Below are 72,089 nucleotides of genomic sequence, written 5' to 3'. Positions count from 1 at the left end.
ATAAACACAGAGAGGAGGCAGGAAAGCAAACCTCAGCAAGAAGAGGAGCCATGCTTAAAGTGATCCTTAGCTTGAAGCAAACCCATTTATAACCAAGACCATCTTGCAATCAAGAGGGAGCTAATTAAATGCTCATTGTATGCCACTGACATTTTGTGGTCATTTTTATGCATTTTATGCATGTACAGATGAATACGTTTCATGATCTGAAATTACATATGGCCATCTATTCCAGACTGGAGCTCTGTCATGTGATTTGTATCTCATCTATTCAATCAGGAAATAGAGTTTTTTGTAGCATATAAAACTGACAATGTCTCCTTTCTTCAAGCTACGTAAGATAATATGGGTATTAATAGAAAGAAAGTCTTTTGCTTAATCACAATCAAGGGAGCCTTGTACACAACTTCCCAGTGAGGGATGACGTTGTAGTCGAAGACACGAAATAATTGTACATGATATCAGCTATTACTTGAAAGAGAAATTATGGTAGCACCACAAGATAAATGTTTGTGGTTTAATTCAGCACAATATTTTCTGTTAAATATAGTGTAAAATAGAGTTCAGAATGACTAAATAATGTGATTTGTGTTTCCTTGCATTTTTGAGAGACAGGGAAGAAGATGAAAAAGTAGAAAATAGCTTTTTTTAAATCCCTAAGATCAAATTTAAACTTTTGACTTCTAGTATACCACTCTCAGGACCAAAATCTGTGTTATTCAGTATTCTCCAGAGAAATAAAATGAATAAAGTATAAAAATAGATACATAGAAAAAAGTCTTGGGTCTTTAAAAACTATATATTTACTTAAATGTTTGTGAATTATTCAGTGAGTAATTGTTCTACTAGAAAAATAAACTTTATGTAGATGAGTTAAGACATGCTAATCTAAGATATATAGTAAGTATTTAATTAATATTAACAGAGTAAAGTATTATTATTAATTGTGCCAATTATAAAGGATATAGGGTATATAGTATTATTTATGTTTCTGAGCTAATATTCGTCTTTGGTATGGTGTTTATGAGGAGCAATTTGTTTCATGCTCTAAAATAACATGTTTTTATACATTAGGAATTACATGGTTTTAACAATTTTAGCTACAGGAGTGAAGAGGCTATGCCTTTTGAAGGGCATTTACTGGTAATAAAGAAAATGGCTATGATATTACATTAACAGCAAATTTCTGTGTTGAAAAAATATCAGTGTACACCTAGGCTTCTTCCATATCTCAGCTATTGCAAACCTAGGTGGCCACTGATAGATGGATGTGTAAGGAGGATGTGAGATATATATCTCACATATGTATGTATGTATATATACACACACACACAATGAAGTCTTATGAAACAATAAAAAGAGAACAAAATGTTGCCATTTTCAACAAAATAAATGGATCTAGAGGGCATTATGCTAAGTGAAATAAGTCAGGCAGAGAATGACAAATACCACATGGTTTCACGTATACGTGGAACCAAACCAAACCAAACCAAACAAACTAAGACCAAAAGGAGAGTCATAGAAACATAAAGCAAAGGAATGGTTAGCAGAGAGAGGGAGAGTGTGGGAAATAGGTAAAAAGGTCGAGGGGAATATCAATAACATTGTGATAAGTTTATATGGTGACAGCTGATTACTAGAATTAGTGATGATACATTGCAACGTATAATAAAATCAGATCATGATATTGTACACTTGAAACAAAGATAACAAATTAAGATTGTATACTGAAAATACTGCAACAAAATCAATTTTAAAAGATATCAATGTAATGGATTCATTTATATATTTTTATATTTTGTATTTAATATAGTGCTCCTTTTCACTTTCTTTTTTAAAAGAATAATGTAGAGGCCACTTCCCACTCCACCCCCACCCCCCACTCATGTACGATTTCTGGAGATGAGACCATTCATAAATCCTCTCGCTATAAGACAGAAGCTAAGTTGAATACCCAGAGAGCTGGTGAAATACAGAAAGTTAGCTAGCTTTAAACTCTTTTCTGATATATTGTTGAATTGGAGATGACATTGGGAGTTTGGATACCATTTAGACAAAAGAATATATTTATTGAGTTGAAAATATTTTTCATAAATGTATAAATGTGCCTGTTACTACATTTAGTTAAAGCTTATCTTTAAGGGTATGAAAGTATATAGGTTAGAGGTTGTAACAAAATTAGAGTAAAATAACTACTAGATGTAAGTGTACTCTTAGAAGCTATGATTTAGGTTTTGTGTAACATTTTGATACATTTTAAATAGGCCTGATAAATCTAGTTAAATTTGGAAATTTGACCAATAAACTGAACAAAACATTGAGAACTAAAATTAAGACTACTTATATATTCCTCAGAATGAAAGAAGTTATTTATTGGTGATACTAATTTGAATAAAGAAAATGTTTTTTTATCATAAAACTAGTTTTTGATACTTAAATTTTGGAGACAATACTATTTGTACTCAAATAGAAGTAAGAATGTTTTTAAAAGGTGATTAAAAGTAAAAGATTGATTCTCATCTAATTTTCTATGAAAATGTAATTTTGCCAAGGGCAACTGGATATATCTTGGGAAGCTATTAGTGGATAGCTGGAATGCTGGAATGTCCCTGGGCTATGTTTGTCTAGACCAATCAGGAACATTCTGTATGTTAACAGAACATAATATCTGTATTTCTGATGTTCTTACATAATGAATATTTTAGTGTGACTTTTAACCGTCATTTGTGACTTAACTCCCAGGTCCAAAATGATAGTTTGAAGAATATATGAACTCGAAGAAAGTATTAAACTATAACTCTTTGGGTAAGTAAGACAAAACTGCAATTATTTTAACTGTATCTTTTGAAATTTTGAATTATCTGCTTAGAATATTAAGTTCAGAAATAGGACATTATATACAGGAAAATTGTATTAGAAATTTGTTAGGGACATTCTAAATCTTTATTATTGGCTTTATGTAGGCTACTTTCTCATCTCACAAAAACAAGAACTCTGTTTGGTCTGAGGCTGTCATGATTGAGTAGGTCCAAAGATTAAAATTTAGAGCACTCCAAACTTTAAAAAGTAAAATAAAAGATATAGATATATATAAAGTGCTGGAAAGGGGGGAAATAGAAGGAGTGCTTGCTGTCTCAGAGACTAAGAGAGGGAAAAATTTTAAAAATGAGTGATTAACTCTGTCAAATGCTGGTGTCATACAGTGGTGAATAATTATCAAACATTAGATTTGTCAATGCAGAGCTCTTTAGTGATAGGTTGAAAATTGGATGGAGTAGTGGGCAGAAAAATCTACTTAGAGTGGATTTAGAAGAAAATGAGGAAGTGAAAATATACAGCAAAGGTAAATCATTTTGGGTGATTTGTAGAACAGGTGAATGGGTAAAGGTCATGGTAGGAGGGGGAATAATAGATCAAAAATGTATTTGCTATGATAAAAGATATTGTAATATGCAATATGAAAAGTTTTTAAAATCCAGGAGAAAAATTTTGATGAATAGAAGGGGAGAACTGGAAATAGTCAGTAAACCTGGGGAGGTGAGAGAGCTGCTATCCAATGCATAAGTATATATAGTTCTTTTAATTTGTTTTCCCCTAAAAGCAGAGCACAAAACAAAAACTTGGCTGTATACAGTATATTTAGAAGATGTTTCCTGTAAGCAGAAATCAGTCAAGGGTAAGAATGGACTTGGAATAAGACAAGCCAATAAAGTGTGCATTTTTGAGGATATACTTTCTGAGAGATATCAGAGAAGAATATAAAATTCATCCACAATTTTCTATTCACAGACTTCACTCCACTTTAATCCAGTGATTTTCATATTTCACTTTTTGAGGGTTATTCCCAGGGGCATTGACGACGATGATGATGATGATGATGATGATATTTTTATGCACACAGTTGGACACAGCCTAGGAACTCATAACTAATGAATTAATTTAATATTGACGTAAAATCAATTTTTTCTGCAAAGTCATAAATATTACTATGAAGTTGACAACTCCAACTCGTCACTGAGAACCATGCACAGAAAATAAAAAGAGGCATTTTTGTTTGGACGGAGGTGCTCACAGGGGCTCTACATATTTGCTAAGAGAGACTTTTACCTGTGTGCACCTCTGTTGAAAATGGCTTGGAAACAGGATGGCTTGTCTCTGCATATACTTTACAAGAAAAATAAAACCTACATATTTTTGTAGTTTTTATAAAAATATCAAAAATAATGGCTCCTATATATTTTTATAGAATATCGGATTGTTAGCATAAGAAGTATATTTATGGCCTTGTGTGGGTAGTCCTTAATAAGGCCTATTATCTTTGGTAGATGAACATGAATATTGACTCATTCTGAATTAGCACCATTAGTCACAGCATCTCACAATCTGTCTGTGGATTTGCTTTTGTCCTTGCTTTTTCTGAAGTATGAGGAGGTTAAGTGACTTGCCAATGAACATCAACCATTTTGGTGAAGAAGCGAAGAACAGATCCTGACTCCAAGTTATTTATGTCACTGTATTTATTGACTTTATCTTTTGCTTAGTCATTTATTGGCAAATTTACAATAAATATAATGAAAAGTGACACTTCAGTGCTTTAAATAAAAGCTGTGCTTTACACCGATAGCAGGATTAAAACAGAATAGTTCTGTGAGGCATATGCAGTGTGTGTGTGTGTTTTTTACTAAAGTCCTATTTTAACCTAATGGGCCATTCATTTAATTTCCTAGTGTCTTAGTCTCCACATCTGCAAAATACACACAATAGTTTTATTAGGTTCCTTTTGAGTCCCACATTCTATTTTTCTACGAGATAATAATTGAGGACTTGGTCATTTAAATTTTTTCTGTATGGGAGTGATTTTACCACATAGGTTCCTTAGACCCTCTGATCTATTATCAGGAATCCTTAAGGTTCAGATTTTTAGGGATTCTGCCAACACAAGGCTTTACTGGGAAGTTCATAGTTGGCCATGTTTCCTTGTACTAGGATGTTAGCCAATCTGATTCCTTAACATAGAATCAAAATAGGAGCTTCCCATTACTTCTGAAAAAATACATGCCTGTTGATAAACATATGCCCACAGAAGTACTACATACTCTCTGGAAATTAAATATCATGAGATGTCTTCTCTGTTTTGTTCCCTAATGTGTAGTGTCTAGCACATAATAACTCAATAAAGACTTCTTTAGAAATGAATTTATTAGGAAAAAATAACTAGGAATCTTAGGAATCTGCCCCATACAATATTAGTAATACATCAGCATAATGCCTATGATAAAAGTACAAGACAAATAATAAAGTTATTAAATGACAGTAAATATTCCTCATCATCCCTTTTCTACTTCAAGTCCAAGCCTTCAGAAGGTATATTGTTCAATTTTTTATTTTAGTTCCTATGAATGTCACAATGATTCCAACTGAAATGCATTCACCTCCATATTTGATGTCATCTGTCACCATGCTCTGAATGATTGGGGAGCTGGTTCACCTTTACTAGTTTGAATGTCTATACACTTTCTGAAGGTTTGTTTCTTATGATACTAAATTTTAATTTTTTTCTAGTGTTTGTCTCTAGCTATATTTACTTCTCTATTCCTTGTTATTCCAAATTTAAATAGACTTTTCCTTATCTTTGCTTCATAAAATGAGGAGATTAGCACCTAGATGCTGCCCTTTGCTAACTCTCTACGTGTAGAATTTCCTTCTCTATGTCATTCATCACACAATGTGAGGATATGTTGGTTCTTGGTGGGAACTGTTCCATTTTCACCCTTAAAAGCATTTCCTTTTCTTATGGCAAAGAGATTCTGGTTAAAGTTTGCAAATGGGAGCAGGTAATGAGAGGAGGAAGGGATACAATGCACTTTTCTGGTGGTCAGCATGGCACATATTTTTCCAACCTTTTACTTTAAACTGACCTCATATTTTTATGTTTAAGGTGTATTTTCTTAGTTGACAGAATATGTTTGCATTTTATGTTCATGCAATATGCTCAATTTCCTCCTCCAGTTGTAGTAATTGATCTATTTATATTTAACATCATTATTGATATGACAGATTTGATCTGCCACATTTCTATATAATTTATTTTTTGTACCATATGTATTTTTGCTTTTTTTTATTTGGATGAATTAACAATTTTTAGGACTTCCAGCCAAGATGGAGGCATAGGTGGAAATATTGTGCATCCTTGCACAACCAAATTTAAGGATAACAAAGATTTAGAAACAAAAACACAACCAAACAGACAGAAAAGTGAACTGTACCGAAATTTGACAACAACGAACCATTCATCCAGACCAGTAAGAGGGGTGGAGAGGGGTCCCATCAGGAGGAGGTAGTGATTGGCGACCCTGGCAGGCACGGGATGAAAACCCAGTAAGGCTTGCGAGGCAGCTGGCTGACCGTGGACATACATTTGCACTCAGAGAAACCAGGCAAAGGAGCGAACACTGAGACAGACTGTGGAACCCAGGACCCCAGAAATGGGAAATAAAGCCTAAAAGCATGAATTGGAAAAACTTTTGGGGGTTGAGGTGCCCAGAGAGACTCCCAGCCTCACAGGATAGATTGTTGAAGAAACCCACAGGGTCCTGGAATGTACACAAGCCCACCCACCCAGAAACCAGCACCAGAAGAGCCCAATTTGCTTGAGGGAAGCGGCAGAGGAGACCAAAGTCTGAGAGAGAGTGGAACCAATGCCATTGCTCCCTCTCTGACCCCACCCCCAATCACAACCCAGTGACTAGGCTGACCCGCCCTGGAGAACACCTAAGCTTTCACCCCTGATATGTAACAGGTGTGAACATACAAAAATATTATGGCTCAAGCAGAAGAACAGCTCAAAGCCCCAGAACCAATATTTCTAAGTGACCAAGAGATAGCCAACCAAGAGCTAGTCAACCTATCAGATACACAGTTCAAAACACTGGTGATCAGGATGCTCACTGAACTGGTTGATTTTAGTTGCAAATTAGATGAAAAAAATGAAGGCTACACTAAGTGAAATGAAGCAAATTGTACAGGGAACCAATAGTGATGGAAACAAATCTGGGACTCAAATCAATGGAGTGGACCAGAAGGAAGAAAAAAATGACCAAACAGAAAAGAATGAAGAAACAAGAATTTAAAAACATGAGGAGAGGCTTAGGAACCTCCAGGACATCTTTAAACGTTCCAACATTCGAATTATATGGGGTACCAGAAGGGGAAGAGGAACAGTCAACGAGTGGAAAACTTATTTGAACAAATAATAAAGGAGAATTTCCCCAATCTGGCAAGGAAAATGGACTTCCAGGAAGTCCAGGAAGCTCAAAGAGTCCCAAAGAAGTTGTACCGAAGGAGGACCACATCAAGGCACATCATAATTACCTTAGCCAATATTAAAATGAAGGAGAGAATTCTAGAAGCAGCAAGAGATAAGGGGACAGTCGCCTACAAAGGAGTGCCCATCAGACTGTCAGCTGATTTCTCAAAAGAGACTTTACAGGCAAGAAGGGGCTGGAAAGTAAGATTTCAAGTCATGAAAGACAAGCAATCCAAGATTGCTCTATCCAGCAAAGCTGTCATTTAGAATGGAAGGACAGATTAAGTGCTTCTCAGATAAGATCAAGTTAAAGGAATTCATCATCACTAAGCCCTTATTATATGAAATGTTAGAATGACTTATCTAAGAAAAAGAAGATAAAAATATGAACAGTGAAAGGACAGCAAACTCACAATTATTAACAACCACACCTAAAACAAAAGCAAACTAAGCAGACAGATCAGGAGCGGAACCATAGAAATAGAGATCACAAGGAGGGTTAACAACGTGGAGTGGGAGGAGGAGAAGGGGGGAGAAGATACAGAGAATAAGTAACATAGATGGTAGGTAGAAAATAGATGGTGGAGGGCAAGAATAGTATGGGAAATGTAAGAGCTAAAGAACTTGTGACACATGGACATGAACTAAAGGAGGGGATGGTGGGGAAGGGGTGTGCAGGGTGGAGGGGAATGAAGGGGGGAAATGGGTCAACCGTAATGGCATAATCAATAAAATATGTTAAAAAACCAGAAACAATTTTTAGAGTTTCATTTGAAATGTGTTGCTTAATTTCTAAGTATTTGAGAATTTTCAGATATCTTTTAGGTATTATTTTCTAGTTTTGTTTTATAATCAAATAATGTATTTTGAACAATTTCAGTTCATTTTCTAACTGAACACTTGAAAACAGTTCTTTCAACTGTTAGTGGATAACATGTTCTTTAAATATCTATTTATAGAATAGCTACTTTTCTCTCTCTCTCTCTTTCTCAGTCTCCCTCTCTTCTCTGTGCATGTGTGTGCCCCATTAGGTATAGTTTTCTTTTTAATGTCCTTTAAGCCTTCTATAGTTTCACTGATTTTCTGTGTGCTTGTTCAGTCCAATACCAAGAGAAGAGTGTTGAAAGCCCCACTGATGGCCCCTTTCTTTTCTTCTAATATTCCACGTACACATAGTTTACACACCACCTGATGTTGCCACAGTGGTCACTGAGACCCTGCTAACTTTTTCTAGGCTTTTATCCACTGTGGCTCATTCTAAATATTTTTTATTTTTTTACCTTTATATTTAGTGAGTGTCCATTCTTCATTATCTAATCTGCTGTCCAGTCCATTCATTTTAGAATTCATTTTATATATTGTAATTTTTATGTCTAGAAAGTCCATTTAGATATTTTTCTAATTTCTTAATTAGAAAAAAACCTAATTTTTCCTCAGTATGTTCATATTTTTCTTTAAATATTTTTATATAGTGGTAAATATTTTAATGCCTTTGCTTATCAGTTCTATTGTTCCTCTTCTTTCTAGGTCTATTTTCATGGAATATTTTTTTCTTGTCACATTTTTCTGATTCTTGCTATAGCTAGCATCCTTTTAAATTGTATTGTAAACATGTGACTGTGTCTGAACTCAATTTTCTCCTTTTAAAGATTTTTGGGCTTTGGACTTGTAGGCAAATACATTAGAAGAGATTCTCTTTTCTATGTTTGAGGCTTGCTTGTAACATTAATTTTGTGGCTTTAGTCCCACTACTAAGGTATGATTATTCTATGGTCTGTAGTGAATGTCCCTAGTGGTCAACAGGGACTCCTGGCCCCGGTGGGTGGAAATCTGAGTGCATCCTTGCAAGAGCTCTGGTTCAGTTTACAGCCCTTTGGTTGTTCAACTTTGTGGAGTTTTTCCCCATGCAGGTGCAGTTTAGTAGTTGTGATTGTAATTTTATACGTCAACTTATTTAAGGACAATACCCAGTTATTTAATCAAGCACTAATTTAAATTTTTCTGTGAAGATATTGTGTAGATGTAGCTAATATCCACAATCAGTTGATTTTACTAAAAAGAAATTACAGTTGATAACATGGTGGGCTCCATCCAATCATTTGGAGGCTTTAAAAGCAGAAGCTGAATTTTTCTGAAGTAGAAATTCTACCACAAGACTGAGGCATCAACTTCCCCTTTAGTTTCCAGCCCGTCGGCTGGCCTACAGTTCCAGACTTGCCAGCCCCTAGATCATGTGAGCCAATTCCCTAATTTCTTAAATTCCCTCCATCTCTCCTTTGTCTCTCTCCCTCTCTCTTTCTCTCTGTGTGTGTGTGTGTCTCTCTCTCTCTCACCTATTGATTCTGTTTCTTTGGAGACCCTTGACCGATAGGGTATTCAATAAAAATCAAGGGACTGAGGCGTTGGAATTTCTGGAACTTTCTCACTCTGCAGCTTTCTCCTCTCTAGAATCTGCCCTGAAATTTATAGCTGCCTCAGCATCCATGAAATCCAATCTCTGGCTCCACAGTTAAACAAGATAGCATGCTCTGCTTAGACTCTCCCTGAAACTTGGTTTGTCCAAGCAGAATTCTGGGGCAATCATAGCGTCCACTTAATTCTTTTCTGTTCTTTCAATGATCATGGCCCAGCACTACCAGTTGTCCAGTGACTGAAATAACAGGCCTCATACATTTTCTGTATTTTTCGGGTTTTTTAGGATCGAAGATCCTAAAAGACTGGGTTAAACCCAGTCTTTCTTATTCCTTGGTGGTCAGAAGCCCTTCTCTTGATCTTCAGCACTAGGAAAGCAAGAACTTGATTAGGAATCTCTATTTAAAAAGTATATTGAAATAAATTTACATCAGTTAGAAAATAGATAGTCATTGTTCTGTTTTCAGTGAACTAGAAATAGTAAAATTTCATATATAGACACTCTCCGTATGTGTTTGCATTGCCATTTATTTTCACACCAAGGTGGTCTTCCATTTTGACCTCTGCTAGTGCACAGTCAGTCTTTTCTCCATTCATATATTATCTTCCTAAGGATGTCTGAGTACATTGTGGGCCCACTGAAAGGTCACGGTCGGTGTTCTGTTTAATATGTTGTCTTATATCTGCTCAGAACCTTGATCGTTGGGCATTCTTGACAAACATAAGTAATAAAACTTTCATCTCTGCCCTGTGACCAGGACCAGTCAGCTAACTCTTTATAGATTTATTTTATCGCTTTGGGGCATCAACTTGCCATAAGTTAAAAAAAATCCCTCTCTAGTCTAATTGTATAATTCCCATTTCTTCTTACCACTTTTCTGGCCTAGTGAATTTATTCAGAATTTTCCTCCTGTGTTCACACACTGCTCTCCTTTTTTTTCTTTTATTGATTCATTTCAGGTCTAGAATAACTAGAAAATTACTCATTTCACAGAATTAAATGTTTGTATTATTTTTTCCATTTCAGTAAGTATATGATAGATAGAAGACTTAGTTTCCTCTCCTATGCAACAATGATTGAGTTGCACATAATGAATGGGCAAGTAGAAAACGTTTTATATAAAATGCCCTAATGGAAACACTTTTCCTAGTTTAAAACACAGTGTCTCCCATTTTGACGTCTATTTGATGCTATTTCTCAGCTCTCAGGTTTCCCTGGTGGGAGTCATCACTATTTGCTGTTGGCAGGCAGAAAGCTTGCAACAAAGTCATTTAGTTTCTCCAGGTTCCTTTATCGCATATTTTTAAGTTACCCCTATAATGAGATGGCTGCAAATCTATTTTGTTTGCATTCCCAATGCTATTTTTCCCTTTCTAAAGTATTTTCCTATGTACATTGTATTCTAGTTGAATCCCACATGAAAACTTCTGCTTGTGTGTGTGTTATCTGTATGTATTCTCCCTGAGCAAGTGAATGTTTGACTGTTTATGAACTTTGAAAAATATGGTTATTGTATCATCCTGACTTGTGTGACATTAATAACTTTGATAATTATGTTAATATTTTTGGGACATAAAGAAATTAATGTATTCAATTGGATATCATATTCTGTAGTGCATTGTTTACTTTTAGTGTTGTGGTTATCTTATTAGAAAAAATAAATTAGTTGAGGACACTTAAAGTACATTAGCCTAAAAATGTTTACTTCATTTTTTTCCCTCAGCAGCATAAACAATGAGAGTGAGTATTCCATGAGTATTTCTAATCAATGAAATCATTTAAAGTATCTTAATAGTACGTGTAAAATTGTTTTTTGTGATTTGATATTCTTATATTAAATACTAAATATTTTATAACTAGAATTGTGTCATTCACAAACTTTTTCCTTCCTCACACACACACATCCCACTTAGCTGATATTCCCTTTAATATAAAATCTAAAATCATGTCTCTCTGAAACTCTCTCAGGATTAAATCTAGCTCTTTTACATAGATTGCCTAAAATAAATACCTTATTCTTATAGGTGATTTCATTTTAACTAGTTACTCTCTGACTATCGAGGTGACCAAAAGCATGTTTTATTTCCATTACTTGATCTAAATTATTCCAGTCAAGTAAAAAGCTATGAAGCCATGAGAATCAATGCTATCATCTTTGTAAGTATATGGAATATCCATTTTACATAATTTAAAATAAAAAAGACTTCTATAAAATGTAATCCTCTCTACCATTTCATACTTACAATTTTTATAATGAGATGTTAATGTTTTTGGTTTAAATTTTGCAACAATGGTGTCATTTTTATAATATTTCAGGTTAGTTGGTAAATAATAATTCACTTTGATATTATTTACATGCCATTATGTGAAAATATTTTTATTATTTAAACAATCAAAATTCAGTTTTATTATTGATGCTGGTTTTATAAGCTTTTTCCTTCAATATTAAAAGTAAATTATTCCTATATTCCTTTTCTATTTCCCAAAGATGATGAAAAAATTATAGATAAGAAAGATAAAATATCTTTTAAAAAGTTATATTAGGTAACATTTTAAGAAAAATGTCCCTACTATATTCCTGAACATTAAATACACAGAAACATGGAGCCTTCATTAGCCCTTGGCATGCTGTGATTATTCCATACCTGTTGTCTCATCTTATTTCCTCTGTTGTGGACTGCTCTGCCTAGTTCTAGGAATTTTAACTCTCAATCCCCTGTGGCTAGGGGCAAGCAACGACCTTTGGAATGTGAGCCGCAGGAGACAAAGCTTGTCTCTGGTAGCAAATGCTGCCTCAGTTTTCTCTCCCTGCCCCCAAAGTTTGGTTGGAAATCAGTGATGGGTAAGACCCCTCACAGCAGGGAGCAACCTAAGCCAGACTCAATCACGAGGGTGGCCATCATGGAAGGACTTGGTGGGGGGGCTGCAACAAAGAGGGAGCAATGGACTTTTGCCTCCCAGCTTTGACAAAGCCTGAGCCTCCATGTCCTCTGGGAGAAATGCTTCCTGGCCCTAATCCCCTTAAACCTGAATACCTGCTGGGGAGGAATGCAGCTCCTTGCCTCTCTAGAGTGGTATCTGGGGTAAATCAGGCATGAGAAAGAATATGTAAAAATCCTGTGAAACCTGCTTTGTTTAGAATGCTCTTATTTAAATGATAAGGGTCCAAGCAAGAAGTTTATTCTTCAAAGTTCTATCTGACCCTGACTGAGAACAAGCCCTCATAATTCTTTGAATGATATCTATTGTTTGATCCTTACCTGTATTCTTGTGCAGACGAACCCAATAAAAGCCTCTTGAGCAGGGGGCTCCTGGCCCTTCCCCTTTGAGGGATTGACCACCTTTCCTCCCCAAGCAGACTGTGTCTTGGTAGTGTTTACTTTCATCGGTGGCGGATGGGGGGATCTTGTGAGGAAAGTTGCCCCCACATCCCTCAATCTCTTACACATCGTATTTATTTATATCAGTAACAAGTCAGGTATCTCAAGGTTTGCAATTGATACCTCATGGTATTAATTTTTATATGACTACTTAGATACCTAAATACTGACCTCCTTTGCACACTTTTTTTTGCACAATTATATTCTTTCTTACCTCTCTGTGATGTTATTTCCATAGTTACAAATGTTGATCTTATTTTTAGGAGTTTGATAACTAAAGTACCACAGTTTATCACATGTCTAAATTTTCTAATATTACTTATTGGGAAATTGTTCCTTCTTAAAGATATTACATTCCCTTATTTAGAGGCAGGATATATTTGTTCCTGCTAAAAATTTTTTTTTACTTGTTTAATCATTTCTAATGAAAACATGGCTGGCATAATCAATGGCTCACCCAGAGTCTACTACTATTGTATTTCTGCAGATTTAAGTATGTATTTAAACACCCTGGTTCCTTTTTTTTTTTTTCAAATAAATTGGTAGACTAGATTGTCACTGGGATTTTCAACTTTAAATTTCTAAAACTCTAGTTTTTTATTGCACATGTTTAATTAAGTAGAAATTGTATATGAGAAACTTTGGTCAGAGGAGAAAGAATTCCATCAGGATAATCAGGTGATGACTGGCAGAGGACCACAGTGGAACTCAGCACTGTAAAATGAACAGGTAGACTGAGTCCCTGTCACACAAACTGCCTGTGATGAACCCATCTCTTCCCCAGGTTTGTCCATCATTTATACCACGTGAAAGACATTTCTCAACATGGTGGCCCTTTTGGTCTTTGTGAAATTTATTTGCTAAGTTACTTCTTCGTTTAATCAACTTTTTCTCTTGCTATAGTCATACATTTACATTTTTGCTCTGCTTTACTCTGAAATCATAACGAACATTATGCTTGCCCAACGCCATCTTCAATCTTGTTATTTTCCATCTCAGTTGTTATTACTACGGCAGCTGTTGTGTTTGCATCTTGTTTCCTCCTATTCTATCTCATTGGAATTTCCCCCTCTGTGATGTATGCCAAAATTATCCAGGGAAATCCAAATCCTGGAAGAACGTAGTATTGACTTTTTTCACGTCTGCAGTTAGACTGCTGGGCTTCGATGGATAAACATCTCAGTATTCGACGGAATGATAGAACTGATCATTTATAATCACCAGCCTCTGTAAGAATTTCGACTACCTGTTCAATCAATTACTTGAAATTTTTTTCAGCTTTGTGAAACTTCCTGTTTCTCTTTTCACACTCTGTCCTCAGTAGAAACTCAAAATTTTTCTTAGAAAGGAAAGAGGAAAAATCAGTGAAGAATGATCTCAAATTCTCACTACCGATCTACAAACAACCTTTCTATTCTTTGCTTTTGGTTATAGTACTGGAGTTTTCACTCATCCTGTTTGCAACAGCATCCAGTTCCATGGAACTGGAAAGCATTATGCTAAGCAAAATAAGCCAGGGGGTGAAAGACAAATACCATATGATCTCACCTTTAACAGGAACCTAATCAACAAAAGAAACAAACAAGCAAAATATAACCAAAGACACTGAAATAGACAACAGACTGACAGTGACCAGAGGGGAAAAGGGAGGGAATTTCAGGGGAAAGGGGGAAGGGTTTAAAGGAACAAGTATAAAAGACACATGGATGAAAAAAAGGTGGGATGGAAATGGGAGGGAGGTGGGGAAGGCTGGGGGGGTGGGCTAGGGTGGGAGTAAAAGGCAGGAAACTGTACTTGAACACCAATTAAATTTTAAAAAGTAAAAAAAATTAAATTAATATATAAATTGTCCTTTAGCTATTTCATTCTCTTCTCTTTGTTATCCAGTATCTTCAACTTTTTCAACTGTACAATATCTGCCCACATGTATTTATAGATACTAAAAATGCTTTAACATGAACAAAAAGGTCCTTTCTTGAAGATATATCCAACTTACAGTCCTGTTTGCTACCTTTCACGGTATTTATAAAAATGTTTCTTTTTTTTAAAGATTTCTAATTTATTTTTCTTTAGAGGGGAAGGGAAGGAGAGAGGGAGAGGCAACAGTATCAATGTATGGTTGCCTCTCGTGCCCCCCCCACTGGGAACTGGCCTGCAACCCAGGCATGTGCCCTGACTGGGAATCAGACCGCAACCCTCTGGTTCCCAGGCCCATGCTCAATCCACTGAGCTACACCAGCCAGGGCTATAAAAATGTTTCTAAAATCTTGTTTCTTATTTGAACACCTACAAGTCAATGGAAACAACCTCTGCAAATGGTACCAATGACTCCCGGTCACTTTAATCAGTGACCACTTTTTGCTTAACCTCTCAATGCCCCTCAGCAGGTATGACACTCTCACTAAGCACTATGTCCTCTTCAAATTTGATCTCACTTTCTCCAAGCTTCTTTCTGCTTTTTAAATTTCTTCCAGTGGTATATACCCTTTTTAAACATCAGATTTCTTCATGCCTTCTTCCTCAACTCTATTTTTTTTCAATGATCACCCCAGGGTGTGTTTTTACTGATTTTAGAGAGAGAGAAAAGGTGAAAGAGAGAGAAATATCAATCGGTTGCCTCCTGTATGTGCCCTGACCAAGGATCAAACCCCTGACCTGGATATGTGCCCTGATGGGGGATCAATCTTGCAACCTTTTGGTGCTGCAACCAGCTCAGCCACTCAGCCAGGGCTCATCTCTATTTCCAATTTATTCTTCTCCTGCTCTATCATTCTGTCTTGCCAAAGCCTGCAGCTATGTAATTTTAATACATTTTTTGAGATTCAAATGTATCTATCATCTATCTACCTATCATCTATCATCAATCAATCAATCATTTATCTATCATCTATTATCTCACCATTTAAACTCAAAAAAACAAAACATCTATCAATCAGACCTGCTATTTCCCCGAAGTTCCCCAATGTGTCAACTTCTAGACAGCACTCTTGTTCTCTCTAACCTCCTTGCCATGAGGAGTTACCTGACTAATTTTTGAAAAAAGAGCAGAGCAGGCTTAGCCAGTCTTTCTCTCTTATATTGTGCATATTCGTTCAGTGTGCTTTCTATTTAGTTTTATATTATACTCGATTGCTGTAGTCAGAAAGTTAGAAGTCAGTTTTGTCTTTCTTTCTGTTCCTCCCTTCATCCCCACATCTCCAGCGAACCCTGTACTGCTCCAAACTTACTGTTACTCTCCTCCATCTGCCCTCCTAGCTGTCTCTTCTGGCTACTGCAATGGCATTCCAGCTGGTATTCCCTATCACTCTTGCATCCAGTTCCACTCTTGCATACAGCTCCAATTCTCCTTTTAAAATCCATAGTTATTAGTGTCACCATCCATATAAAGTATTTTAATATTAATAATTATCTGTAGGAGAAAAACCTAAACTTCTTAATCTGACTAAAATTGATATATAATTAGATTCCTGCACTTGCCTGTCATACTGTTTACCTACCAACTTGTTCTCTGAGAATTAATATTAGAATCCTTCTCTAAATTATTTAGTGTGTTATGTATTTCTACCAACACAGGATTTTTAACTAGATCATGTCCACTATCCTTCCAGATTTCAGTTCTCGGTTTAACAGCCAGTTCCTAAGGAAGTTTTCTATCGATCATCAAGGAGATTAAGTAAACCTGTCGTGTGCTTTATTGCATTCTGCATTATTCATAGAGCATGATGGCAATTGTATACTTTTTTAGTGCCACATTGGACTCACCAACATATGGAGCTGCTCAGTAGGTATTTGCTTAATAAATGGGTTGCTAAAAAAGAAGTTAATAAAAACTATGGTGTGAAGAAATCCAAAAATGAGAGTGTGGGATAGGGGCGGTTATTTTGCATGTGGTAGAATATAAGTAAAAGAGCAATTATGAATATCAGTGGGCTTCAAAAACATAAAATTGACTTTTATGGTATGGAGAAACAAGGGGCTGTATACACGTTCAATGACCAAAAGTGACCTTACAGGGTAATCTGATGATAAATTCCTAAAGGGCAGGATGTGGTGGGCAGTCAGTCATGGCACAGGCCTGTTACAGGTTTATCTTCGAGTTAAGCAAGCTCTGTCTATTGTTTTTTGTGTCAGGGTTAATGCGCCTTTGAAATATCAGAAGTAATCCTCTTTTCCAGACCCCTCAAAGGCAGAACTATGCTCAAATGAATGCATAATCTTGTTAATTATCATCTAATCTAATCACAGAGATTTCCCCATCTAGCTGCTTTGCTTTTTCCAGACCTGCATAAAATCTTCCTCACATTCCCAACCTAATTCCCAATGTGTAACAGAACTACAAAACTGTAATTCTCCAGAGTGTTTGAGATCTTGCTTCCCATCATGTCATCAGTTTAGCTCAAATAAACTCTTAAAACAGACCCCTGCAGGTTTGGTTGTTCTTACATTGATAGTTATCACTAATGTATTTTTCAATGATGTAAAATCATGTTATTTTCCTTTAAGATTACTGAAGTTATGAAATTAAATGTAATAATACTATACTACTATTATATAATAAAATAATGATCTGAAGTACCACCTTTGACTCAATAGCACAACTATTATGTACGAGGTCTGTCTGGAAAAAGTTCAACCATTGTTAACATAACAACTGAAGTTTAACCTGGCATCCAAGGAGAGTGGACTAGAATGTGCATGGGTGACCAATGAAGACTTCACTGTACTACTCAGTGGGGGCAGAGGATACCATTGATTGAGCATGTGTACTGTGTGGCCGTTGCATTAAAAATGACTGAGTGAGTAGAGCAGCAAATCTGCATCAAATTTTGTGTTAGGCTCGAATATTCCTCTGCAGAAATTATTCAGATGATTCAGAAGGCTACAGCTATGTGCAACTGGTGATTGGCAGCTTTATCTTGACAATGCGCCCACTCATGAATCACATCTCATGCAGTTTTTGGCAAAACATCAAATCACCCAAATGACTCAGCCCCACTATAGCCCAGATTTTATGCCCTCCAAATTCTGGCTTTTCCCAAAACTAAATCACCTTTGAAATCAGAGATTTCAGACCACTGATGAGATTCAGGAAAATACAATGTAGCAGCTGATACAGATTCAGAAAACTGTGTGAGTTTCCAAGGTGCCTACTTTGAAGGGGACAGAAGTGCCATGTCCTATGTATATTGTTTCTTGTATCATATCTTCTTCAATAAATGTTTCTATTTTTCATGGTACATTGCTGGATACTTTCTGCACAGATGTCATTATATGTTCCATAAAGATGACTATTTGTAGCCAGGTCTGAAAAATAACCTGAGCTCTAAGAAAAACAGAGAGCAAATTAGTACACTGCTTTTTGTATTTACTTTTAAAGCACTATAATATCAGTGTAAATATCGATTTCACTTTCTCATGTATTGTCGATGTATCCAAGCATTGGTAGTTATCATTGCTATAAAAGGCAACCATATAAATGTCTTTTATTTTACTTTGTTAATCCACTCAAGCCGAATATCTCAAACAAAACAGATTAAAGTAGACCGTTTTGTCTATCTTCCCTACTTCACTTTACATTTATTTGTCTTTCCTTGTATGTTCCCAATGCTGTCATATCTTATGAATAATCACTACTACCACTACTTCTACAACTATTACTGTCCAGCTGCCTGCCTCAATGAAAGCCAAACTTGTGAGACAGGTGTTTGTGAGAAGGAAAGTGGTGTATTAAGATGCCAACAACCTGAGCAGATGGGGAATCCTTGTCTCAAACCCCATCTTTTTATCTCAGTGGTGGCAGAGGTTTTTATATGGAGAGAGAGAGAGAAAAAAAACAGAACAAAGAGATCAAGGGGAAGGAGTTGAAAAGTCCCTCTGTGGAGACCAGCACAGTCCGTTCTGATAAGGACCTCACAGTGATGATCTGGTGTGCATGATCCAGGTTTTCATCATCCTGGTTTTACGGTTGAGCTGTAGCAAATCTCCCAGAGCTGGGATCACTGAGTGTAGCAGTCTGTATCTTTTGAAGTTAGTTTCTAGTGTTCTTACATAAACATACTGTTTGTCTACAAGCTACCTAATAATCAGTCAGCACTTACAGAAACAATGTCAAAAAATTGGTGGGGTGGGTTACAATTCCCCACTGTTACATTACTGCTACTGTTGCTAATAATACGTGTGATTTTTGAGCACTTATATCTCAGTGCCTTTTTACAGAAGCTTAAGAGGCAGGTCTTGGGGCACTATTATTAACTCCGTTTCAAGTGTGAGGAAAGTGAAATGGGAGATTGTGTGATTTGACCAAGATCTCACAGCCAATAAGTGGCAGCAGCGGTTTACAAACTCAGTCCTAGGCTGCAAAGCTCATGCTCTTGAGCACTATGTTATCGTTTTCCGAGAACTGTAATCCTAACTGTACTGACATCTGTTACTTATTCAGACACTTCCGGAATCAGTCCTGGTCGATCTGTAGCAATAGCCGAGCTCTGTGCGATAATAAGGAAGAGCACTTGACTGGGATTGAAACCGACCTACAAATCCAAGTGTGCACAGTGCAAATCCATCCTACTCTCTAGCTCCAGAGCCAGTGAGCTTGTCTGAGGCCTCCTCCTTTTTTAGAAAAAAGGAATGTAATATCAAGTCTATCTGGCACACTGCTTTATATTCAAATGACAGTGAGAGGATTAACATAAAATTTTTGGCAAATCACTATATAAATATAAGCAATATTAAGGTATTTTATTTGCACTAGCATTTTTCTGTTATAATGCAGAGTAAGAACTGGGATAAACACCTCTTTAAGACATAACTTGTAACCTCGTGATTATTCATTACCCAGTCAATCACAATTTCAACAAGTGTTAAATGGAAATAAAAATTACTAATGTTAGATGTAACAGTATTTTAGGTTTTTATAAGGTGGAATGTGTATGGTGTGATGCATATGTTAATTCCCCAGTAAATGTGAGTTCTCTGATGCCTCTCTTCAGTGCCCTAGGTAGTAAGTAGGACTCAATGATCCAAAACATGAATTTTGTTTTCCCTTTTATATTTTTTAGTTTTTTTCAATGCTTTGTATCCCTTAAGTCTCGGATCCTTGGCTTTTGGCCAAGTTACAGTTTTCTCCTTTCCAATTTTGACAAAAATCAAACTGAACCTATTTTTTCCCCACGCTTCTTACCACTTCTTTCTTCCTGATTACATAGCTTTGTTTCATCATTTCTTTTTCAAACCCCTATTTGGCCCTGAATTTTTGCCCACTTGTTAAGGACTTTGCATTCCTCTCTTGTTTGTGTCTGAGTATGTATGTCAATTTTAAAGAGATTTTTATTTTTTAGGACATGACTTTTATCTTATTTTTCATGCATGCATAGTAATGACAAAGTGCAACTATGCCACTACCCTCCCTTTACTTAATTTAAATGTTTAGAGTGTCTCCAAGTACCATATTCCAAAACTGCCACTAACCTTGCTTGTTTACTAATTTAGGTCTTTCAGCTGTGGTGAGAAACTGGATGCTTCTTTCTCGGTCGATTCCTCAGTCATCGCAGTGTTAGTCCCAGGACACACAGCCGAGAATGCAGATGTGCTGTTTTCTGGGAGGGCTCCGCACACTCCCCTTGGCGTGCCCTTCTCACTCCCGCATGTCTGTCGTATTCGCATTGGAGAGCATTTCCTGCTCTTCCTACTGGTGAAAATATTTTTTTCTTTTTAGGGACCCAATTTGTCACCTATTCAATTAATGATTTGGATGCAATTATGAAGAAAACTCTGCCATCCTTTTTGTGGCCAAAGATTTGAAGTGTTTTTTACATATGTATTCCTTTACACTTCGTTGTGCTGGGCTTTTGGGCAGGCAGCAGTTCGCTCCAGGACCTGCGTTCATTTTGCTCTAGCAGGGATTTGCAACTGTGTTCATCTCACGGCACAGGCGAACTAATTACCAAAATTCCATGGCACACCACAAAACATATCATAGTTTTTGCTGATTTGATAAAAAATAGGAATCCTTTTGATTCTTTCACAATGCGCAGCTATTGTTTTGTTGGCTGTTGTCATTTTTTTATTAATATATTTTATTGATTATGCCATTACAGTTGTTCTATTCCCCCCCTTTCCCTGTGTACCCCCTCCCCCACCATTCCCCCCCTTGAGTTTATGACCACGTGTCTCAAGTTCTTTAGATTCTATGTCTCCCCTATTATTCTTGCCCTCCCCCCTATCTATTTTCTACCTACCATCTAGGCTACTTATTTTCTGTACCTTCTCCCCCCTTCTCCTTCTCCCACTCCCCTGTTGCTAACCCTCCATGTGATCTTGATTTCTATGGTTCTGCTCCTGATCTAGCTGTCCTCTTAGTTTGCTTTTGTTTTAGGTGTTGTTGTTAATAACTGTGAGTTTGCTATCTTCTCACTGTTCATCTTTTTTATCTTCTTTTTCTTAGGTAAGTCCCTTTAACATTTGACGGTCTAAGGAAAAAGCGGCCAGTGCATCCGACTAAATAGTTAGGTATTGCAAGTTTTAAAATTCTTGGGGCATATCAATTGAAAATCGCTGTCTTTTTTTATTGTTGTTCAAGTACAGTTGTCTCCATTTTCACCCCATCATGCCCCCCCAATCTCTGCCTGCCATGCTTGAACTTACTCCCTTTGGCTTTGTTCATGTAAATTGCTGTCTTATGGAACTAAAGTGAGGTGTTAATTTCATGTTGTTCATATTTCTTGTCGTGAGAATGAAAGTGATGACTTCCACAGTCCATATATGCCAGACAGAACAGTTTTGTCCTTTTCATCGGTAAGTACATTTGTTGTGTGGATGTATCTTTGTTTAACTCTCCACCTGCTGAAGGGCACCTGAGTGTTGCTACTTTTTGCCTAGTAAGTAAATGTGCTATAAACACTCATACACAGTTTTTTTGTTTAAATGTAAGTTTTTATTTACCTGAGGTAAATGACCAGAAGGGCAATTATTGGGTTTTATGTTGCACATTTAGCATTAAAAACAACAGCAATAAAAAAATTGCAAACACCTTTCAAGAATAGCTGTGCATTTTTTGTACTTTATTTTTATTGTTGACACTATTACAGGTGTTCCCACTACCGCCCCCACCTCGGCCCATCTCTCCTTCCATCCCTACCCCCCTTCCCTCTGGCCATCACTACGTCGTTGCTGTGTCTATGAGCTATGCATATATATTCTTCAGTTAATTCCCTCGCCTTCCTCCCTCTCCTCTGATAGCTGTCAGTCTGTTCCATGTGTCTAAGCTTCGGTTTCTATTTTGTTCGTCAGTTAATTTTGTTCATTAGACTCCACATATAAGTAAGATCATAGCTGTGCCATTTTATGTTCTCAGCAGCAACATGTGAGTGATGGAGTTCTCCACATCCTCATCTGGATTTGGTGGTGTTATTATTTTTTTAGTCTTTCTGCTGTGTATTTAGTAATATCACAGTATAGTCTTGTTTCGCATTTTTCATAAAATATTAACATCTTTTTATGTGTTTATTTGCCACCTATATATCCTCTTCACAAAATGTTTTTTTCAGGTATTTAGCCCATTTAGTAATTGCATTGTTTATGTTTTTACTGTTCACACCAAGATTTCTTTATTTCTTGTAGATACTAATTCCTTGTCAGATGAGTTTGCAAGTCTCCTAGCTTAGCTTATTTTTTCATCCTTTTGATAAAGTCTTTGCACAGCAAAAGCTTTTAATTTTCAGGAGCTCCAATTTATTAATTTTCCTACAGTGGACTTTGCTTTCGGTGTCAGGTTGAAGAAAATTTTTCTCAGCCCTAGATCCCACAAATAATTTATTTCTGTGTTGTTCACTCTGGTCCACTAACATGTATCCATGCTCCAGCCATACAGTCTTGATGGTTTTAGCTATACATATACAAAATAAGCCTTTGTTTCAGGCAGTTACACTTTTTCCTTTTTTTGGGTCAAAAGCATTTATACTTTTTTAAGTTACAAAAGTAATGTACGATGGTACACTAGTAAAACATTTCAAATGACAGCAGATTCATGTGTTTCTTGAGAGTATAATTGAGTAGCTTTTAGAGAAGAATCTCCCTTTCAGTCACACAGGAGGTGGGTATATTGGTTGCCCAGATGTGCATCCTCCGTGATGGGCTTAAGACTAATGCTTCCAGCTATACACGAGCCAATGGCTCAAGGGTCCATTGTTTTACTTCTTTTAACTGAAAAGACAGAAAGCAAAATTTGGCTCTGGGTGGAATTCTTCTCACATTGTAGTGGTAGATTTTGATGGAGCCATGCTGCTTTGCTTCCAGCGTAACAACTCAAGATGGCCAGAAGCCTAACCTTTTGTTGTGTGGTATGACTAGGGAGAAACTTGGAACAGTTTTGCAAAAGCAGCCTTTTGTGCAGAGTTATTCACAGACAGTTAGAGAGGATTAGCCTTATCCCCACCTGGTTAGTTTCCCTGGCATCTGGAAGGCTCCTGTTAAGCTGTTATTGTCCACACACATTTGGAGATAAAGTGGTTAAGCAGAAACATCCATGAGTTATTGCTGCCAGAACAGTAACTGTTCTACACAGGATCTTCCTCGTGCTAGGAAATAGGGGATTTGTCTTCTGTGGATTTTAATCCGGAAGTGTGTTTTACTGCCTAAGGGTGGCTGAAATGACCCTCTACTGATCCACATTCAGAACTCCTTGGCAGGAAGATTGCTTCAACAAGAGGTGCTGCATGCTGGACCAGCCGAGTTTTACCTAGTGGATGTCGGAGGACAGCAGCACCTTCTACAATAACAATTTGGAGAGACTTTGTAGAAAAATAATGGTTTCAATAAAAGTCCAAATATATGACTTCTGCTATATCCTTTGGCTTGACAAGCAGCACATAAAAAGGTGGAAATATGCACCAGTGTAGAAAGTGATATAAAAGTGATATCAAGAGACTTAAATCTTAATTACTCCTGCGAATAATTTGTAGACAGAAATAATTAGTGGAGAAGATACCAATAAAATGGAATGTCATTAGCCTTCATCATTTTACCACCCACAGTCCTCCCTCTACCATTTTATGGAGAGAGGTACTTCTCTCCTTGTATAAATCATGAGGTCCTTCTTGTGGATAGGTGTGATCACGGTACTTTTTCTCCTCGACCACAGGGGTGACCATGTGACCTGGTTAAGCCAACCATAGACTCCAAGCCTGTAGCCATAGCAATTGTTTTTATTATGGGCTCATATTCCAAGCTGGGTTGATCAGACTCATTTTCTGTGACTTCCCGTCTGAACACTTAGAGTCAGTCAGTATGCCAGACTATTAGGGAAAGTCAGCCTGATAAATGGTAAAAAAAGTCAAGATTCTTTAGACTTATTTCTCCCTGAGATCAGTTATACCCTATTTTTCCCTTCGTTTGTTAATTGAACTAATGTATTTTAATTGTGTTTTTTCTTATTTATTAATTCATTTGTATGAGAACTTTTCAGAGTAGTTTTAGATTTACAACAAAATTCAGAATCTTTATCAATAGAATAAAGATTTCCCATATACTCATTGTCCCCACACATGCCTAGCCTTCATCAATTATTAACATCATTCATCAGAATAGTTGGTTTTTTACTACATGAACGCATGATAATCACCTGAAGTCCAAGTTTACCTTAGGGCTTATTCTTGATGCTGTATGCTTTATGGATATGGAAAAGTATATAATGATACATATCCATTATTACAAATGGATATATGGATTATTATAGAGTATTTTCACTGCGTTTCCATAGTTTTGCCTTTTCCATAATGTTATATAGTAGGAATCACACAGTACGAAGCCTTTCAAATTGGCTTTTCCCCGCACCTAGTGGCATGCATTCAAGCTTCCTCCGTGTGTTTTTTATGGCCTGACAACTAATTTCATTTTGGTGCTGAAGAATATTCTATTGCCTGTACATATCACAGCCCACATAATTATTTGCGTACTGAAAGACACCTTGGTTGCTTTCACATTTTTGTAATTATAAATAAAGTTGGTAAGGGCATGGACAAGGGCAAGTCCATAAAAGGCCATGGACAAAGCCAAAGGAGAGTAGGACTGAGTGTGGGAGGCGGGGATGGCTGGGCTGGGGGAAAGTGGTGCTGGGAAGATGGAGACATCTGTGCTTGAACAACAATAAAAAGAGAAAAATTTAAAGTTAAAAAGAAGAAAGAAAGCTGGTATAAATGTGTGCAGGGTTTAGCGAGACATAAATTTTTATCTCTTTTGGAATACCGAGGAATACAATTGCTGGGTCGTATGGAAGACCCTATTAAGTTCTGTCAGAAAGTGCCCAACTTTATTCCAAAGGGGTTGCCCCATTTTGCATTCCCACCAGCAACATGTAAGAAGGGTTCCTGCTGCTCCTCATCCTGACCAGGGGTAGGTGTTCTCAGTGCTCTGGATTTGAGACATTGTAGTAGGTATGTAGGGGAATCTCATTGTTACTCTGATTGGCATTCACTTGATAAAATATGATGTTGACCATCTTTACGTATGCTTACGTGCCATCTGTGTATTTCCTTTGGTGAGTTGTCTGTTCAGTTCTTTCACCAAATTTTTAATAGATTTATTTGTTTTGTTATTATTTGGTTTGACAAGTTTAGGTTTAGGTAATATAGGCAAATGTAACTTACATCTAGGTCTATTCTGAGTTAATTTCTGTGTAAAGTATAAGGTCTGTGTCTACACTCCTTTTACCTGTGGATTTGCAGTTGTTCCAGCACTATTTGTCAAAGACAGCTATCTTTGCTTCATAGTATTGCCTTTACTCCTTTGCCAAAAATAGTTGTCTGTGTTTATAGGGGTACTGTTTCTTGGCTCTGTATTCTGTTCCATTAATCTGTCTGTCTATTCTTTCACCAATAGCACACTGTCTTTATTACTGTAGCTTTTTACATTTTTGGTCTGTTCGCGCCCTTTAAGTATGAGAAGCGGCGCCTTGGACTCCCAGGTCGCTGGGTTGTGACGCTATAAGATGGAGGCATAGGTGGATGTGCCGTGCCTTCTCACACAACCAAGTTTAGAGACAACTGAATATTAGCAACAGAAAACATAGTCAGAACACGGGAAATTTAACATTTCGGAAGTCCGTTAACAACAAATTTTTCAGCCTGACCGGTAAGGGGCGAAACTGGCGGCTGGTGAAGTGGGGTTGCACAGGAGGACTCGGTCAGACAGACTCAGGCGCGGAATCCGGACGTGCGGAATCCAGGCGCGGGGTTGGACCTAGTGAGCGACCGAGCGAGCGACCAGGTGAGTTTGAAGTTGGTCAGCATCTTATGCCCACATGTTTCAGTTTTGGGGTGCCAACATAAATGGCATGCTATTTCTAATTTTACATTCTATTTGTTCATTGTAGTATACAGGAAACTAATTGACTTCGGTATATTAATCTTATATACTGCAAACTTGCTATAATCACTTATTAGTTCCAGAAGTTTTCCTGTTGATCCTTTTGGAGTTTCTATATGAATAATCATATTATCTGGGGGCAAAGGCAGTTTTATGTGTTTCTTTCCAATCTGCATACCTTTCTTTTTCTTTTCTTGCTTTACTGAATTAGCAAGGGATCCCAGTATATTTGTGGAAAAAAAAAGAGCAATGAAAGAGGACATCCTTGCTATGTATTTGATCTTACTGGGAAAGCTTTGAGTTTTTCACCATTAAGTTCGATGACTTCTGTATGTTTTTAAAATAAGTAGTCTTCTTTAATTTGAGAAATTTCCCTTCTGTTCCTGATTTACTGATAGTTTTATCATGAATGGATGTTGAATTACATCAAATGCTTTTTCCACATCTATTGATGTGATAACATGGTTTTCATTTTTAGTAAATTCCATTAATGAATTTTCAAATGTTGAACCAATCTTGTACACATGGGATACATCTTATTTGGTCATGGTGGATTATTTGTTTTCTACATTTTTGAATTTGATTTGCAAATATTTTATTGAGGAGTTTAGCATCCATATTTATGAAGATATTGGTTTTTAGGGTTTTAAAAATAATGTCCTTGCCTGGCCTCATACAAGATAGGAAGTATTCATTCTACTTTTATCCTGTAAAATGGATTGTAGGGAGTTGGTATAATTTCTTCCTTAAATCTCTGGTAAAAATTTAGTGAACCCATCTGGGCCTGGTGCTTTTTGTTTTGGAAAGGGAATAATTATTGGTAGAATTTCTTTAATACATATAGGCATATTCATATTACCTACTTCTCATGTGAGTTTGGAAAGGGTTTGTCTTTAAGGGATTGGTCCATTTCATCGAGGTTATCATATTTTTTTCTACTCACAGAGTTACTCATAGTATTTCTTCATAAGACTTTTAATACTCATGACATATATAGTGATGTCCCCTCTTTCATTTCTGATATTAATAATTTTTGTCCGGTCATTTTTTCTTAATTAACCTAGCTAGAGACTTCAGGATTTTATTGATCTTTTCAAAGTAACAGCTTTGGTTTTGCTGATTTTCTATATTGATTTCCTGCTTTCAGTTTTACTGGTTTATACTTTAATTTCTATTTTCTTACTATAATTACTTTGCATTTAATTTTCCACCTCATTTCTTGTTTCCTGAGGTGACCACAGCAAGTAAATTCTCAGTTTCTAACACATTCTTTGGACTAAGATGAGTTAAACATTAAAAGGGCAAAGAAAGCATTGCAAATGTAAAGGAAAAGAGAAATGGCATGCATACATATATATGAATGTCAAATATGTGATTATATATATGTACAATTGTAACACAATAGTATTTCTCTATTTAAACATAGAAAAGGTAAAGTAAAAAAAGTGACATACATGCATGATAATCAACTCTGGTTTTACATCACTAATATTTCATTTTGAAAGGCTTTATCCTGTCTGTGCCTGTCATATCATTTTATGACAGTTTATTTTCAGATCTTGTAGAGGAAATATCGATTGGACTACTGGGAAGTGGGTTTCAGTGCTGGTGTTCTGGATCTGGGGCTTCTTCTTTGTCCTGTTCCTTGATAATGCAGAGCTGCTCAGCATCTTACATTCGATGATCCACATGCAATTCTCTCACCATCTCATATCACTTAACAACAGTGATATGCTCTGAGAAATGCACTACTAGGCTATTTCATTGTTGTACAAACATCACAGAGTGCACTTACACAAACCTAGATGATATAGTCTGCTTCACAGCTAGGCTATATGTTATAGCCTATTGCTCCAAGGCTATAAAACTGTGCAGCATGCTGCTGTACTGAATACTGTGGCAATTGTAACCCAATGGTAAGCATATATTTCTATATTTAAACATAGAAAATGTACTGTAAAAAAGATTTAAAATATTGTATCTGTGTAGGGTACTTACTGCGAATGGAGCTTGCAGGTCTATGAGTTGCTCAGGGTGAGTCAGTGAGTGGTGAGTGGTAGTGAAGGCCGAGGACAATACTGTGCACCTCTGCAGACACTGTAAACACTACCTGACAAGCACAACCCCTTGTTTCCTTCTGACAGTGTCAAAATCCAATGCTGAAGCTGTCAGTGTTGTTCTAGGAAAAGGAAGTTGGGCTGAACTAATTGGAAAAGAGCAGAAACTGGCTGGGTAAAGCCTGGGTCACCACAATAGTGACTGTCAGAAAAATAGTGACTTTACTGGCCTGGAGGTCAGTAAAAGTAAGAAATTAAGATAAAAAGATAAATATAGGTATTAGCATGGCAATGCAAGTTTGGCTACTGCCTGCTGGAGCACTGATCAGATGAAGAAACTTTGTGCACTCCTTAAAATGACAAAGAGGGTTCTTAACAGAGATAGTATGTAGAACTGAGGACCCAATATTTTCACTTTGGAAATTTGTTGACCCTCTGTGATGCAAAGGTCTCTCTCTGGCATTAAATTGATATAATTTAATTTAAATTAAATGAAGAAATAAAAATGCATCTATGCTTTACCTCATTACAATCTGAGAATATTTTCAAAGCACAGAGACAGGCTGGTTGCGCACTACCAAAGAAAGCTTTCACTGACAGTGACAGAGGCTTTTTTTAAAATTTAATTATTGTTCAAGTAGAGTTTTCTGTCTTTTACTCCCATCCCAGCCCACTCCCTTCCCCCTGGGACCTGAGATCCTCTAAAAGAACACAGATCTGCAGGAGCTACCTTAACAATATTGATATTGTTAAGACAGTATTGTTATCAAGTACTTGATTAATATTGTTAATCAAGAGAGTACCATACTGTCTTGATTATTGGAACCTTAGAGTGGGTCTTGAAATTCAGAGTAGCAGTGCTCTAATTTTGTTTTTCTTACTTGCATTGTATATTCGGCATCTTTTGTCTTTTTATATCAACTATGTTTTGTCAGATTTATATCTAAGTATTTTTTTGTTTGCTATTATATATGATATCACTTTTTTGAAATTAAAATTCCAATAGTTAATTCCTGGAATGTAAGAAAACAGTTGACCCGTATATTAACTCTGTGTCCTGTGACCTTGCTAGAGTTGCTTATTAGTTCTAGGATTTTGTTGTTGTTTTTTGTATTCTCTACATACATAATCATGTCATCTGTGAATAGAGATACTTTTACTTCTTTCCTTCCAATTTATGCATCTGCACTTATTTTTCTGTGTTATTGTACTAGCTTTCAGTACAATTATAAATAAGGTTGGTGAAGGAGAACATGCTTGTCTTGTTCCTGATGTAGGGGGAAGACTTCTAATTTCCACTATTAAGTATGATGTTTACTCTATTTTCATACTTTAAAAAAATCAAGTTGAGGAAGTTTCTATGTCTAGTTTTCTGAGAGATTTTAATCATAAATGAGGGCTTGATTTTGTCAAATGCTTTCTCTGCATCAGTTGATATGATCATATTATTTGTCTTTAGCCTGTTGATATAGTGGATGGATTGCCTTTCGAGATTTCTAAGTGTTCAACCAGGTTTGAGTAGCTGGAATAGATCTCATTTGATCATGGAGTGTATTCTTTCTTTGGCACATTTTTTATTCAACTTGCTAATATTTTATTAAGGATTTTTGCATGTGTTTTTATGAAAGATTTGGGTTTGTAATTTCCTTTTTATTTTTATTTTTGTAAAGCCTTGTTCTGGTTCTGGTGTTAGGATAATTCTAGACTCTTAGAATGAGTTAGGACATGTTCTGTCTACTTGTACTTTTGGATGAGTTTGTGAACTGTATTTTGAAATTTGAATGTCTGTCACAATGTGTAAGTCATCTGAACCCAGGTTTTATTTCAAGTTTGTTAATTACTGATTCAAATTCTTTAATATATAAAACCCATTTATGATTATCTGTTTTTTCTTAAATTTAAGTTTTGGCAGTTTGCTTCTTTTAAGGAGTCAATTTCATGTAAATTATTACAGGAACAGCACATATTTGGTCACATTGTTCTTTAATCATTCTTTTAATGTCCATGAGATCAACAGTGATGAACCGTCCTTCAATTCTAACATTTGTAATTTATATTTTCTTTTACTACAGTTAGACAACCTAAAGTTTTTTAACTTTGTTGACTTTTTGAAGAACCAGCATTTTGTTTCATTTCTGTTTTTCTGTTTTCAAATTTCAAATTCATAATTTGTGCTCTAATTCTTAGGTCTTTTGTTTCTTTTAGGATGAAATTGTTCTTCTTTATGTAGTGTTATAATGTTAATTTCAGGGTGTCTTTTTTTCTAACATATGCCTTTCATGTATACATTTTCCTCAAAACACTGTTTTTGCTGCATCCTATAATTTTTGATAATTTGTGCTTTCATTTTAAGTTCACAGTATCTTTACCTTGGGACTTCTTTGATTCTAATGTTATTTAGTGTCTTTTTTTAAATTTCCAAATATTTAAAATTTTTCAGCTATATTTTTGTTATTTTGTTCTATTTAAATTCCATGTGCTCTAAGAACATGCTTTGTACAATTTCTGTTCTTTGCAATTTTGTGAGGTATGTTATATGGTCAAAAATGCATTCTGTCTTAAGAAATGTTCCATGCGAGTTTAAAGAGAATTTTAATTCTGATTTTGTTGAATGGAATATTCTGAAAATGTTGATTAATCCAGTTGGTGGATAGTGCTATTAAGGTCATCTGCATCTGTCTTTACTGACTTGCCCCCTGCTTGATCTGTAAAATACTGACAGAGGGGAGTTAAATGTCCAGCCACAATAGTAGATTGTCTATCTCTCTTCTCAGGTATGTCAGTTTTTGCCTCATGTATTTTGATGCTGAGTTGTTGGGTGCATATTGATTTAGTATTTTTATGTCTTAGTGGAGAATTTTTACTTTACTAGGATATACTTTCTCCCTACATCCAAAACAATTTTTCTTTCTTAAAAGCCTGCTTTCCTTGAAATTAATATAGTAACACAGCTTTATTTTGATTAATGTTAGCATGTCTTATCTTTCTATGTCCCTTTTATTTTAATCTGTTTATCTTCATATTGAAAATGACTTTTTGTAGAAAACATATATCGCGATCATTTGTAGTGGACTTGGAGAATCTCTGTCATTTTATAATGGTGTATTTAGACAATCTAGCTAAATTAACATCTACCATGTTTGTAACTGTTCAGTATTTCTTGTACTCATTTTTTGTATTTTTATCTTCCTTTCTTTTTCTGTCTTCTGTGGTTTAACTGACTGTTTTATAAGATTCCATTTCTTCATTTCTCTTGGCATAGAAAATATACTTCTGCTTAAAAATGTTTTACTGTCAGTTTGTTCTTTATTTCAATGTTTCTAGTTATATTTTGCTTGCTTATTTGTCTTGTTGATTACGAACTAGAGGGAGGGGGTGAGGGTTAATGGGGAAAATATGGGAAAATCCATCAAGGGCACATCAACAAAGCTAAAGGGAGTAGGTTTGAGGGTTGGAGGCAGAGATGGATGGGGCAGGGGGACATGGTGGGGTGAAAATGGGAGACAACTGTACTTAAGTAACAATGAAAAAAAAGAAAAATCTTTAGTTGTCCTCAAGTTTGTGGTATATTGATACAACTAATCCAAACACACTTTAAAATAATGCCTCTGTTATTTTACATAAACTCTTAAAGATCTACATAAACTCTTTTGTATATAGTGTATTATATTTATAGTATAATATTCCCCATTAGTTTCTCTAATCCATGTATATATGTATATACACATGTGTATATGTATATATATTTACATATGTATGCTATAACAACCCAATATGTTCTTACTACTACTACTACTTTAAACAAAATTATTTTTTTTGGGGTCCGTGGGTTTTTTTTTTTTTTTTTTTTTTTTTTTTTTTTTATTTTATATTAAATAAAAATAAAAACAATAAAAAATTTCATGTAGCTTTTATTTATTACTTCCATGGTACAACTCCTTTTTTATGTAGATACACAATTCTCATCTATATAATTTATCATTTTCTTTTTCCCTCTTGAGATTTCTAAGATTTCTTGCATGATAGATCTGCTTGCAATGATTTCTCTCAATTATTATTTGTCCAAAAAGTATTGATTTGTCCTTCATTTTGGAAGTAAAATTTTGGTAGATATTTAATCTCAGGTTGATTTTTTTCTTTCATCACTTTGGGTAATGGTGGAAGGAAGGGAAAAGATTAGTCAAAGACCGTGTATAAATGATCCATGGGCATGAACAATGGAGTGGGGATTGACTGAAGTGAGGAGTGGACTCAGTGGAGGGGAGTTTTTATCTTCTTCTTTTAGTTCTTAAAGAATACCCTTTGCCCTGGCTGGTGTGGCTCAGTGGGTTGAGCGCTGGCCTGTGAACCCAAAAGATCACTGGTTCAACTCCCAGTCAAGGCACATGCCTAAATTTCAGGCCAGGTCCCCAGTTAGGGGCAAGCCATAGGTAACTGATTCATGTATGTCTCACACATTGATGTTTCTCTCCCTCTCTTTCTCCTTCCCTTCCCCCTCTTAAAAAGTTAATAAATATCTTTAAAAAAGAAAGCAAAATATAATTTATTAAAAAGAAGATCCATTAATATTTCATATCATACTACTGTGGTGGTGCTGAACTCCTTTAGCTTTTCCTTGTCTGGGAAGCTCTTTATCTCTGTTAATTCTAAATGGTAGTTTTGCTGGGTAAAATAATTTTAGTTGTAGGTCTTTGATTTTCATCACTTTGAATATTTCTTGTCAATCCTTTCTAGCCTGAAGAAAAATCAGCTCACAGTCTTATGAGGGTTCCCTTGTAGGTGACTAACTGCTTTTCTCTTCCTGCTTTTAAGATTCTCTCACTGTCTATAACCTTTGGCATTTTAGTTATGATGTGCCTTGATGTGGCAGCTGGCTTTGATTCACAGTTTGGCCTTGCACCTCCAAGCCCAGCACAAGTGGCAGCCATCTGGAGATCTCCTTGTAGCTAATGCAGTATGACACTGGACAAAACACAGCCAGTGGATGACCTTGGACATGGCAACATCAGTGAAGGCTCAGCTACAAGAGGAGAGTGTACACAACCGATACAGTGGATACCCAGCTGGGGTAATAGGAGGATTGTGTCACTGGACCCTACAGGACACCTACTACATCATTAAGCCACTCTCTCAAGCAACCTATACATAGAAACAAATGGGGAGGCTGCCAAAATGAGGAGACAAAGAAACACGGCCTAAATGAAAGAAAATAATGTAACTATAAGAAAAGAACTGAACAAAATAGAAAAAAGCAATCTATTATTTGCAGAGTTCAGAACACTGGTTATGAGGATGCTCAAGGAAATTAGTGAGGACCTCAAGAGCATAAAAAAGATCCAGTCAGAAATGAAAGGTACACTAGTTGAATTGAACAATTTACATGGAATCAACACTAGAGTGGATGAAGCTGAGAATCAAATCAGCGGTTTGGAAAATAAGAAAACAAAATTCAATCAATCAGAACAGTAAGAAGAAAAAAATCCAAAAAATTAAGGGTGGTGTAAGCAGCCTCTTAGACAACTTTAAGCATTCCAACATTTGTATCATAGGGGTCTCAGAAGGAGAAGAGAAAGAGCAAGAAATCAGAAACCTATTTGAAAAAATAATGAAAGAACACTTCCCTAATTTGGTGAGAGAAATAGACATACATGTCTAGTAAGGAGAGTCCCAAACAAGATGGACCGATAGAGGCCTACTCCAAGACACATCATAATTATACTACTTTAGTGTACTTTTCTCTGTATCCCTTTTGACTTTGGGTTTCTGAATCTGTGTCTTTCAGTTGTAAACCATTGTTATTATAATGGAGCCTTGCTGCTGTGGTAGAAAGGTGTGGGAAGGGAAAATGTTCTATAATCTTTTAATTAAATCTCTGTATTTTTGTGAGCTTGTGCCTCTGGGTTATGACCTTTATACATGTTTCTCTGCTTGTATAACTTTTTATCTTCTTTAGATGAGACAGTGAAGTTAAAGAAAGCAGGGGTATGAGTGAGTCATTTCCCCCAGGTGGAATAAATGTCTGGTATTTTTTTCTCTTTGCAGAATAGGCAATGTTCACAGAAATAATTCTGGGAGTATTTGACAATAATTACCTGACCCCCTTCCCTGTCAGATCCAAAAGGGGATCCTTTTATGATATTCACATTGAGAACATAGTGGGCTTGCAAAGTATGCAACTGTTCCTAAGACTATGGACCCAAGATTTTCTTTTGTTTTGCTAGTCCACACTCATCTCCCAGCAGCTCAGCCAAATCACCATGTAGTTACTCCTACACGTTTATGATTCCTGTGGCTCCTACTCCAAGAGAGAAATCTTTGACCATGACTCTTGATTTGACTGTTTCTCTGAATTCAGGGTGACAATTTGACTTGTAATCTAAGTGATATGATGGATTCAAATTTTTTTTAAAATTATTTATTTATTTTTCTTTAGAGGGGAAGGGAAGGAGAGAGGGAGAGAAACATCAATGTACGGTTGCCTTTTGTGCGTCCCCTGCTGAGAACTGGCCTGCAGGGAACTGGTCTGCAACCCAGGCATGTGCCCTGACTGGGAATCGAACCGGGATTGTCTGGTTCACAGGCCCGTGCTCAATCCACTGAGCTACACCAGCCAGGGCCCAATTTTTAAAAAATTGATTTTATCTTTGTTCTACTTTTTCTTGTTAAGGGTGAGAACAACAACTTCAAACCTCTTCTTTATATGTTGCAGCTGAAACTGGAATTTCCAGCTATTGAATTTTTAACTTCTAGAATGTTGATTTCTTTCAAGGATTTGAGGTTTACAGTGATATTCTCCATTATTTTCTATTCTTATCAACATGATAATTATATTTATTTTACAGTTATTTTCTGAAAATTGTGATAGTCTAGCTATTTTTCTTTTGTTTTCTGGCCATTGTTTTTGTTAAAACATACTTTGTAATATTTTATTTAATGTTAAATATTGTATATAAAAAATCGGAGAAGCTCTGAATAATTGTGTCTTCCACAAAAAGGGTTGACAATTTTTCTGGAGGACAAATTGAGGATAGAGTGATTCACTTGATCTCTTGGAGGATTCTTTTAAAATTTTTTTTAATTAAAAAAACTTTTATTGTTGGGCCACCACAGCAGCGGGAGGCGGTGTCGCTTTGCCTTGAGGCCCGAGGCCCTGTGCACCGCAGCCACGGGGGCCCTCCTCTGCGACCCTCCTCTGCGACCCTCTGCCGCAGCCACTCCTCCCAGACAAAGGGAGAGTTAACCAGGCCAAAAAGACAAGCAAAACCTGCTGCAGATGAAGGCTTTTGGGATTGTAGCATATGCACCTTCAGAAACAGCGTGGAAGCCTTTAAATGCAGCATCTGTGATGTGAGGAAAGGCACCTCCACCAGAAAGCCTCGAATCAGCTCGCAGCTGGTGGCACAGCAAGTGGCACAACAGTACGCCACACCCCCACCTCCGAAGAAGGAGAAGGTGGAGAAGCAAGACAAAGGGAAGCCTGAGAAAGACAAGGGAATTAGTCCCAGTGTCACCAAGAAAAATGCCAACAAGAAAACAAAACCAAGTCCGATATTCTGAAAGATCCTCCTAGTGAAGCATACAGCATACAGTCTGCAAATGCTACAACAAAGACCAGTGGATCGAATCACACCTCAAGGCTCCTACTGAAAAACGTGGGCAGAAGCACTGCACAGCAGTTGGCAGTAACTGTGGGCAATGTCACCGTCATTATCACAGACTTTAAGGAAAAGACTCGCTGTCCCTCCACATCCTCATCCACAGTGACCTCCAGTGCAGGTCAGAACAGCAGAACCAGAGCAGCTCAGGGTCTGAGAGCACAGACAAAGGCTCCTCCCGCTCCTCCACTCCAAAGGGCGGCATGTCAGCAGTAAATGATGAATCTTTCAGAAATTGCACATGGAATTGTGAAAACTATGGATCAGGGTATGAAATTCAAATCCTCCACCTGCCCATGAAGCAGTAATCAAAAAACTCCCATCACACCAAAGCCCTGGACCAGATGGTTTCACAGGAGAATTCTACAAAGCATTTAAGGAAGAGCTAACCCCTATTCTTCACAGAATATTAAAAAAAATCCAGAAGGATGGAAAACTCCCAAATTCTTGTTATGAAGCCAGCATCAGCCTAATTCCAAAACCAGATAGAGACACAACAAAGAAAGAGAAATTCAGGCCAATATCGCTGATGAACATAGATGCTAAAATTCTCAACAAAATATTGGCAAATCGCTTCCAACAATATATCAAAAAAGTCACACACCATGACCAAGTGGGATTCATCCCAGGGATGCAAGGATGGTTCAATATTCGCAAATCAGTAAATGTAATACATCACATAAACAAAAGCAAAGACAAAAACCACATGATCATATCAATAGATGCGGAAAAAGCTTTTGATAAGGTACAACACTCATTTATGATAAAAATACTTAGCGAAGTGGGAATAGAGGGAGAATTCCTCAACATAATAAAGGCCATATATGGGAGACCTACAGCTAACATCATATTCAATGGGCAAAAACTAAAAGCTTTTCCACTAAGATCAGGAACAAGACAAGGATGTCCACTTTCACCACTTCTATTCAATATAGTGTTGGAAGTTTTAGCCACAATAATCAGGCAAGAAAAGGAAATAAAAGGCATCCAAATAGGAAAGGAGGAAACAAAACTGTCACTGTTTGCAGATGACATGATAGTGTACATGGAAAATTCTATAGACTCTACCAAGAAACTGCTCAAACTAATTAATGAATTTGGCAAAAGAGCGGGTTACAGAGTCAATATCCAGAAATCAAAGGCATTTTTGTATACAAACAATGAATCAGCAGAAGCAGAAATTAAGGAAAAAATCCCATTTGATATAGCAAAAACAAAAATAAAATATCTGGGAATAAACCTAACTAAGGAGGTAAAAGACCTGTATGCAGAAAACTACACAGAACTGAAGAAAGAAATCAAGGAAAACACAAACAAATGGAAACATATACCTTGTTCATGGATCGGAAGAATTAACATCATCAAAATGTCCATACTACCTAAAGCAATTTACAGATTCAATGCAATACCTATTAAAGTACCAATGGCATATTTCACAGACATAGAACAAACACTTCAAAAATTTATATGGAACCATAAATGACCCCAAATAGCAGCTGCAATTTTAAGAAAAAAGAACAAAGTAGGAGGGATCACAATACCTGATATCAAACTGTATTACAAGGCTACTGTAATCAAAACAGCCTGGTACTGGCATAAAAACAGGCACATAGACCAATGGAACAGAACAGAGAGCCCAGAAATCAACCCAACTCTCTACAGTCAATTAATATTTGACAAAGGGGGCAGTAACATAAAATAGAGTAAAGATAGTCTCTTCAACAAATGGTGTTGGGAGAACTGGACAGCTACGTGCAAAAAAATTGAAACTTGAGTACAGACTTACACCATATACCAAAATAAATTCAAGGTGGATAAAAGACCTAAATATAAGCCTTGAAACCATTAAAGTCCTAGAGAACATTGGCAGAAAAATCTCAGATATTTCACACAGCAACATTTTTACTGATATGTCCCCTAGAGCAATGAATATAAAAAAAAAGAATAAACAAATGGGATCTCATCAAAATAAAAAGCTTCTGCATGGCTAGAGAAAACAGTATTAAATTAAAAAGACAACCAACTGTGTGGGAAAACATATTTGCCAATGATACCTAAGACAAAGGTTTAATCACCAAAATATACAAAGAACTTACATGACTCCACTCTAAGAAGACACCCAACCCAATTAAAAAAATGGGAAAAGGACTTGAACAGACACTTCTCCAAGGAGGACATACAGAACATCCAGAGACACATGAAGAGATGCTCAATATCGTTAGCTATCAGAGAGATGCAAATTAAAACCACAATGAGATACCACTTTACACCAGTCAGGATGGCTATCATAAACAAAGCAACAAACAACAAATGTTGGAGAGGTTGTGGGGAAAAGAGGTCCTTAGTTCACTGTTGGTGGGATTGCAGACTGGTACAACCATTATGGAAAACAGTATGGAATTTTCTCAGAAAAATAAAAATTGACCTGCCTTTTGACCCAGCAATTCCACTGCTAGGATTAAATCCTATGAATTGTAAGACATCAGTTTCAAAGAACCTTATGCACCACAATGTTCATAGCAGCACAATTTACAATAGCCAAGAGTTGGAAGCAACCTAGGTGCCCATCAGTAAATGAATGGATCCAAAAATTGTGGTACATATACACAGTGGAATTCTATGCAGCAGAGAGAAAGAAGGAGCTCCTACCCTTTGCAACAACATGGATGGAACTGGAAAGCATTGTGCTGAGTGAAATAGGCCAGGTGTTGAAAGACAAATACCATGTGATCTCACCTTTAACAGGAAGCTAAACAACAAAACAAACAAGCAAGCACAATAAAAACAAAGACACTGAAATAGAGAACAGGGGGACAGCAACCAGAGGGGAGAGGGGAGGGAATTTAAGGGGAAAAAGGGGAGGGATTTGGAGGAACAAGTATGAAGCACAGAGGGACAAGAACTAAGGGGGTGGAAATGGGAGGGAGGTGGGGAGCATGGGGCAGGGTGGGCTGGGATGGGAGAAATAGACAGAAAACTGTACTTGAAAAATAACTAAATAAAATAAAAAATAAAAAAACAACTTTTATTGTAGACACTATTACAATGTCTCCATTCCCCACCCCCTCCTTTATGCTTCCACCTTGCTCCCACCCGCTCCCTCTGTCATCACCGTACTGTGGTCTGTATCTGTGAGTTATGCATATATGTTCTTTGGCTAATCCCTTCACTTTCTTTCAACCAAGTTTCCTCTTGGAAGATCCTTTTTAGTCTTTTTTTCTTCCTTTCAGCCAGAACATGTTTATCTTTAGCTTTACTTCTAGATCATAGTCCTTACTCTTAGTCTGTCCTCCTTTGAGGTCTTAACTACCAGCTAGGGTCGTTTACTAGTGTTATTCATTTTGGCAGGTCTGGAACTCCAACCCCTGACTTCCTGTATTGCGTTGGTGATGAAATCTCTGAACAGCTCTTTAGCTTCCTAACTACTGGTTTTTGTACAAAATATTCTAGTAGCTCTCTGAACATACTTAGAAGTGGAGAAATAACCTTAGGGGCAGTTGCACACAGACAACTTGTATTCATTTTTTTGTGGTTCTCTCTACTCTGAGATTTTGTCCTACACGTCCAATCACTTTGATATTTGCCAACTCCAATCTCTGAATTATCAAAAATGTCAATTACATCAACTAGAGTCTGAAATATTCCTAGCTTTTTCATTGTCCTGAACTATAGCAATGTATAGGGTCCAGAAGAAGTAATGCCTCCTTGAGTGTGGTTGGTAGGGGAGTAATATGGATATACTAATTTATAGTTTTAATTTGAACGTGCCATCCAAAATGTCACAGGGTATGATTAGTTTGATATTGTTGTGTTACAGAATTACATGCTTATGATTTTGTAATAAAAGATTTTGTAATAAAAAGGGATGGAAGTAAAAGACAGAAAGCTGTACTTGAATAACAATTAAATTTTTTTAAAAGGGGGTGTTATTTGTGTCAAACCCTGTATATTTATATTTAAGAATATATTCAACCAAATTGATATTGTTTTAGGGTCTTAGAAGAACATTATATGCAAAATGTTGAAAGTACAAATTAGTCTACACAATAGTAATCAAGAGAATTGCAAAAAATGGACCTGTTAACATTTTAAAGTAAATTCAATTGCCTCATGGTTTACATTAATTAGGATCTGCTTAAATTGTATGCTATTTAGAGAGTCTGTTTTTTAAAATGTAGTGCTCATAAACTAAGAAATAGTTACCATGAAAAGGTCATATGTATAGTAGCTGTGAAATATGGGTTTAATATAAATCATTAAAAAACTCTTTGTTTTACCATGTTCCATGTGACAATACGTAGTGAAGTGTAGTGAAGTGGCATGCTATGTGAAGGTAGCTGAGTGAGAATAAACACCAGTGCAACACTCCTGATAATTGTGTGGCACAGCTGTGTAGTTGCTCACATATTAAATACATTTTCTTTTTTTTAATTCCCTCAAGAAAAAAACAGAATCAATGAATCTATTTGTTCTGCATTGTTAAGAGGATGTATTAATCTTCATTTAGAACACAGTTTAGAATGTATATATCTCTGTAATAAGATCAATTGTTTGAGAAAGAATACACTTATTATAATGATTATTTAGTTTACTATAAAGATATACATTGAGAAATTGGGAAAAGGGAGGAAGAAAGAAAGAGAGGGAGAGAGAGAAAATTCAGAGAGTGTGATTTAGCCTGAATGACATAGCTAAAAATAATTGTGTTTTACTTAAAATAAATTCTTAGATTTGGTCTCCACCATGGAAACAATAAATTACATCTTAGAATTCAATGCTTGGTGCCTAATTAGCCTTTGCTCTAATTTCAAGGTGTGACCTAGAAAAGGTAGAGTATTGTTTATGTACCTTGTGTTATCATGAAAGATAATTTAAATAACTTATTTAAAGCAATAAATTCTGATAATCACATACAAAAGGTGTTTACACAAACCATGGGCAACATGTCCAAATATTTATTGCCAATAATAATTAGTATACATTTCTCCTTTACAGGTATACATTGATCAGTGATTCTAAAAACTAACTACCATAACTTATCATAGCACATTGTTTTCATACATACATACACACACATACATGCACATTTGAATTACCACTTTTTTAAAACAAAGAAGATCAGCATTTGGTATAATTAGAGTTTGTTTAGAGCTGTATTGGATTTGGGCAATTTTAGCAGGAATAGTTTTTTTCTTTCTAAACAGTTAATTGGAGATAATTGAAGAAAACAAAGACATGTTCTTGGTGAGTGTTAGTTGGATCACTACCCACCGGGAAGGAAGATATAACTAGGGCCATACGAAATCTGTAAAAGAACAATAACAAAAAGTTAAAGAACATTCTTTAGAAGTTCAAAGTGGAAGCTAAAATGATTAGATATTAGTATTCTCTGCTTATATCCTACAGAGTATATTCCTTATTCACTTTGGTAACAACAAACTTAAAAAGAAGCCTAAGGAAGAGCTTATCAGACATAGTACCTCTCTTTTTACTTTTATAATAATTATCGGTTTCCCTGTTTGTTTTATTTAAAGATTTGAAATACTATTAACTTAGATAACTGACTCGAGAATAGTAGAATTAGGGATCTTCACACAGACCTAAAAATACAAACACAAAGAGAAAAAGATGATAAACACTTTTTTACTCACCAACAAGAATCAACCATCTTAATATTGTCATATTTGCTTCCTATGCTGTTTTGTTTTGTTAAAAATCTAAACCATTCTATATGGTTAACTCTCTACTCAAATAATATCCCCATTAAATGTAATCTCGCATAACATTTAGCTTTCTATCTCATTAAAGGAAACCAACGCCATGAATTTAGTGTGTGTTTAAGTCTATTTTTGTCAGTTTTTTATATAGGATAGTTCATTTTTGCATTTTTAATTTGTGTAATATTATCCAAGTGTATTATTTTTTAATTGTTATTTTACTAAACCATATGCTTTAGAGAGGGGGATTTTCCTGGTTAAATAGTGTCTACTCTTTCCAATATTTTATATCCATCTATATATATATAAATAAAATTTTGTAGGACACAATATAATATTGTGTTATAACAGAAAAAGTCAGAATTTGTTACATGTATAATTTTGATTTAACCAGCTTTAATTAGTAAATTTAATTAGTTTACATGATTATTTATGCTTAAAAATATCCTCATTTTTAGTGTTCCATTTACAACATATTTACTTTGTTTATTCTTTTTCTATTTAAAATTTTGTTATCTAATTGATAAAGTATTTTTTAGTTCATTTAATTATCTCCCTATGAGTTGAGTTTATTTATTTTATGCTTTTCCATTAAGGGCCTACGATTAAATATTTCAAGTATTTTTTATACATGTTTGAATCTGTTTATATAAAGAAAATTACGTAAAAAGTGTAACTTCTGTATACTTCTAAGTGTACTTTTGCTTACATTTTTCTAAAAATTGTCTTTACATTTTTACGATATTTTTGTTCATCTCTTTTTGCTTTGTTAGTTTCTAAATGCAAATTAAAAAGTTATTATATATAATTCACTTACTATAATGATTTACCTATTTCTTTGCTCATTATTATCTTGAATCCTGATTCCTTTCCCTAGGTACTTTTGTTTTCCTTGCCAAGAAGTTTATTTTTTCTGCATCATTATAGTTTAGTTTTATGTAGAAAACTTGATCGACAACATTTTTGATATGTTCTTTTAAGATAGTGTTCTTTTTTCCTTCGTGTTTTCTTGTAATGAGAAATATGCTTAATTTCGATTGGTGTAAACAAGAAACACTTAGATTTTTAATCCAGTAGCATTTAACTTTGATATTTCACAGTTTCAGAAAAATATTCATTAGATTTAATTTTGAATTTAAGGATTTAAATATTTCTTTATTATTTTTATTGATTTTTTAAGAGAGAAAGAGGAAGGCAGGGTAGGAGGGAGGCAAAGACAGACAAACAGAGAGAGAGAGAGAGAGATCAATTTGTTATTCTACTTATATATTCATTAGTTGATTCTTGTATGTTTTCTGACTGGGGAATCAAACCTGCAATTTTGGCATGTCAAGAGGATGCTCTAATCTACTGAGCTACCTAGTCTGCTCTAGATATTTCTTCAGTTCTGAGAAATTCTCAGCTACCATTGCATTAAATATTGCCTCTTTCACACTCTTCCATTCCATTATTCTGCTATTTCTTTATTCAGTATTTTGCTCATCCAATAAGTCTATATTGGATTTTCTAAACCTATCATACTATCTACCTTCTGAGAATTTATCATTCCCATGATACAATGTTTCTGTCAAGGTTTAATATCTTATTAGAATACTTTGTTTGTTTTTTCAATCATTTGGTCTCTTCAAATATGCCTTTTTTGCTCAAAATCTTGGTGTATTTTCTAGATCCCATCTATTGTTATTTCTGAACCTTTGAAACATACTGCACGCTCCACTTGTTTCCTTCCAAGTGATCTCTAGTTCTTTGGCTCAGGGCAGATCCGTCAGCTGTCTTATTCTATTGGACTTCATATGAATTTTGTAATCTTTTCTTAGACTATCCTCAATGTGATACATTTGTACTCCTGAAAGTGTCAGGAATTATACAAACTGCCTTGTGAGATAGTTTTTGTATAGCTGCCATGTTCTAAAAGATTTTGTGAGTTTGGCACATGTCTTATTATCAGCTTATATGCTCAGGTGTCTTGCCCTGCATAACCAGTGTGAATGTGGTCTCAAAACTCTACCACGAGCAACTTCAGGTATTTGTGTCTGCTCAGAATCTGGTGCAGACAGCTTAAACCTTACAGTAGCCCTGGGCAAGCAGGTAGAGAATATTTTGTTGGCATAGTAAATATCAGTGATTCTGGGATCTATACAAGGAGTCTAAGGACTTTGTCTTTGATTTTCAAACTTTTGTAGATACCTCAAATTCTAGGTGTTAATTCCTATATACCAAGTCCAAATTCTTTCACCATAAATCTTTTGATTTACATGCCTTTAAACTCCTTTAAGCAAAAAGAAGTATGGATTGTTATTTCATTCAGTAATTAATTACATATGTCTAAACTGAGAGAAAGAACCATCCATCAGCTCAATCTCATGACATTGTTATTCAGCAATGCAACACTATACTTAGTGTTGCAGATTGAGAATCTTCGATGTACTAAATTTTTATAGATGTAAAGTTATTGTCAAATAGTACAATTTCTTTTATAAATACTTTAAAGTCAATGTTTTCATTTGGGACTAGCACAGATAGCAAAGAATGCAATCCTTATAGAAAAGCATTAAAAAACTCAAAACAATACAATATCTCACTCATATGATATAGATATAGTTATTTATTCTGATAAAATTATTATTTACAAGTTTTATTTTCCTGGATAAAATAATATAGAACAACTTTATCAAATTTTCTCCTCGAATATGATTTTAAAAATAAATAAATTAGGTAATAACAAGCACATTGAAATAGCAAAATGTTATCAAGATAGAGAGGTAGGTCTAGAAATAAAAAATGCCTCACTTAGGCATAAAAGCTTCTATTTCTTTTACATAAAATGAACAACAAATTGTCAAGAATAAAAGTGAAGAAAGAGTGGGCTGAGATAGCAAAACTTTGTAGAATTCAGAAATAGATCAACAACGAGTTTACTTTTAGATTCATCAGCTGCAAATCACACACACATACACACACTTTACCATTCTCAGATGAAAGAAAAGTTTTAAAAAATGCAGAAAACAAGAAACTGTGAATGACTAAGTAGATTTGTATAAGAATGAAATAGCGATTTTTGAAAATTATATACATATACATTAATCAATAATAATGGAAAAAGAACATACCACTAAATAGTTCTCAAAAGCAGATTTTATATTTAAAAGCAGGTATCTAGACATACCTGGAGGAGAATCAAGCCACCTGGAAAATAGATTTGAAGAAGTACTCATTATATAGTGAGGAGGGACAAGAAGTCTCAAATCAGAGAAAAGAGGCTAAGAAAATAGCAAATATAGTGAAACACTCTAAAATTCATGCCATTAGAATTTCAGAAAAAGTAGGTGGAAGGAATACTTCAAAAGCAATATTTGAAAATAAAATGGTTGAGCATTTCCCCGAGTTAATGAAGTCAACACTCCATAGATTCAAAAATTGCAGTAAATCCTTAACATGACAAATAAGATAAAATACACCTGGAAAACTGTTTAGTAGTATTTTCTTGAATTGCACAGGAGCATATGCTATGGCCTAGTAATTGTCTTTCTAGTTTATACCATAAACATACATATATTTGTGCAAGAATACTCATAGCATATTTATTTATATTAGCCCTAAACTGAAAACAACCCAAATTTCTATTACACTATAAAGTAAGTATGATTGTCTATTTTTCAATGAATATAAAGTATAAAATTATAAAGCAATGAAAAAGAACAAACTACTTCTATCTGAAATAGCATGGAGAATACACACACACACTTAATTGCTCATGTCATGATTACAAAAATGGACAGTTGTATGGGTATGTATACTGCAAGATTCCACGTATGCCTATTTTGAGAATAGACAAAGCAAAAATGGTATTATATCTGGCTGTGTTTAAACTGGGATGAGGATGAGAGAACTTTCTAGTGTGCTTATTAACATTCTATGTTTTAATCTGGGTGGTGAATAAGTAGATAAGCTTGTTTGCATCAATTTATAAAGCTCCATACCAAAGATTTGAACATTATATTACAATATGCTTATTTTATAAAATAAAATCTTGTTAAAAATGTTAAAGCTTTTGAAAAAACAAATAAGATATTATATTTTCACCAAGCATATGGGTAGGAAAGGTTTTCTTACAACAAATGTAGCATGATATGAAAAGAAACTGATGAATTTATCTACACCCAAATCAAGAGGTTCTTTTCATTAAAAATAATTGCTGAACAATCGATAGAGGTAATATATAGAATTTTTACTTATCAGTATGTAAAAAGCCATTTAAAAAATGGTAAAAGTCTTGAACAACTACTTCAAAATATAAGAAATTCAAATGATGACAGTATCATTAAAAAAGTTGGGCAACATCTTTAATAACCAATATAAAACCTGGCAATTTTATGTGTTTTTGTGAAACAATGAGAATTTTCATATTTCATTGGCTGTACATTCTAATAACTATCGTGCCAAATTATTTGGAATTATCTGCTAAAGTTAAAGTACATCTTATGTACAAATAATTCCACTGCAGAATGAATTCCAAGTAGAGGCACACACACCAGGACCTACACACAGACCTGCCTGTAGCAGTGCTGTTCACAATTGTCCAAAACTGGAGATGACTGAAGGGTCATCTACATTGGAATGGATGAATTACTTGCATCATATTTATAATATATAACAACTATAAAGGACACATGGACAGAACCAAGGGAGGGTGGGGATGGCAGGGGTGGTGGGGTTGGGGAGGGAGGCAGAAAACTGCACTTGAACAACAATAATAAAATTCAAACATATTTAACAAAAAAAAAAAAATAAAACATAAGTTTATCTAGCAAAAAACCTAAACAAAGCAAAATCCTACACTGCTGGTGAATCTTAAAAAAATATTGAGCAAAAGAAGCATACTAAAATGACTATGTATTTATTGATATAAAGTACATAAATAGAAAAACTGTTGTATTGTGGTGCACACATAACAGCTAAACTATAAAGAAAATTATGGATGTGATTACTATAAATGTCAAGATACTATTACAATCCAGGGAGATGGGAAGAAATGTAATCATGAATGAACATGGGATTGAACTAGTATTCTCTCATTTAACCTGGATACTGGTTGTCTTAGTTGTCACTTTATGATCACTCATTATATTGTATATTTATGTTATATTGGCATATCTGACATATATTTTATATTATAATACATATTTAAAATGATTAGCAACTCATACACCTAATCATTTGAATTCATACAGTATACAGTAAACATTAGCATTGCCTACTTGATAAACTAAATCCAGTGGGCAAGAAATTTGATTCTGTTCTAGTATAAACAACTGCCTCAAACTGAATGTAGTAGTGAATCTCATTGTGTTTTTGACCAGGACTATTCTGATGCTAAAACCAGTTTGACATAAACAATAATTGTTTCAATTTGTCTGTTAAGATTTCAAAGGCACAAATAAACAAAAAAAATTTCAGTGTAATTAAGTAAAGATTGTAGGTTCTTGCAACATATGGTATAAAATGAAATATATACTTCACATTTGAAAAAAAAGCTAGAAGCATAAAGTAGAAGTAATTCAGAGGGGAAATATTTCACTTCCAAATTTCCCCTAAGTTTCTTTATTTTAAAATATGTTTCTAATTATTTTTTATTTACCCAATTGCTAAAACCAGGGTTACAGTAAAAGGGAGAACATTGTACCAATCAGATATCTGAGAAAAAGTTTCAGAATGGTTTTTATTTTATTTTAACATTTTCAGTTACTCGAGAGAGGGAGGATTAAATGTGGAAGGTGGGGGTGGGTAGGGTAGGGGAGAGTAATGGGGAAAATGGGGAAAGTGTAATTTAACAACAATAAAAATAATTTTAAAAGGAGAAAAAAATTTAGCTACAGTTATGTACTTCTTTTTTAATTTTGAAAAACCTTCATTCTATATGGTAACTATTCAGTTGATTTATAAGTCATCTGTATCGGATCATTTTCCAGAATATTTTTAGAAATTAGGACCATGTAATAGAAATACTCACCAACTCAGACACTTTAAGATCATAACATATATTGATGACTCTAATTCTACTATCATGTGCACTATAAATGGGGCAAATCCAAAAATATTTTAAAATTGAGAAATAAATTAATAAACCACTGTGGAAAACAATGTCAAACTCTGAGGTAGATCTATTTAATTTTATATATTTTTAAGTGACTTTTTTTAAGAACTGAAGGCTAAATTGTACTTAATAAAGCACTGGGGATATAATTTATTATTATTTTCATTGTAATTATAATACAATTATAATTTTATAATAAATCTACAACTACTTCAACTAGTACTACATCTGCTAACATAATGAATAAATTTTTTCTTAGGTTGAAGTCACCAAACTGTTTCTTTTGAGAATCATGTTAAAGCTTCATTTTCAGCTCTGGATGATTTCTGTTGTACATGATAAAACCAGCTTCCGCACAGTTAGGCTAATTTGATCTGGCATCCCTTTCTCTCTGAACAATCTTGAAGTTCTTTTTATGGAAGTGAATTGCACATTAAGAGTGAGAGGATTGCAAGCAGGCAAGTATCTCCGTCATTATGTGCTCAGCCATGTCTTACATGACTTGTTTAGCTCTGGTTAGTCTGTGATGTATATTCATTTGGAGATATAATGCTGGCCAGAGTGCTGGGCTTTAACTGAATAGTATCAATGGATTGAGTATACTGTACTGATCCATAAGTGAACATACTCTCTACCATTCCAGAAAGATAGGTTACATTTTTAGTTCCTTTCTGATTTTAGTGTATTATCAAGATAATGTGTAAATTGCAATGTTATTTGAGAATAATGACGCATAGCCATTGATAAGACATGTTTCTCTCTTTTTCACTTTATTAAGCTACAAGTTTGGATAAACAAGGGTACTTAATTTTAGTTTCATATATTTTCTGATGGCACCTCTGAGAATAAAAAGACAGCTTTGATATGAAGTTTTAGAAATTGTTCTACAAAATGGGTAGTTTTAAGTAGAGAATAATATCTCTATTCTCTTTTCCAAAGACAATGATAATTCCTGTTTTTCCTCAATCATCACTGTTGTTTCCTATCCTCTAAACTACCCCTATTTTTAACATTATTTGTAAATATAGCATCATTTTTTTCACCTATCTGTGAATCCCCATGTAACTTCTAAATGTGGTTCAGTGGGTTCTCTGTATTATTGCAGAACTTTACATCCTGACCCTTTCCACTTTGCACGTTATTTGTACACTTAAATGGAATGTACGTCTGTGTTGCATCCTTTGTTCCTACTGGAGCAGCAGTCACGTGCTTTTGTATTTATTGTTGCCTGATACAAATTTCACAACATTAAGGACTAAGTTAGGAAAGTATTGGGGCATCCTGATTTAGAGCCTGTGACAAATCAATGAGTTACTTTCCAATTTAAGACATGCCCCCTGAAATGATGAAAGAACATGTGCCAAAGCTCCCTTTTCAAAGCAGAGAATAATGGAATCATATTACCTACCCATTTAATGTACATTATTTCAACCACAAACAGCAGAAGGTGAATCAAAATATAAAAATAGAAGATGGATAAGAAAAAAACACCAATATAAATAATGTAGACACTTTCTCTACAAGTATGGTCATTGGTTTCTGGACTTGTTGTCCAACTCTTTTGCAACCAAGATCAAGTCATACTGGATTCAGGTGGGCTCCAATCCATGGAAGAAAAAGGGAAATATGGACAGACACAGAGAGATGCACAGAGAACAGTGTGTGACGACAATGGTAGAGAACGAAGTTGTGCTGCCACAAGCCAAAGGGGAAGGACTTCCAGCAACCACCCGAAGCTGGGAGAGAACATGGAATAGACTTGCCTTCCTACCGCTAGAAAGAACCAATGTTGCCAGCACTTGGACTTTGGACATCTGGCCTTCTAAACAAGGAGAGAATACATTTCTCTTGTTTTAAGCCATCCACATTGTGATGAAGTCTTTATGGCACATCTAGGAAACTAATACAAACCCTCAACAAAAACCTGTCTCTAATTACTTACTGAGAAACAGTCTCAATGTAGATCCTCCCCTCCAGGGGGTTTCGAAGGTAATATTTGTTCACAGATGATCTTGGCTCAAGTCTGCATCTAGTGGAAACTGTTCATTATTTTTCAAAGACTGATCTCACAGTTACAATATTGGGAATCTAATTCGTATAATAACAACAGGGCATTTTATACATTTTTAACGTGGGCAGATGGAGTATTGTTTCTTTTTTAGGGTTCTTGAGTTGGAAAAAAACAAGTATTTATACCCAGTTTCTGTACCTCCCAGCTGTGTGGCCACAGGTAAATTATTAAAATTATCTAAATTTCAGGTTCTCACTATAAAATGGAGTTAATAATAGAAATGAACTATTCTACTAAGTTTTGAATAAGACAACCTTCATTGGAATGTAGGCTGCAACTGGACGGGCGCTTTAGACTTTTTTATTCAGTGCTGGAACTACATACCAGGGTTCTGTGGGCAATTGCTGACTGGATGCGTGCATGAGTGAATGGATGAGTAATGCCTGGCAGAAAAAGTTTTGGCCTGGTACTTAGAAAATATTAAAAAAATAGACATTAATGTCTTTGTTTTCAGTTAAAACTAGCAGATTAATTTATTTTGGACTTTTTGAAAGATCTTGCTGAAATATTTTTTCTTTTGAAATATGCTTTCTCTTATTTTTTAAAGTTTGCTTAAAATATACCCACATTATTCAATTTCACGCAACACTCAGTACAAGACAAAAAAGATTTATTTATTGTTTGATGGATTTGGTGCTGCTTGAATAAATTATTGGCTAAGAAATATACCTTTCTGAAATCCATTAGAACTTTCAAGCAACTAGTGTGTCATTTATCAAATCAATTTAACAAACTATTGAAGGATGCCTAGTGACCAATGATATACTAATTATCAAAAATAATTCTGTCTCCTCTGGTCTATTTAGTAACAAAAAGTAGCACACCAGTTATTTACAGACCCACTGCATTGTCCACCCAGCGACTCAGAGACAGTGTAAATGGCTCAGAGTGAATCTGATCCTCTGTTCAGAAAACATTTAAGTGCCCATGAGTAGATGAATGGGTAAAAAAGCTTTGGTAAATTTACACAATAGAATACTACATGGCCATAAAAAATAATGAAATCTTATGTTTCGTGGCTACTTGGGTGCACCTGGAGATTATTATGCTCTGAGAAATAAGCCAGTGAAAGAAAGACAAATACCATATAATGTGACTTACAATGTGGAATCTAATGAAAGTAAACTGATGAACAAAACAGAAACAGAGGCATGGATACATAGAACAGACAGCCAGATGACTGTAGAAGGGAAGGGAGAAGGGGGAAGGAGAATGAGGGTGAAGGGGATAGCCAAAGAACATGTATACATAATTCACAGACACTGGTGACCATGTGATGATGGACAGGGGGAAGTGGGTGGGGTCCTGGAGGTGGACAAAGGGGTGAAATATGGGGACATCTGTAATAGTGTCAGCAATAAAAATACAGTAACAAAAAGAAGTTTAAAACAAACATCATGCTTTCTTTAAAATTGTTGTTCAAGTACAGGTTTCTGCCTTTTACTCCCATCTAGGCCCACCCCCCCAGCCTTATCCACCTCTCTACCATTTCCACCCCCCCTTGTTTTTGTCTATGTGTCCTTTAGAATTGTTCCTGCAAACAATTCCCCTTTTCCCCTGAAGTTTCTTTCCCTCTCTTCTCTGGTCACTGTCAGCCTGTTCTGTATTTGAGTGTCTTTGGTTATATTTTGCTTGCTTGTTTGTTTTGTTAATTAGGTTCCTGCTAAAGGTGAGATCATATGGTATTCGTCTTTCACCACCTGGCTTATTTTGCTTAGTATGATGCTTTCCAGATCCATCCATGCTATCGCTAAGGGTAGGAGCTCCTTCTTTCTTTCTGCTGCATAGAATTTCATTGTGTAAATGTACCATAGTTTTTGGATCCATTCATTTACTGATGGGCACCTAGGTTGCTTACAACACTTGGCTATTATAAATATAAGCTTCTGCATGGCTAAAGAAAACAGTATTAAAATAAAAGAGAACCAACTGTATGGGAAAACCTATTTGCCAATGATACCTCAGACAAAGGTTTAATCCCCCAAATATACAAAGAACTTACATAACTCCACTCTAAGACAAGCAACCAAATTAAAAAATGGGCAAAGGACTTGAACAGACAGTTCTCCAAGGAGGACATACGGAGGATCCAGAGACACATGAAGAGATGCTCAGTATTGCTAGCTGTGAGAGAGATGCAGATTAAAACCACAATGAGATACCACTTCATACCAGTCAGAATGGCCATCATAAACAAAGCAACAAACATCATACTTTTAATTGATGAATCACTAGTGTTGCATTCAGTGTGAGTTGCAATAGAATAGTCAACATATACACCTTTGAATTAAAGAATGCCCTGAAAATAAGGTTTCCAAAAGTTTTTCAATGGCAATTTATATCCTCAACTTCTTTATCTTTTTATTCCCCCCTTTTTCTTATATAAACACATATAGCAACAAATAACATATATTAACACATTTATTATTGTTCAACAAATATTTAAATGAAGTGAGACTAGAAAGCTAGAGAGATGATTAGAAAGGCATTTGCATTTTATATTAATCATTGAAGGTGTTTAACCAGAAAAGCGATATGAGAAAAACTCTCTACTGATAATATAAAATATTGACAAAATATAAACTAGAATTGATGAGAGACAAAAAATTATAGAAAGCCGTTTGATTAAAATTAAAAACTAGTCAATCGTAGACCTAAGACTAGCTACGTGAACACATTTTTAAAATGCATGCATATGTATGAGGATAAAAGCAACATAATTAGATTGATAGATGTAGGAATATGTTCAGGTAGAGGTAAGAGTAAAGGAAAGGAGTCACTCTAGCTTTAATGCCAGGTTTCTGCAGAGATGGAGAAGACAGTAACGAGATAGGAGGAGAGTTAAATATGCTCAGTGGACTTTTCTCAGGGAGATATTTAGATCTCAGTTTCACATTTACACTTGAAATTGTCAAATTCATTATGGAAAATGCATTTTCAGATTAACATCTCACCTTCTTCTGTGTGTCTGTTATATGCTTTTTTACTGTATATTAATTATATGAGTCCTGAGGTCTGCAGCAGCTCTCTGATTCTTTTAAACAGATATCTTTTTTTTAAAGCTACAGGCATACCTTGGTACTCCTCAGCTTCACAACTTGACAAACCCCGTAATAGTCACATTTTGACAAGAAAAATATGTTTCTGCATTTGGAGCTTGCTTGGGACTCATTGCACTCATTAGAACTTGTAAGTCAGGATGCAGCCTCATAGGAGAAAATGCTTCCTCACTTGTCGCTTGCTCTGTACCTGTCGGTTTTGGATCAGATCATGAGTTCTGAGACCAATTAATGATGAGTACTGAGACACCACTGTATTTTATTTTATTTTTATTTATTAAATTATATTGTATTGATTATGCTATTATAGTTGTCCTAGTTTTTTCCCCTTAACTCCCCTCTACTGAGCCCCTGGCAATCTCTCCAGAAATCCGCACCCCATTGTCCATGCCCATGGGTCATGCATATATATTCTTTGCCTACTCTATGCTGTACTTTACCTCCCCATGACTATTCTGTACCTACCAATTTGTACTTAAAAATATTTTATTTATTTTTATAGACAGAGGTGAAGGAAGGGAGAAAGAGAGAGAGAGAAACATCAATGTGTGGTTGCCTCTCATGCACCCTCCCAATCCCCCAGGGACCTGGTCTGAAACCCAGGCATGTGCCCTGACTGAGAATCAAACCAGTGACCCTTTGGTTCACAAGCCCATGCTCAATCCACTGGCCTATATCAGCCAGGGCCCAATCTGTACTCGTAATCACTTCACCTTTTTTGGCCATCCCCCTGACCCCTTTCCCATCTGGCAACTGTCAAAATGTTTTCTGTATCTATGATTCTGCTTTTGTTCTGCTTGTTCATTTATTTTGTTATTTACCTTCAATTATTTTTATATATGCATTTATTGTCATTTTATTGTTCATATTTTTTATCTTCTTAAAGAACACCATTTAACATTTCATATAATATTGTTTTGTTGGTGATGAACGCTTTTAGCCTTTTCTTCTCTGGAAAGCTTTTTATCTGTTGTTTTTTTTTTTTTAATTTTAACCGATAGCTTTGTTGGGTATAGTAATATTGGCTGTAAGTCCTTGCTTTTCATCATTTTGAATATTTCTCATTTCCCTTCTAGCCTGCAAAGCTTCTGTTGAGAAATCAGCTGACAGCCTTATGGGAGCTCCCTTGTAGGTAAGTAACTGCTTTTTCTTGCTGCTATTAAGATTCTCTCTTTGTATTTAACCTTCTTTTGGCATTTTAATTATGATGTGTCTCTGTGTAGAACTTTTTGGGATTCTTTTTTGGGATTCTCCATGCTTCTTGGAGCATTGCTATATGTCCATTTCCTTCACCAAGTTAGGGAAGTTTCTCTTGTTATTTTTTCAAATAGGTTTCCAATTTCTTATTCTCTCCCTTCTTTTTCTGGCACCCCTGTGGTGAAAATGTTGGTACATTTGAAGTTGTCTCAGAGGCTCCTTACAATATCCTCATTTTTGGATTCTTTTTCTCCTGATTGGTTGTTTTTTTGCTTCCTTTTATTCCCAAAAGCTGATTTGATTCTTGGCTTCATCAACTCTACTGTTGCTTCCTTGAAAATTGTTTTTTATTTCAATTAACGTATCCTTCAGTTCTGATTGGGTCTTTTTTTATGCTGTTGAGGTCCTCACTAAGTCCCTTGAGTGTCTTTATAACCGTTGTTTTCAACTGTACATCTATTAAATTGCTCATCTCCATCTTGTTTTAGTTCTTTTCCTGTAGTTTTGTTCTGTTCTTTCATTTGAACCATGTTTCTTTGTCTCTTCATTCTGGCAGCCTCCCTGCATCTGTTTCTATGTATTAGGTAGAGCTGCTATGACTCCCAGGTTTGATCAAGCACCTAATGTAGTAGGTGTCCTATAAAGTCCAGTGTCATGGCTTTCCTTATTACCTGAGCTTGGGTACTCAAGGTGTACCTACCATGTGAGCTGTGTATACCCTCTTGTAGTTGAGCTTTGATTGTTGGCACATCCAACATCAGCCAGCAGCTATGTTCTGTCTGGGGTCACACAGCATAAGCTACAAAGAAATCTGTAGATGGTTGTTACTTGTGCTGGACTTGGGGGTGCCCAGGTGAGGCCAAGCTATGGTGCAAGGTTGACTGTTGCTAGTGCCTGGCCTGGGGAATGTTACAGAGGCACGGGGCTCACTGAAGCCAGGTTGCTGCTTCTTTGAGATAATTTAGTAATGTACGAAGCATAAGCCAAGACAAACCATTTGTATTGAAAAAACACAGAAACCACCCCCTGAAAATTGGTTGGGGAAGGGCCTCAGGAAATTACCAAAGTGGGGCACATAGTTTGAGCTACGTTGATAAAGTCTCAAATATGGTGCCTGCCTGTTGGCTCTGTGGCTCTGTGAAGGGAGGGTTCAGAAAAGAAATGGAGGCCTCTGCTAACACTTCTGTCTAGGAAAAATCTGCTTCCCCAACAAGCTCTTGCTCTGATTCCAGACAGTTCAATTTCTCTCCATATTTCTCTGATGCCTTTCAATCTGCTGCCCCCATAATGGAGCTCAGAGGCAGTGTGCTCAAGTAAATTTGTGCATGGGGCCTTTAAGAGGAACTGCCTGGGACTCCAGAAGTTTCTGCCTTCCACAGCCTGAAGTTATGAGGACTTGCCTTCCTGGCACTGGAACACTGGACTGGGAGGCCTGTTGGAGGTTGAGACACCTCACTCCTGAGACATCTATCACTCCCAATTTTTATATGCCACACATGGGTGTGGGTCCAGCCCATTTCACGTTTCTGATCCATTTACCAGTCTTGATCTTGTTTCTTCTTTAATTCTGTAGTTGTAGGACTTTCATTTACCTCAATTTGTGATGGTTCTGAACGATGGCTGTTCTATGGTTGTAGTTTTGATGTGGTTTTGTGAGAAGGTGAGACGTGTTTACCTACGTCATTGTCCTTAACCTGGAGTTTCTAAATAGATATCTTTATTTTTTCTTATTTAATCTAGCTTATAAGTTTTTCTTAAAGACGTTTTTGTCTTTTATAAATCCACCAAGTCTATCAATAAAAGTCTCAAGAGGTACTTGTGTGGGAATTTTATGTTCCTTATGGGCCCTGCTGACTGCAGTTCTTTCTGTCTCAGAACAATGCATCTCTATTTTTGAAGATTACTTGAAAATAAAATCATTGCTCACTCTGGAGTCACTCTGGTTTTCTCAGAGTGAGTCTCCTCAGTCTTCCTGGCATCCTTGTGTGATAGAAACTGAGATGAATGCTATAACTGATTTCTCCATCTCATTGTCTTCATATACGTTTCATAGAAAATATTTACATATTGCTGTCACCACCAATATCTTAATTTTTTGGAGACCTCTATACTCTTGGAAACCTCTATACTCTTACTAGAGCTCATTTTAAGCTTATAAGCCAAACATCATTTTTATGGTTTGAAAATTATAACGAACACATTAGAAATTTCTCTGAGTGATTCTATGAAAGGCCACCTCATAAACCCAGAGTTAAAGATGTAACATCCCTCAGTCCTTCCCTTCTGTTGATGATGCTGTGGGACATGAAGTGTAGCAGTGGTACATCTACAAGTTTCTGAAGAACCCTAAGAGCTATTGTTTATATTCCTCATATCTATTAATATTTACTGCTATAAATTAAAATAAAAATTTATTCAGGTTCACATGACTAGTCTATTTTTTCATGAAGTATAACTATGTTTTCCAAAAAATACTGCTTTACATTTTTGTAAATCCCTTTAACATGTTGTTTAATAGAGGGCAAATGGAGTCCTGTATTCGGTACTGCAGTCACCATTTGCAGTATCAGCTGTATCCTCACTGTGCTTGGTATGTTGCAGCCCTCCACTATGAACACATAATTTTGACATTGTGAATCTTCCCAAGGGGTTTTGAGGAGACATCAGGGTCCCCCAATCCTCATTTGGATAACAACTGTAGTTAGTAATAGCTCTATTTATATTAATATCACTATTCTCCTCTTATTTTTATATTCTTAAAACAATAGATCTGATTTAAAAATGGGAACATATGAGGAGAATTTGGGAAGTTATGTGAATGTTCTAAAACTGAGTTGTGATTGTTCTACTATTATAAACTACTAAAAGGTATTGAATTACAAATTTATACTTGATGAGTCTTATGGCATGTAAATTGTGCCTTAATAAACCTGTAAAAAATTGGTGGTATATATTCTCATCACTTTCCTATGTAAAATAGTCATATTATGATCTTGCTTTGCAATTTCATGCTTATTGTAACTTGGGGATTTAGTTAAAACTTTGATTTTAGGAAAGGCAGGATAGTGTAGGGACGGGAAAAACAGACTCATGTTTAAGTCTAAATTTCCGAGTTTCCAAACTCTCTCTAGTTGCTGTACGAGATGGTGTCTTTGTTATTTCCTTTGTAGAATGGATAAAATACTTTCCAAAGTATTAGTATTAGTGCCTAATCCAATGCTTTCTTCTGAATATTAACTGAGTTAATATGTCTAAATTTGCTTACTACCTGGTAAACACTATGTGTTAGTACTTGTTCTATATGCTGAACTGAGGAGCCAGTTAAATGTTGAATGAAAGATATAAATGTTCAATTATAAAACTGATAGAGAAAGATATGAGAGAATTATAAAATAATGCAATTCATCTTTTAAAAATAAATAAGCAAATATTATTCCTGAAGTCAATATAAGCATCAGTAATTAGGAAGATGAAAGCAATTCAATTTTTTGGCTATCTCTATTACTGTTTTATAGTAGGTATGATTATTTGAAGAAAACAATAGCCTGGGGTAAAAGGACTGGCAGTTCAGATTATTAAAGACTGGTCAAAGCCGTTGCTGGGAAGTGGAGAAGGTGTTAATAGGAATACATAAGGGCAATCACATGGAATTGGAATAGAGATGAAGTTCTAGACCATAACTGGGTCTCAGAATGAATGGAAGTACTGTACTTTCCTTAGACAACTTCAAAAGACAAAGTGAAGAAAAAACTATTTTAGTAAAATGTATCCTCTTATTAACTAGTTTTAATAGTGTATGATAGCCAGTGCAATCAACTGACCATCATCTGTTCCCTGTGAAATATTCATCTAAGTCAATCTTGACAATTTCTTTAATCTTGTCAGTGCTTAGTTTATAAATGGACAAGTTTAACAACTTTAAGGCAATAAAATGCAACTATTTACTTTGAACTTCTAGGAAAGTGAACTCAGTCTTTGCTGTTGGACATTAAAAAAAATGGTTGTTATATCAATTTCTTCTAGCAGATAGCTCATGTTTATGGAAAGAAATGCCCTTAAGATGAATCCAGTCTGCTGTGGCAGAGCAGACATAGAAATGACCTTGGATCTTCATAAAATTCTTTAGAAGCCAAATCTAACATCCTAGGAGACTGGCAAAGAGCTGAACTGCCTATTATATAAGTTCATGTATTTTCTTACTTTAAATTTAATTTAAGCTGGAATGTCCACTACTTGTAGCTGAAATAAGTCAATCTACTACAAAATAAGCATCTGGGAATATTCTCCAGACACTCATTATAAAATGTAAATAGCAAAAATAAATAAAGTACAGAAGAGTTTTTTTATTTAAAAAATTGGATTGATATTATACATATGTTAATTGAATTTACTTTTAATTATTATTATGTAGTTAATTGCCTCTTTTCTTCTTCCAAACTAAAATATCAAAGGAGCTACCAGGTTGATTTGATTTATACAATTAAAAGCATCTGAGAATAAAATAGAAAAAAATTAACTGCACAAGTTTTCATTTAAATAAAAATAGTTCTTAGGATGTATATCAGTCATGAAAATGTAGTTGAAACAATGTTACAAATAAAAGTGTTTACTCAGAAAATATATCTGATAATGAGATAAGAGACTTGTCATTGCTTCAATCTTATTTTTAATATTGTTGTCTAGTAGAAATTCACCAATTTGACTATATTGGTTTGAATCATTTCAGTGACTCTGGATTATAAATGGTTAACAAATTGTAGGAGAGAGTTTGCATTCTCTGAACAGCATTTTATTTTTCTCTCTCTTAAGTTATGGGCAATATTCTTAGCATACCTCATGATATCACTTCAGAGTGCATTACTCTCACAATTTTTAAAGATAAACACCTGCTAGCCTTCTCACACTTCTTATACTGGAATCAATCTTCTAAAATTGTCCCTTCAAACATCATCCTGAGTAAAGTTTTCAAAATAAGTAAAAACAAAGCTAAATTAAGTTCTTATATTTTAATACATCAATAACCAGGTGCTCTAATATGCGTTCTTTAATTCCTTCCTAAATAGATGATAAAAACTACACTAGAATATGTCATTTGGCAACTGAACCCTTCATCCTTCCCTGAATATGTGCATGGACTTGACATCCACTGATTACATCCAGAGCCCATCACAGTGCCATTCCCTTGTGAATGGAAAGGTGAAATCTCACTCAGCACAGTTTTACTGAGAAAAAAAAAACATTAAATGCAATTTCTTCTAAAATCATATGGTGCTTTTATATTCTAGGAAATTATTCAGGCTTGACAACAAGAAAATGCTTTTAAATTGGAAAAGCCTTTAGTTTTCGAACTTTTTCCCTCGTTCTTATTGCTCTCTTACTCTCTGAGGTCACCAACGTTCCACTCAAGTACACTTCTCAGACCTTTGGGCATCAGTCCCTATGTGCTTATTTCCCACTTGAGTGCTATCTAGAGCTAAATTTTAGCCTAGCTCTAATTTTTAAAAGTAAGCATTTAGCCCTAGCCAGGTAATTCATTTGGTTAGAGCATCGTTCCAATATGCCGAGGTCACATGTTTGATTCCCATTTAGGGCACAGAGAAGAATCAACCAGTAGTGAACACACAAAATGTGGAACAACAAATATCTCTGTCTCTCTCTCATTCTTTCTCTCTCTCTTTCCCCCTTTCTCTCTCTCTAAAATAAATTAATATAGGTTGAGCCATGTGAAATGATCAATATTCAACCATTTTGATCTATAAAAACAGTATTTTTGGATAGTTCAGACTAAGATAAAAATGTCAACAATTTTTCATAAGAAAAAGGTGATCAAATACAATCAATGATAGAAATTATTTTTCTTCTAAATTTGTCATATGCTTCTGAGATTTTAATTTTCCTGGGTTTGGAATTATCTGCTATGTAGTATAGATAGTCATTATTTTGGCCTGGTGTTATTATTTCCACTTTACTAATTTCAGGGACTCTTTTAGTCTGTGTTTGATTAACAAAACAGTACTAATGGAATAAGGAATTTTAATAGAGGAATTTGAATTTATATAATTCTATCAGAAAGTAGGGGGAAATATATAAACCTAGAGCTGGAGGACTAGGAAAATAATTACTAACGGTGCCAGCTAAAGCATAGGCTGAGGATGGAAAAGAAAGCCACAAACCATAGGGGCTTTCAACAAGTTCCTTCTCTTTTCCCTAGAGCTGCAAGTTAGAGAGATTACTAAGCCATCATGACTGACAACCAATACCTAGTTGCTATCACTTCATTTCTTTCTTAATTTCACTGTAGTTTCTCCCAATACAGGCTGACAGGAGCCAGAGGGGAGAGGGGAGGAAATTTCAGGGGAAAAGGGGAAGGATTCACAGGAACAAGTATAAAGGACACATGGACAACAACTAAGGGGGGTGGAAATAGGAGGGTGGTGGGGAGCACTGGGGGGTGAGCTGGGATGGGAGTAAAAGACAGAAAACTGTACTCGAACAACAATTAAAATAAATAAATAAAAAAATAGTAGCACCTACATTCTAGGGGTATTTTAAAGATTAAAATATATGTACTCAACACAAACCATTTTAGATAGCACCCAACACAATTTTAAGTGTTTTTTCTTCTACCCTTTTATAAGAAAGCATTTTGTTATTGAATTAAAAGTAACATTAAGATGAAAAAAAAAGAAACTCTAGCTTGTGCCATGGTTGGTATATATAGCTCAGTGGATTGAACACAGGCTGTGAACCAAAAGGTGGCTGGTTCATTCTCAGTCAGGGCACATGCCTAAGTTGCAGGCCAAGTTTCCAGTAAGGGGGTGCATGAGAGGCAACCACACATTCATGTTTCTCTCTCTTTCTCCTTCCCTTCCCCCTTTCTAAATATGAATAAACAAAATCTTTAAAAAAAATAAAAGAAACTCTATCTTATGCTAATAGAGAGAAGGGGATTCCATGGAAGCATGCCTTAGCCTTAGAAGAAAGTGAGGGTAATTCTCTGTTGACGATTGATAACCCACCACAGGCGTAGAAGCCTGAGATTCACTTGACTGATCATTCAAATACCATTGCTGTTTCCAGACAACCTAATAAGGTAAGTCTATTGTTAATATACACCACACCCACAATCACACAAACACTCAACTCAAAGATCTTGCCACTAAGTGGAAATGTTATTTTTATACCTTTAGAATCTGTAGGTCTTTTTTTGGTCCACAGACATAATTAGTAATTGATAAAAGCTAGCATATACATTAGGCCTAATAACAGAACATTCCTCTCACACTCTGAAAGTTGATGTATTATTCTAAGCAATACATCTCTCAACCCTCTGTTCATTCTTGAGGCCCTCTGCTGCTACTAGATAGTTGATTGAGTACTAATGCATTAAAGACACAGTCCACTAGATCTCCAAATCACCTAGGAACCAATGATGTAAGTGAATACAAAAGACAATGACAATTAGAGGAAAAAAACACTTGTTTTCATTGGAAAGCTCTTTCCAAAGAGAAAAGGTCTTGGTTACAAAATATAGGGGCATAACTATTATACCAATTAGTCTTACCATTAAGAGAAAACTACCTATTTGGGAACTACATAAAAAAATATGACACGTGAAAATAAGGTTTTCCTTATGATAATTTTAAATATTTTCAAATAGTTTATTTCTTTAGCATATTATTTAAAAATAACAGTTTCTACTCAATTTTTATATACCAAGTACACTTCCTTAGAGGATATATATTTTTTCTCAATTTGTGACCTTCAAAAATAAATGTATCTGATCATAATCAAGTTTAAAGTGAAATGATTGTGAACCTTGTAAATAAATAATTATTTGAAACATAGGAAGCCAGAAAATAGTAGACTACATGAATATAATACTTATCTTAAAATTATGGTGATATTAACTGAATTAAAGAATGTCAGAAAATGGGGTTGAGAAAAAGAGAAGTTATTACTAGGTTGCAAGGGCTAAGAATTATGCTTAGCCAGACAACAAAGAAGGTTTCAGAGGTAAGGGATGATGTTAGAGTCTTCGAAGTCAGAATAATACTAAATTTCATAGATAATGAGGATTGAAATCAGTTAATGCCTTTGAGGAAGAGAAAATCAAAGTAAAAGATGAAACTTTATTTTGCAATTCCAACCCCGAACTTTTTCATGTATTATTCTAGGTACCTTTTTTTGAAAGCTCTTGACAAAGTAGACAGTACTTTCTTCATTTCATTTTTCTTGTGTCAGATAACTTGCAGGCTTCCTTGAATTTAAACTTAATGTTTATGTCCTAATGACTACTTTTGACATAATTTTAACTAGAGAAGAGTATTCTTATATTGTAGAATTTGATCAGTTTCTAATATAAGAATAAAAAACTTATTGTTAAAAGAGCTTTATTTGGAAATGTCTCAAAGTATTTAAATCTAAATGTTGCAATTTCTGTTAATATTAAAGTAACAAATTAGATGCCTTATATTGTATTTAATTAACATTAGAAACATCTGCAATGAATATTTTTGCTATAGAATAAATTGAGATTTACAGGGAAGCTGCAGAGGTAGTCTGGCCCTCTTGTAGACCCCACAACCAGTTTTTCTTACTGTTAACATTCTTCACAAGCATGGGACATTCATCACAGTCAATAAACTGGTATTGATACATTGTTATTAACTGAAGTCTACACTTTATTCAGATCTCAGAAGTTTTTACCCAATTTCCTTTTTCTTTTCCAGGGTCCCACCCAGAAGTCCCCATTACACTGAGTTATCACATCTACTTAGACTTCTTGTAGTTGCCATAGTTCCTTCCACTTTCCTTGTTTTTGATGACTCTGGAAGTTTAATTGTCAGGTGCTTGGTAGAATATCTCTTGATTTGAATTTCCCTGATGATTTTCTCATTGTTGGACAGGAGGAATATCTACGTGCTTATAATAGAAAGGAAGAAACCTTTAAATTTGACATTATACTTCAAAGGATATATAATGGGGTAAAGACAGTCTCTTCAATTAATGGTTTTGGGAAAAATGGACAGATGTATGCAAAAAAAATGAAAGTAGATCACTTTCTTATACCACAGACAAGAATACAGTCAAAATGGATTAATGAGTTTAAGACATAAAACCATAAATTTTCTACAATAAAACATGGGCAGTAAAATCTTTGACATTGCTCTTAGTAATATTTTTCTGCTATATCTCCTAGGGCAAGGAAAACAAAATGAAAAATAAACAAATGAGACTACATCAAACTAAGTAGTTTTTGTACAGAAAAGGAACCCATTAAAAAATAAGACAACCTACTGAGTGGGAGAAAAATTTGGCAATAAAATATCTAATAAGGGATTAACATCCAAAATTTATTTCAAAAAAATCACACAAGTTAACACCAAAAAACAAAACAACTCAATTAAAAAATGGGCAAGGGACCCGAATAGATGCTTCTCCAAAGAAGGCGTATAAATGACTAACAGATGTATAAAAAAGATGCTCAACATAACTAATCATCAAAGAAGTAGAAAAGAAACCACAATACAATATCACCTCACACCTGTCAAAATAGCTATAATCAATAAATCAACAAACAAGTATTGATAGGACATGGAGGAAAGGAAACCCTACTGCAGGTAGGATTGCAAATTGGTGCAGACACTATGGAAAAATCGTGAGAGTCCTCAAGAAAATAAGATAGAATTATCTTATAACCTAACAATCCCATATCTTGGTATTTATCCTAAGAAATACAAAATATTAACTTGTAATGGCAGATGCACCACTACTCACTGCAGCATTATTTATCATAATCAAGGTAAGGAAACAACTTAAGTGCCCATCAATAGCTGACTGGGTACAGAAGTGGTACATATATCTTGGGTTGGCCAAAAAGTTCATATGGTTTATTCCATAACATAAAAGCCACATTTTTCATTGTAACCAATACATTTATTGATTTGGATATTTTGAGTATGTCAACTATCTCCCACATAGTATAATGTTGATTTTTCTCAATCAGTGTTTCAATTTGATTGCTATCAACTTCAACTGGTCTACTGCACCATGGAGCATCATCCAGCAAGAAATCTCCAGCAAGAAACTTCACAAACTACTTTTGACATTGTGTTTCGATTACAGTGCCTTCTCCATATACTGCACAAATCTTTTTTGGGGGGGTTTCAGTTGTGTTTTTTAACTTTTTAAAATAATACATAATGTGCCAAAAATGTCACTTATTTTCTTCCATCTTCAATCTGGAATGGCTACAGAAAAATTCACTATGTTGATTTTTAAAAAAATGCATGCCGATATGATAGCTGTCATGATGCAATCCAAAAAAGTTCTTTCAAATGAAGTTAAAAATGGTTAAGTGCTAGTAGAGCCATCTTATGGTAAAAAAAACAAATTAACTTTTTGGCCAACTCAATGCAATGGAATATTACTTGGCCATAAAGAAATCTTGCCATTTACAACAACATAGAAGAACTAGAGTGTATTACACTCAAGGAAGTAATTCAGCCAGAGAAAGACAAACACTGTGTAATTTCACTAATGTGCAGAATCTACAAAACAAAATAAATGAAATTGAAACAGACTCATAGATACAGAGAAGAAAATGATGGTTGTTAGATTAAGAAGTACACATTGGTAGTTACAAAATAGTCACAGGAATGTAAAGTACAGCATAGATAATGCAGTCAATAATATTGTAATGACTATATATGGTGCCAAAAGAGTACTACACTTAAAAGGGAGATCACTTTGTAAGTTATGTAAATGTTTAATCACTATACATCTAAAACTAATATAATATTAAATGCCAACTGTAATTTAAAAACATAAAAGTAAAATGAAAAAAGACAATGTGAAGATTAAAAATGATTGACACGAGGAAATGAAAAACTTACCCACCTTCCTAGTAAAGAGGCATTATTTTTTTAACTGAGAAAAAAGTGATTATATTCTAGAAAACAAATGCAAATTTGCAGAAAAAGGAATAGGGAAAACTTTTGGATAATTTAAATTTATATAAATTAAATAAAATATATTAATATAATAATATATACAGCATATCAAAATATAGAATCCAAAAGGAAGATTTTCAAACTCATTGTAACCTCAATCTAGAATAATATTTGATGTTGTACCTCAGTAAGCATGCATATAAATTTTTTTAAAAATCAGTCTATTTTTATTTTTAATGAAAATAGTGTATAAATCACTAAATTCATTTATAATCTACTAACAAGTTATGAATTGCAGTTTTAATATACTGGTATAATTTACTATATGCCACAGAGGAAATCATATGTGCCTATTCTCTCCTTCATGGCTTTGGGCAGCATTTCATTGAATATTCACAAAGGTAGAAGGGGAAACTGAACAAAAATGTTTAGAGCAATTATGTAATATCAAATAAAATATGAAGTTCCATAAAGATTTCTTTACATATGCTGGAATTACAGAAGGCTAAGTGAGAAGAAAGTAAGTACATGTTTTTGTGATTTTCATAATGACCATTTCCATTAAACTAAGTGAATCAAGAATAAAGAAGTTAATTGCATTGATAAAGGTTGTATAGTGAGTGAGTAGAAAAGAGAATAATAAAAACAGGTACCTGTCCCATGCAGTACTATTGTGTATGTTCAACAAATACTTGATTTAGCGGTAAATTTCACTCTCTTTAGTGGTTCTTATTACATAGGTCTGCTTTTCACTGCAAAATAGAAAATGTGTGTAGGGAATTCAAAGCTATATAAAAATGATTTTGGTTCTCAATTTCATTTCTCTGCTGAATATGAGAAAATTGAAAGAATCACGTAAAAATGCAGACATTCACACACTTGAGCTAAAAGGTAATGTTACAAGGATCATTTCCAAATGGAGATAAAAACAAGAGAAGAATCCTTCATCCTGAGTCCCATTAAGAAATGTGGCTGAGAAGCATGGTTTCTTATTCCTTCTTCTGTTTGCTTAAAGAAGCAGACACACATCTCCAGAGCATTTTCAGAAAGGGCAAATGTGGCAGGGATGTATCAAGTGACTGGGGTATGGTCTAGGCATGTGAGGAATTCTAATACAGGTATTTGGACAGTCTTATGAATTCAGTTCTTGTTTGGGAGCCAAAACAGGAGCTCATTAGCAACAGATTTTAATGCCAGGAGAGAGATGCGGGTTCAGTTCCCAATGTCACCTCTTCAGGCTATTTGGCACACATTATGTAGTAGAGGTTGCCTAAAAAACACGGAAAGCCGAAGGCCAGGAAGAATGACCTGATGCTCATCAACAATTCTGCTAGCCAAGAATGATCAGCATGTTGATGGGCCCTCTGATTAGCTATTCATGTGAAGGTGTACTGTTATACAGCATGTGTGTGTGCATAAAGCAAGAAGGTATAAAGTTAAGTGAGGGAAATAGATGGGCAAATGCCTTTTGTACTTGGCCAGTTCTAGGTAAATGTGAGGGTGATTTATCTAGTCTACCTGCAAATAAGAAATAATTTCAAGCCACTAAATTACCCATTCTTAATTCATATAAATAAAATAAAGCACTAATTAAAAACAACTTACTTTATTGATTTTGCTTGCAAATTATTAAATGATTTTTTGTTTTATTTATTATACTTGGTTAATTTATCTCTACATAATTTATATCTACAATGTCAGTAAGTTTATATGTGACTTAGTGTTTCTTCTAATGGTAAAGCCTTTTCAATTTCTTAAAATATTTTTGATGGTATTTTTCTACATTAAAAAAACTTGGTAGAACAAAGTATTAGAATCTTGAAATGAGACATTATTACCTTTATAAACAATATAAGATCAAATGGAGAAAATGGAACAAAGAGTAAAAATGAATTTTTGATAAGGCATGATAGCATTCAGACCTGTGTCTGAAAGTGTGCTAAGTCAGTGGTTTCATCTCCATTCAATTAATTCTTAAAAGAGACCTAATGTTGTGTGCAAATTTTTGAGTAAATACATATCTGTTTATTTTTTGAAGTAAAGGAATTATAGACTTCATAGCATTTTTAATACAGTCCTAAGCAGATTCACAATCAAAATTAGTCAAAATTCCCCTCTCCCTCTAAACACAAAAGGTTCATATGAGTTTTGCCAAAATGAATGAACTATATCATCTATACTTTATACAAATTGTTTCAAAGTCTTAAAATAGAGAAAACATACCCAACTTATTTAGGGGGCCAATTTAAATTTGACATTTTAGTTAAATAAAGAAAGTACGAAAAGGCAATTAGAGACCATATTTCTTTGGATTTCACATTAAAAGAAGAGGTTTCCAGAAAGAATTCAACAGTATAAAAATCAATGAAACACTAGCTGCTGTAATACATAAAACCCCAAATCTCAGTGGTTTAATACACAGAGGTTTCATTTTTTACTCGGATAAATGTAATGGCAGGTTGGGTATAATAACCAAGGAGTGATTAAAGGGCCCAGTTTCCACCCTCTGTTAACAGGTAGATTCTTTCAAGGTCATAGTGGCTGTGACTTCCAGCCAACAGATGATGAAAAGAGAAAGAGATCATAATTCAGTGTGGAGGGGAAGGAGAAATTATTCATTGAATGATGTTATCACAATATTTATTAATATCAGAAAATAAAATTAAGTCCTCACATACTACCCATAGCAAAATCAATTACTATATGACTATCAATAGAAATTTAAATTAGACCCCAGTTTCTTAAGGCTTGGATAGGGAAACTCTACAGAATCACTTCCAGTGTATTCTGTGGGTCAAGTGATCCCAAAAGTCAGATTCAGTAGGAAGACTGTAGACCACGCATCTGGATGAGAGAAGTGTCAGAGAATTTGGGGCTACATTTGAAAACTGCTAGAAGCGTCTCCTGCTTTTCTGGCTAAATTTTCCTCTTGGCAAAGAGAAACTGTGCTTAAATGAGGGGAGAGACAAGAAAGCAACAAAAGAGTAAAGGCAAGGGTTCAGTGATACAAAAAAAAATGCAAACCTCATTATAAGGACTATCTTTTTTTCCTTTCAATTTTACTTTTTTTCAGGTATACAATCATATACCAGATAGTGTTCCCATCGATATTTAGTGCACTACTGGCACCATACATAGTTATCGCAATACTATTAACTATATCCCCTATGCTTTACTTACATCCCCATGACTGTTCCGTAACTACCAATTTCTACTTTTTAATCCCTTCGCCTGTCACCCAGTCCCCTAACCTCCCTCCCCTCTGGCAACCACCAGTGGCCCGTGTATCTAGCAGTCTCTCTTAAATTTGTTCATTTGTTTTGTTCTTTAGATTCCGCGTATATAGTGAAATCAAATGGTATTTGTCTTTACCTGATTGGCTGGTTTCACTTAGATGAATACTATCCAGGTGAATTCATGCTGTCACAAAGGGTAAGATCTCATTCTTTTTTTTATGGCCAAGTGGTATTCCATCGTGTAAATGTACCAACACTTTTTTATTCACTTGTGTATTGATGGGCACTTGGGTTGCTTCCATATTTTGGCTTATAAATAATGCTGCAATGAACATAGGGGTGCATATATTCTTTCAAATTAGTATCGTTTTTAAAATAATTGTTGGGTCACAAGGCAAATTTATTTTTAATTTTGGGGGGAAAGTCTATACTGTTTTTCATAGTGTCTGGACTAATCAGCACTTCTACCAAGGGGACATGAGGGTTCCCATTTCTGCACATCCTCTCCAGCACTTGCCATTTGTGGATTTATCGATGATCATTATTCTAACAGGTGTGAGGTGATCTTTCCTTATGGTTTTAGTTTGAATTTCTCTGACAATTAGTGATGTTAAGCATCTTTTCATGTGCCTATTGGCCTTCTGTATGATAAGGATTATTTTTATCAAAATATTTTGAGGGGAACCGTTTCTATATTTAACCTTTAGGAAAAGACCTGAAATATTAGTTACGTCTAGAGAACAGTCATTATAAAACCAGTATAATGTACATGGATAGAAACAATTTTAACTCCTGACTGCCATGTGTTTTGTTTTAAATAAGTTGCTTTTGCAAGATATCCATGACTCTGTATTTATGGCAATAGTTTTACTACTGGAAATTAAAGAAACAGTTAACAAATTATTTTGCATTTCAAACATAAAAATATTTTAAACACAGAACACATATTTCATTATCTTGTGCAACATCTCCTCTTCACTCAGTTGTTTAAGTTGGACAGCTAGGCCAAATCAAACATTGGACAACAGACATAGAAATAGAATATAGAGAAAACATGTCCTTATTTGCCATTATATATATGCATGTTAAAATAAGCATGCAAATATAAAAAAACAAAGTAAAAGGAAACAATAGGCCATCTTTTGGTAAAAGAGCATTTTTAAATTAAGGAGTTTGTGAATTTCATGCTCATTCATAATGTACTGCAAAAATCCCAGAAATATTATATTCTAGTTTGCATATAAAAAGAAATATATTTTATTTTCTGATTGAAAGGTAAATCAAAAGAGCTACGATTAATGATAGTGTTGAAAGAGAATCTGGTATGTTTTTTCCCTGAGAAGTCATTTGAATTTTGTCCATGCGACGTGGGTCTTGTAGTTAATTAGATTTTAACAACTATCCCACTACTCATCTAAGTTGTTTATTGCAGATTACATGAGCCCTGGCTGTTGCCACTCAGTGGATTGAGCACTGGCATTGAGCACTGGCCTGTGAACCAGAAAGTTGCCAGTGTGATTCATAGTCAGAGCACATGCCTGAGTGGAGGGCCAGGTCCCCAGCTGGGGGTGTGTGAGAGGCAACTAATCAATTGATGTTTCTCTCCCACTCCTTCTCTTCTTTTCCCCCTCTGTCTATAAATAAATAAATAAATAAATAAAATGAAGAAAGATAGGTATGTGAATCTTATAAAATGACCTGGCAATTGTTCCTCCCACTTTTTCCCTATACGCTGGAATACTTTGAGTAAAGATGACACTTTTCTTTCTTAAATTCTTGTAAAATTTGCCAGCAAAGCCACCTGATCTTACAATAAGCTTTATGTGAATATCTTAATTATGAATTCAGATTCCTAATAATTTAAGTATTTGGAATGTTATGATTTTCTATGAATTTGCCCATTTCATTTTAATATTCACATTTATTAAAATTAAGTTGATAATAGTATCCTCTCTATCCTTTTTAATGCCCATAAAACATCATGCCTGTTTATGGATTCCATTTATGATATTGGTGATTTATGTCTTATTTCTTTTTTAAATTAATTTCACCAGATATTTAATAATTGTTAGAAACTGCCTGGTTAATTTTTTTAACTCTCAATTTGAAATCTCTGAGTCAGAAAAAGAGACAAATAGTAAGGATCAAGATAAATGCCTCTCTTTCAAGATTCAAAAGCTCAAAATAATGTGTTGAATTTGGAGTAGACTTATCTTAGTCCAGTTCCATATTTGTAGTCGGACAAAATTTATCCAAGATTTTTGTCTTCAGTTGTCTTCCAGCCTTATTTTCTATTTTATTCTACATTGTCATAGTGAGAGATTCACTATTTTGTTTGCTCATTTTATTTTTCTATAGTTGTGTGAAACTGCCTCTTAATTATTATTTAAATGACATTTTAAAACAAATCCTATGCATTTCTCCCCCACAAATGGCAATTTGGGTTGAGAGACAGGATATGGTATCCAGAGAATGTGGAACAAAACACTAGTGTAGGTAAGTGTTTGGTGTCAGGGACTTTTTAAAAAGGATATCAGCGTAATCATGACAGGCCAGTAAAGCGTGGCAATGAATAGTTTAAAAGCTGTCACTGTTCAGAGTTCGAGATATATGTTTTCCTGCATGAAGTAGCAGGGGAAGAGACACTAGGGGACTAACTGCAGTCTCAGAATGGTAGGAGTATAGGTATTGACAAGAGAGAAAACTAGGGTTTCAGGTGTGGGGGGACTGGAGAATTTCTAAGACAGGAAATTTAATGAGTAACCTTGGCACCGAAGACCAGGGATATTTTCCTGTTATAGACCCATTCCCAGGAACAAGGAGGACGCATCGTTTCTCAATTTGGCCTGTACAATGAGAGCCAGATTGGTAGCAATGACAACTTGTTGCCGACCATCTGGCAGTGAATTACATCCTGACCGTCAAGGGGGAATTTGGGGTCTGGAAGCAAGTTCAGGGCTGATCTTAGTACAAGAATTCTGGTGAAAGGGAGGTAGCCAGATCCTGATGTGGTAAACAGTTGGCCCATTTCATAACCATTCCTATTCGTAGTCTTTAATTATATTCTTCAATTATGGACATTAAAAATTTCTAGTAATATGCCCCCCTCTTATTACTAGGGAGAACATATTATTAGTGAATTCTCTCTGTTTCTTACTAAGCATTATTAACAATAGGTTAAATCTAAGACAGTTTTGATTTCTCAAAGCTTACAACATCTACTATGCAAGGAGTTACCTATTTAAACATTTATTCCAGCCATTTTAAAGTGGGGGTCACATCTACACCAGGAAATTCGGGGTATTGTTAAACTTAAAATATTGCCCTGCTACCCAAGCTCCACATTTAAAATGTTTCTTTAAAAAATCCATTAAAATTTCTTAAATGAAAATTTCAATAAATGCCATATTTCACATTCTTTTACAGAGATCCTATCAGTCTGCCAGAGCGTACTTTTATTTATTATCATTGCCTATTTAGAACAAGTGCTAATCTCTTTAATGCCAATCTTTTCTTATGCAACACTATTTTCTGAAAAAAATTGGTAAATTATTTCATAAACACCAATTTTCAAATAAAGTATGCACTAA

The 72,089-nt window shown here is 35.1% G+C and overlaps 1 protein-coding gene across 1 annotated transcript; it reads left to right on the top strand.

Annotated features, from left to right (window-relative positions):
- The first annotated feature begins 33,511 nt into the window (after nucleotides 1–33,511).
- Nucleotides 33,512–36,478, top strand: LOC128626808 (RING1 and YY1-binding protein-like). The gene is given in 4 exon segments (XM_053661441.1): nucleotides 33,512–33,583; nucleotides 35,626–36,055; nucleotides 36,058–36,291; nucleotides 36,294–36,478. Coding segments are annotated over 4 exon segments (921 nt in total).
- Nucleotides 36,479–72,089: the final 35,611 nt, after the last annotated feature.

This window comes from Artibeus jamaicensis, unplaced genomic scaffold, assembly GCF_021234435.1.
Source record: "Artibeus jamaicensis isolate MK-2021 breed Jamaican fruit bat unplaced genomic scaffold, CSHL_Jam_final contig_233, whole genome shotgun sequence".
NCBI classification, from domain to species: domain Eukaryota; kingdom Metazoa; phylum Chordata; class Mammalia; order Chiroptera; family Phyllostomidae; genus Artibeus; species Artibeus jamaicensis.
Note: the sequence above shows the minus strand (reverse complement) of the source record. Positions and strands in the feature narration are given on the sequence as shown.